The following is a 72,089-nucleotide window of genomic DNA, read 5'->3' on the forward strand; positions in this document are numbered from 1 at the left end:
AGGTAAAACTGATTTAAGTTTCCCTGCATTAAGTCCCCAGCCCCTGGATGAGCATTTTCCTGTTTGCTTATACAGCTCATTGAGTGCGGTTTTAGTGCCTGCATTGGTCTGTGGTGGTATGTAGACAGCTACAAAAAATACAGATGAAAACTCTCTAGGTAGATAGTGTGGTGTACAGCTTATTATGAGATACTCTACAACAGCTAATCAAAACCTCAAAACGTCCTTAGATACCATGCACCAGCTGTTGTTTACATATATGCATAGGCCCCGCCCAGTGTCTTACCAGAGGCTGCTGTTTTATCCTGCCGATAGAGTGTATTACCCGCCAGCTGTTTGTTCTTAATGTCGTCGTTCAGCCACGACTCGGTGAAACATAAGATATTAGTTTTTAATGTCCTGTTGTTAGGATATACGTGCTTTCAGTTCGTCCAATTTATTTTCCAGTGATTGAACATTAGCTAGCAGGACAGAAGGCAAAGGCAGATTAGCCACTCTTCGCCTGATCCTCACAAGGCACCCCAATCTTTTTCCGCAAAATCTCAGTTTCGTTCTCCAGCGAATGACGGGGATCTGGGCCTGGTCGGGTGTCTGTAGTATATCCTTCCATCCGACTCATATAAGAAAAACTATTCGTCCAATTTGAGGTGAGTAATTGCAGTTCTGATGCCCAGAAACTATTTTCGGTCATAAGAGACGGTAGCAGCAACATTATGTACAAACAACTCGAAAAAACAAACAAATAGCATGGCTGATTAAGAGCGGACTGGACGGCAGCCATCCCCTCCGGGGCCATCACACTCCTTGTCTCCTTTCCGTCCTTGAAATAGCTGGGGTCAGTTTCCCAAACACAAAAAGATAATCTTTAGCATTAAAATCATTATTCGTCCATTTCCTACTAAGATGTTGTTAGTGCTAAAAATTATGTTTGTGTTTTTCAGTTTCAATCAATCCCTAGAAACTAATGCCTTCCACATGCTTCGAAACGGCTAGCGCATTGCCAAATTCGGCTATCCAAACCGAACGATTGTGCTCGGATACTCCCTTAAAATAGCTTTGATTAAAAAACAAAAAGAAAGCGGCAATAGTACTGTCTGTCCATCTTGAGATGCCAAAGCCAGTATACACTTCCTCAAAATAGTCCAAAATAATCTAAGATAACTCAAGAAATCTGACATAAATATTCAAGTTTTTGCTGAGGAAATCATATTCGCGCAATTTTACATCTATCTAAGATGTTTGGTGCAGTATTTCTCAAATGTTTTTCTTGTTGAATGACAACAAACACTTAATTGAAGAGTACCTACTGTTGACAAATCACCGATGTAGGGGCCTAGACTTGTTTGTATGTGAACGAACAGCCGAGAAAATTACTTCTCGAAGATCAAAACGAGAAAAAAAACGTCACAAAATGTTATCATAATAAACAGTATGCACAAACTGTTCCGGATGGGAAGCCTTAAGGCCTCCACCATGTTCCTTTCACCTGTCATGTCTTTATGGATACGTGCAGAAGAGGGGAGTGAAGAAGAGGGAAGGAGAACACTGAGATACTTCCCAGAGACTAGGAGCTGACCTGTAATCCACCTCACAGGTGCTTGCCTGACTCAAGGTTAGTATTTTCTTTCATCCTGTGACTGTATACAACTCTGTATGCAGGATGATTGCTTTCCAAACAAACCCCATTGAAGAAATCCAAGATGCCTGCCTTCAAGGACTGAGAGGCCATTGTCAGACAGGATTGTTTTTAGAGCTCGACCCTCTCCCCTTCCCTGTGCCTCTGTGTTGGTACGGAGCAGAGGTCTCTGTGATGTGGTCATTAACTCCAGGGGTCAGGGGTCATAGAGAACATCAACATACAGTAGAGAGAGAGAGAGAGAGAGAAAAGAGAATAAGAGAGATGGACTGACAGAGAGAACTATCGAATGAGTGTGTAGAAGAGAAAGAACAACAGAAATACAGGGCTAGTTAGGACTAGCATGCACAGCTGCAAGCCCCACCAGCCCTGGTGCAAGTCCCACCAGGCCAGAGGCGCGTGTTGCCAGAGCTGGGATCACTCCCTCTAACTAATAAAGCACATCTAAAATGGCCAGGGATCCCTAGCAGGGGGACCAAAGGGCCGCTGGATCAGCAAACACCTGCTTCTTATGGTCCTTATGGTCCTCCGTTGGAGTGAGTAAGCAGAGCGGAGGACTTACACAACTTCACAGCATGCAGCTCAGGGACCAGGCAGGCCCCCTGTTAATGAGAAACACTCCCAGAACGCTGCTGCCCAGTTCTACTTTAGCTATGAATTAAGTCAGCAGAATGTTCCGGAGACAGGCTGGTTGGGTAGAAGGGGGAAGGACGTGCGTGTGTGTGTGTGTTAAGCCTGTCTGTTGTCTCCTCTATAACATGAGGTCATTGACATGTGAACGACACGGGGGAACAGCCCACACAGCCCCACAGTAACAAGGCCTTGTGTTTGCTTTGGTCACTCTCCCATGAATGGGGAATGGTTGTGTCATACATACAGTATGCTGCTTCATGCCTTAGACCTCAAGACAGTAGCCAAACCCTGTCCTGGTTGGGTTATGGTCAATGCACTGGGTGGACAACAGGACCATAAGGTCAGGGTTTGGTCGAGAACTGTGCATAACCTTTCACCTGTCATTTTCTTGCACAATGACCATAATCCGGCCAGCAACTGTTAGTATAGTTTAGAGTTTGGTGGTGAGATTTTGAGTTGAGAACATACTTGTGAAATGTTTGGCTCAATCATCTAGAGAAGTACAGTAAATACTAGTTCCACATTTACAGTGTATTCCCATGACTGAAATTATAACATAACATACAACGCACAAGATAAATCCTGAGGAACCCATAGTCCTCAGTGAAGTCCCACAACATGGACAAGCTGTCGAGCTGAAGGCTGATATGTTTGAGAATTGTTGTTTGCTCCTCTGGTCTTGTTTAGTCGGGGGGCGGTGTGTATGTGTTGTGTGTGTGTGTGCATGGGACTGCTCAGTGGAAAGGCTGAGGGGGGCTGTGAGTGTGTATCTACACTACATGACCAAAAGTATGTGGATACCTGCTCGTCAAACATCTCATTCCAAAATCACGAGCATTAATATGGAGTTGGTCCCTTTGCTGCTATAACAGCCTCCACTCTTTTGGGAAAGCTTTCCACTAGATGTTGGAACATTGCTGTGGGGACTTGCTTCCATTCAGCCACACAAGCATTAGTTAGGTCAGGCACTGATGCTGGGCGATAAGGCCTGGCTCGCAGTCGGTGTTCCGATTCATCCCAAAGGTGTTCAATGCAGTTGAGGTCAGGGCTCTGTGCATGCCAGTCAAGTTCTTCCACACCGATCTCAACAAACAATTTCTGTATGAACCTCACTTTGTGCACTGGGGCATTGTCATGCTGAAACAGGAAAGGGCATTCCCCAAACTGTTGCCACAAAGTTGGAAGCACAGTATCGTTTAGAATGTCATTGTATGCTGTTGCATTAAGATGTCCCTTCACTGGAACTAAGGGGCCTAGCCCGAAACATGAAAAATAGTCCCAAATCGTTAATCATCCTCCACCAAAGGTTACAGTTGACACTATGCATTGGGGCAGGTAGCGTTCTCCTGGCATCCGCCAAATGCATTCGTCTCCAGAGAATGCATTTCCACTGCTCCAGAGTCTAATGGCAGCGAGCTTTACACCACTCCAGCCGACACTTGGCATTGCACATGGTGATCTTAGACTTGTGTGCGGCAGCTTGTCCATGGAAACCTGTTTCAAGAAGCTTCAGACGAACAGTTCTTGTGCTAACGTTGCTTCCAGAGGCAGTTTGGAAGTCAGTAGTAAGTGTTGCAACCGAGAACAGACCATCTTTACGCGCTTCAGCACTCGGCAGTCCCGTTCTGTGAGCTTGTATGGCCTACCACTTTGCGGCTGAGCCTTTGTTGCTTCTAGACATTTCCACTTCACAATAACAGCACTCACTGTTGACCGGGGCAACTCAAACTGACTTATTGGAAAGGTGGCATCCTATGACAGTGCAACATTGAAAGTTACTAAGCTCTTCAGTAAGGCCATTGCACTGCCAATGTTTGTCTGTGGAGATTGCATGGCTGTGTGCTTGATTTTATACACCTGACAGCAACGGGTGTGACTGAAATAGCCGAATCCACAAATTTTAAGGGGTGTCCACATACTTTTGTACATATGTGTGTGTTTGAATATGTGTGTGTGTGTGTGTGTGTGTGTGTGGGGGGGGGGGGGGGGGGGGGGGGGGTTGTAGTAGTGGGGGTTGTAAAGGAGCTTGACTAAACCGTGTGTTTGTACATAAATTGACATGCAATTATGGAGATGCACACAGTCCCCTTGGTCTGTTTAAGAGATCTGGAATAGTTTCCTAACAGTTTCAAGATGCCCTACTCTGGCTTGGTTTCCAAATTTTTAATTGGGTTTGTTGTTTCAAGTTTTAGTGTCACGTGCACAAGTTCAGTTAAAATGGTTTTCTTGTTTGCTATACCCCAAAAATAGAGTTTCAATATCATTAGTACTATAAAACATTTATAAAAAAGTAAAGTAGGACAAAAACACAAGAGAAATAGAAATAAGAAGAACACGAGGATGTAAGTAAGCTACTGTGTGTGTGTGAAGAGTCAGTATGAATGTGTCAGTATGATTTTATGTATCTGTTATTTTACCAGGTAAGTTGACTGAGAACACATTCTCATTTGCAGCAACGACCTGGGGAATAGTTACAGGGGAGAGGGGGATGAATGAGCCAATTGTAAACTGGGGATTATTAGGTGACCGTGATGGTTTGAGGGCCAGATTGGGAATTTAGCCAGGACACCGGGGTTAACATCCCTACTCTTACGATAAGTGCCATGGGTTCTTTAATGACCTCAGAGAGTCAGGACACCCGTTTTAACGTCCCATCCGAAAGATGGCACCCTACACAGGGCATTGGGATATTATTTTAGACCAGAGGAAAAAGTGCCTCCTACTGGCCTTCCAACACCACCTGGTCTCCGAACCAGGGACTGACCAGGACCAACCCTACTTAGCTTCAGAAGCAAGCCAGCAGTGGTATGCAGGGTGGTATGCTGCTGGCAATCTGTAATGGACTGTAGCCCCTGCCACATGCGGCGGGTGTCGGAGGCTGTGTAATAGGATTCCACCTTGTTCCTATATTGTCATTTTGCTTGTTTAATGGCTCTGAGGGGGTCGTAAGCAGGACTTCTTGTACTTGCTCCTGTCCTCAGCCGTAGCCTCGGGGTTGGATGCGATAGCCCTGTGTGCGGTAGCCCTGACCTTTAGCTTGGCGCCAACCTCAGTGTTAATTCAGGACTTTTGTTTGAGGAAGCACTGAACCTTCACTGTGGGGACAACGTCAGTGATGCATTTCCTAATGAAGCGGGTGACAGAGGTGGTTAGCTAGTCGATACTATTGGCGGAGTCACAGAACATATTCCAGTCAGTGCTAACAAAGCAGTCCTGTAGCATAGCCTCCAATTCGGGGGACCATTTCTCAATGGAGCGCATCATGGGTACTTCCTGTTTAAACTTCTGCCTGTGGACAGGAAGCAGGTGATCTGATTTGCCAAAGGGAGAACAAGGGAAAGCCTTGTTTGACTGCTTGTGGGTAGAGCAACAGTGGTCTAGGACTTTATCGCCCCCAGTGGCGAAGGAGACGTGTTGATGGAAGTTGGGCATTTAGTTTCTTAGTGATGCAGAATTGAAATCACTGGCAACAAGGAAAGCAGCCTGCGGGTGCATGGTGTCCTGTTTGTTTATAGCCTCATACAGTGCATTATGTGCCAGCTTATTGTTTTTCATGTCCAATATATTGTTTTTCTTGTTCTGCGGTGGAATATATACAGCAGTCACGATAACAGCTGAAAACCTTCTCGGAAGGTGGAAAGGTTGGCATTTGACCATCAGGTATTCCAAGACGGGTGAACAATGGGTCGAGGCTTCCACTGCGCTAGAGTCAGCACACCATTTGCTGTTGATGAAAAGGCATAGCCCTCCCCCTCTCCAATTCCCTGAATCCAATGTCCTGTCTGCTCGGTGAATGGATAATCCATCGAGTTAGATAGCCATGGGGGGTATCTTGACCAAAAGCCATGTTTCAGAAAAGCAGAGAATATTGCAGTTACGAGAGTCCAGTTGATAGCAAATCCACGATCAGGGGTCCTCCATCTTATTATCAAGAGACTGTACATCGGTTTTCCCTTCACCTTAATCTCGCCAGGGCTCTCCTTCTCCTGCCTCTTTTTGGATGAAACGAAAATTGGGTCGGAATTACACAAAGAGCACAGGGTCGAATTTGAAGTCGGAATTGAGGTTAGTAACTGCCAATCTGATGTTCAAAAGTTATTGTCAATCTAAAGAAATGATACACACATTTAGTGCAAAAAAAGATACACGCAAAAATAATCACAAAATAGCAAAGTTGGGTCAGCGATCACAAGACGGCAGTCATACAGTACGGTGCCATCTTGTATTGCTCTCTTTGGTTGCGAGCCAACCTGGACTCACAGCGCAATTTGCAACTTTCTTAGTTAAAACAAACTCTGAAAAAAAGAGCTGACATCCTTTTACAAGGTAGATGTACTGAGCCCCTTGAACCAGTGGCCTGTCCAGGGGGTGGCCCGGCCCAGGGTGGCCACGCCCCACTCTGATATATGTTTGGCCACCCCAGTGCACACCCCAGAAATTCTGAGATCTGATAGGTCGTCTCTGAAAATATTGCTACATTTGACAAAGAAGCGAGAAAGCATCCTAACGAAAGCATCCGGAGAAAGCACTTTGTAGGCTGAATGTCATTACACTTACGGGGTTTGTAATATATGTCCCCTATCCATTCAAATGGCAGGTGACCAGCGCACTGCACTTATTTTGGAGTACAGTAGACGAACGTGTGCAGGTAACCTACTTAACCTACTTTTTGAAGTGATTTGTTTGACAATCAGATGAAAACATCATGGTTATGTTCATGAAACATCAAAAGGTAATACATTTTTATATTTATATAACATCTTTACTATAAAGCACATCAAATAATGTTAATAAATAATATAATGCACACATTGAAGGTCCCGTGACAAAAAATACCCCCCCCCCCCCCCCCACGAATGTCATGGGTATAAACCGCACTCTGGATGGCAGTTTCAAGTGAATTTACTGCTGTATGTTAAAACCCTTATATAAAATCCGGACCTTGAATGCAAATACTGTAACAATACTTTTTGGAATTTATTTATCAAATCAAATCAAATCAAGCTTTATTTATACAGTAAATTTCAAACATGGAATGCAACGCATTTTGCTTCACAAGAAACACAAATAAAAACAAGGAAAATAAAAACCTAAATATTTTCTACACAACATGAGGATAAAAAACTAAAGAATAAAACAAACAGAATGACTAAAAAGCCCCTAACGAAAAAGCTAAAAAATGTGTGTGTCACGCCCTGGTCTTAGTATTTTGTGTTTTCTTTATTATTTTGGTTAGGCCAGGGTGTGACATGGGTTTATTATGTGGTGTGTTTTGTTTTGGGGTTTTTGTAGGTATTAGGATTGTGGTATAGTGGGGTTGTCTAGAATAGTCTATGGCTGTCTGGAGTGGTTCTCAATCAGAAGCAGGTGTTTATCGTTGTCTCTGATTGGGAACCATATTTAGGCAGCCATATTCTTTGAGTGTTTCATGGGTGATTGTTCCTGTCTCTGTGTTTGTTTGCACCAGATAGGCTGTTTAGGTTTTCACGTTTATTGTTTTTGTATTGTTCGGTATTATCTTCATTAAAGATGTATCAAGATAACCACGCTGCATTTTGGTCCTCCTCTCCTTCGACGGAAGAAAATCTTAACAGTGTGTTTTAAATATTCATGATTTATTTGAACAGGGAAATGTACCAAACCTAAGCTGAAGCATTTAATGCATTAAACTATCATAATTATATTGAAAAAACCCACCCTGCATCTATTAAGGTTCAAAATGTTATGGCCCCCTAAACTGGGTCTGTGCCCCACCTCCACCTTGTCTCGGGGCATTTCGTATTATTCTATACGTAAATCGGAGACACTCCGTATTTTTTACTTTATTTTACCTTTATTTAACTAGGCAAGTCAGTTAAGAACAAATTCTTATTTTCAATGACAGCCTAGGAACAGTGGGTTAACTGCCTATATAAGGGAAGATACCTAGTCAGTTGTCCAATAATGTATTCAACTGAAATGTGTCTTCCACATTTAACCCAACCCCTCTGAATCAGAGAGGTGCATGAGGCTGCTTTAATTGACATCCACAGCGAACAGTGGGTTAACTGCCTTGTTCAGAACAACAGATTTTTACCTTGTCAACTCAGGGATTCAATCCAACAACCTTTCAGTTACTGACCCAATGCTCTAACCACTAGGCTACCATATAGTATGCTAAGTTTTGTATGGTATGTATTAATTTGTGGATGTACATCGGCAATTTCATATGTTATGTTGCAAATTACAATTTGGATATATTACGAATTTTTAAAAAGTGCAATATGTTACGAATTTGCTGAACATATGATATGTTACAAATTGTAGCTAGGTGGCTAACATTAATGAGGCTATGGGTTAGAAGTTAGGGTTAAGGTTAAGTTTAGGAGTTAGGTTAAAGGGTTAGCTTACATGCTAAGTAGTTGTAAAGTAACTAAAAAGTAGTAAGTAGTTGAAAAGTTGCTAATTAGCTAAAATGCTCAAGTTGTCCATGGTCAGATTCGAACTAACAACCTTTGGGTTGCTAGACATTCATGTTACTAACCACCCTACTTTCCTTTTTGCCTTATGTAACCATAGCAAACGTAACATATCACACTAATTTGAGTGTCCCGAATGTACTTTTACTATGTTACGTCTAGTCTATGAGACCAGGCTGCCCACATGGCCACCCTATTCAAAAATATTCTGGACACGCCACTGCCTTAAAGTTGTTGAATGGAATACTTAGCTGAACTTTAGCTCTGTACAACAGATTTCGCAATTGTTTCATAAACATGTTTGGTTTATGCTTTCTGTTTATATAGTCTGTGGAAGTGGAGATTACATTAAAATAGGATGGCTGGAGCTGAACCATCTCCGCCTGCTGGTGATCCTCAGTCTCAAGCGCTGTAGGCAATGGCATCTCTCCCAGCTCACTTTCTCTTTCCGTCTCGCTCTTTCTTCCCCTGTATCTCCCGCCACCACTCTCTAACAGACATACACAGGCTGTCATTGTAAATAAGAATTTGTTCTAAGCTGACTTGCCTAGTTAGATAAAGGTTAAATTAAAATAAAAAAGCAATACTTAGTAATCAAACTTAATGTACAAAGTTCTCCAGACCAAAGCCCCTCTATAGATAGATGTCCTTTCTCCTTCTGTGGGACTCCTTCATTCATATCCCCATAGCAATTTCAACTATTCACTAAAGAACCCACAGAGGTCATTAAAACAGAGCGCTCCAGTATGGCATCCAACGGGTTAAAGACAGCTACCAACATTTGTAGCTGGCTTGTAATTGTGAGGCCCAGCGAGCGAGCAGGCTGGAAAGTGGGGGGCTAAGCACATATTTCAGCCAAGTGTTCACAGAGTGCCTTTCCGGCTTGCCATGTGGACTCAATGATGGCGTCCAGGGGAGTGCTGCGTTCCTATGAAATCTGCTGCCAGCCCTGAGCAGGGACAGACCACCTGCAAGCAAGCGTGGCATGCGGAGAACGAGGGGATCGGATGTCCCCCAGCAGACACACGCACACAAACAGTTGCACACTCACAGAAATGATCTAAAAATGTCCCAAGCACAGATGCATGAACATAGACACACTAAACTTGAAAAGCATGTAGGGCGTAACAGTTATGCACATATTCACTGTTACTGCACGCATTCTAAATACCAACATGAAGTCACAAAGATACCTCCATTATCGTTTAATATACAGCTTTGTATTACCCTTCTCTAACTGCTGATAGTGTGACCAATCTCAGCGATACACAGCTGTGTCACAAGTGTCAGAGGTGACAGGACACACACAATCTGGATGAGCTGAACTGACCCTTCACACCTCTTACAGGGTTTCTGACCACTCTGGCTTTAGGAGTATAAGTACATTGTGGCATGCAATGTGCAAGGACCCTTCACCTCACAAACTCAAAGGTGGGTATGCACAAAATGACCAGCTGCTGAAAACAACGACCAAGAAGAAAAGATGAAGAAAAAGAACAGCACACGGAATGTCCAGAGCTCCGTGGAAGGAATTTAAGCCTTTTTGGAAAGGTTGCCAAGAAGATGACGGGTGCTTGGCGAAGGCCGTCCGTTTACACATTGTGCGGACGGCCTCCCGCCTCGCCCGCCCAGATGTGCCTTTGTTTATGTGGAGCAGCGATCCTGACAGCTGGCCTGAGAATGCTCCCAGCAAACAGTGGAGGGCGCCGCCGTGGCCACCACTCCGCTGGGAGAAACCAACCACTCTGGTTTTATCCTATTGTTTGCGGTTAACTACAGGTTCAAGCTCAGTTAGAAGTATTAGAATTTTAGAAGTAAAACAAAACAAACAAATTATCCCTTTGACGATTGTTTTGGGCGGTTGATAGGCCTAGTTCACGCCAAAACCAAGGTGTCTTACCAAGTTCTCCAACCTAAAATGTAAACCCTGACTGTCACAACCCTTTAGTAACCCCCTGTATCAAATAACTTATCTGTTAAACTCCATCACCCCACTGACTGACCATCCCTGCCCTCTGTGACTCAAGTTTGTTTTACTCACTGCTTTAGCACACTCTGCTAACCCTGATGTCCTTGCCGTGTCTGAATCCTGGCTCAGGAAGGCCACCAAAAATGCTGAGATTTCCATACCCAACTATAACATTTTCCGTCAAGATAGAACCGCCAAAGGGGGAGGAGTTGCAGTCTACTGCAGAGATAGCCTGCAAAGTAATGTCATACTTTCCAGGTCCATACCCAAACAGTTCGAACTACTAATTAAAAAAATTACTCTCTCCAGAAATAAGTCTATCACTGTTGCCGCCTGCTACCGACCCCCCTCAGCTCCCAGCTGTGCCCTGGACACCATTTGTGAATTGATCGCCCCCCATCTAGCTTCAGAGTTTGTTCTGTTAGGTGACCTAAACTGGGATATGCTTAACACCCCGGCAGTCCTACAATCTAAGCTAGATGCCCTCAATCTCACACAAATCATCAAGGAACCCACCAGGTACAACCCTAAATCTGTAAACAAGGGCACCCTCATAGATGTCATCCTGACCAACTGGCCCTCCAAATACAGCTCCAAATACACCTCCGCTGTCTTCAACCAGGATCTCAGCGATCACTGCCTCATTGCCTGTATCCGCTACGGAGCCGCAGTCAAACGACCACCCCTCATCACTGTCAAACGCTCCCTAAAACACTTCTGTGAGCAGGCCTTTCTAATCGACCTGGCCCGGGTATCCTGGAAGGACATTGACCTCATCCCGTCAGTTGAGGATGCCTGGTCATTCTTTAAAAGTAACTTCCTCACCATTTTAGATAAGCATGCTCCGTTCAAAAAATGCAGAACTAAGAACAGATATAGCCCTTGGTTCACTCCAGACCTGACTGCCCTCGACCAGCACAAAAACATCCTGTGGCGGACTGCAATAGCATCGAATAGTCCCCGCGATATGCAACTGTTCAGGGAAGTCAGGAACCAATACACGCAGTCAGTCAGGAAAGCTAAGGCCAGCTTCTTCAGGCAGAAATTTGCATCTTGTAGCTCCAACTCCAAAAAGTTCTGGGACACTGTGAAGTCCATGGAGAACAAGAGCACCTCCTCCCAGCTGCCCACTGCACTGAGGCTAGGTAACACGGTCACCACCGATAAATCCATGATTATCGAAAACTTCAACAAGCATTTCTCAACGGCTGGCCATGCCTTCCGCCTGGCTACTCCAACCTCGGCCAACAGCTCCGCCCCCCCCCCCCCCCCCCCCGCAGCTACTCGCCCAAGCCTCTCCAGGTTCTCCTTTACCCAAATCCAGATAGCAGATGTTCTGAAAGAGCTGCAAAACCTGGACCCGTACAAATCAGCTGGGCTTGACAATCTGGACCTTCTATTTCTGAAACTATCCGCCGCCATTGTCGCAACCCCTATTACCAGCCTGCTCAACCTCTCTTTCATATCGTCTGAGATCCTCAAGGATTGGAAAGCTGCCGCAGTCATCCCCCTCTTCAAAGGGGGAGACACCCTGGACCCAAACTGTTACAGACCTATATCCATCCTGCCCTGCCTATCTAAGGTCTTCGAAAGCCAAGTCAACAAACAGGTCACTGACCATCTCGAATCCCACCGTACCTTCTCCGCTGTGCAATCTGGTTTCCGAGCCGGTCACGGGTGCACCTCAGCCACGCTCAAGGTACTAAACGATATCATAACCGCCATCGATAAAAGACAGTACTGTGCAGCCGTCTTCATCGACCTTGCCAAGGCTTTCGACTCTGTCAATCACCATATATATTGGCAGACTCAGTAGCCTCGGTTTTTCTGATGACTGCCTTGCCTGGTTCACCAACTACTTTGCAGACAGAGTTCAGTGTGTCAAATCGGAGGGCATGCTGTCCGGTCCTCTGGCAGTCTCTATGGGGGTGCCACAGGGTTCAATTCTCGGGCCGACTCTTTTCTCTGTATATATCAATGATGTTGCTCTTGCTGCGGGCGATTCCCTGATCCACCTCTATGCAGACGACACCATTCTATATACTTCCGGCCCGTCTTTGGACACTGTGCTATCTAACCTCCAAACGAGCTTTAATGCCATACAACACTCCTTCCGTGGCCTCCAACTGCTCTTAAACGCTAGTAAAACCAAATGCATGCTTTTCAACCGTTCGCTGCCTGCACCCGCACGCCTGACTAGCATCACCACCCTGGATGGTTCCGACCTTGAATATGTGGACATCTATAAGTACCTAGGTGTCTGGCTAGACTGTAAACTCTCCTTCCAGACTCATATCAAACATCTCCAATCGAAAATCAAATCTAGAGTTGGCTTTCTATTCCGCAACAAAGCCTCCTTCACTCACGCTGCCAAACTTACCCTAGTAAAACTGACTATCCTACCGATCCTCGACTTCGGCGATGTCATCTACAAAATTGCTTCCAACACTCTACTCAGCAAACTGGATGCAGTTTATCACAGTGCCATCCGTTTTGTCACTAAAGCACCTTATACCACCCACCACTGCGATCTGTATGCTCTAGTCGGCTGGCCCTCGCTACATATTCGTCGCCTGACCCACTGGCTCCAGGTCATCTACAAGTCCATGCTAGGTAAAGCTCCGCCTTATCTCAGTTCACTGGTCACGATGGCAACACCCACCCGTAGCACGCGCTCCAGCAGGTGTATCTCACTGATCATCCCTAAAGCCAACACCTCATTTGGCCGCCTTTCGTTCCAGTTCTCTGCTGCCTGTGACTGGAACGAATTGCAAAAATCGCTGAAGTTGGAGACTTTTATCTCCCTCACCAACTTCAAACATATGCTATCTGAGCAGCTAACCGATCGCTGCAGCTGTACATAGTCTATCGGTAAATAGCCCACCCATTTTTACCTACCTCATCCCCATACTGTTTTTATTTTCTGCTCTTTTGCACACCAATATCTCTACCTGTACATGACCATCTGATCATTTATCACTCCAGTGTTAATCTGCAAAATTGTAATTATCCGCCTACCTCCTCATGCCTTTTGCACACAATGTATATAGACTCTCCTTTTTTTCTACTGTGTTATTGACTTGTTAATTGTTTACTCCATGTGTAACTCTGTGTTGTCTGTTCACACTGCTATGCTTTATCTTGGCCAGGTCGCAGTTGCAAATGAGAACTTGTTCTCAACTAGCCTACCTGGTTAAATAAAGGTGAAATATATTTATTTTTTTAAAAGCCCAGATTGATGTAGGACCGCTGAGACTGTGCCCATTGTGTTCAAATGAATCCTCTATGGCATGGTACATTGCTTTTGTAACTTTAAATACTAGGAAACTCGAAAACATCGGACAAACTAAACGGTTATAGTAGTTATACACGTTCCGCGTTCAACCAGTTAGCAAATCGGACATGACCGAGTTCCTGAGTTCCGACTAGCACTTGAACGCGAAATTAGTCATTGGGGTAAACGGTCAATTGAATGCATTTCTAAAAGCTCCACAAAGTACTACTAATATGTTGTTTTGAATTAATGTCGTCACAAAAATGTCACATGTTCTCAATGTAAAGTTAAATCAATGCACAATTAAATCCACTTAAAATGAATTACAACGTTCCTCTGACAACATAATGTAAACATGGCAAAACAGTTCCTCTGATGTCACAACTTTCAATCCCACAATTCCGCGTGGCAGAGCCGGTTTTTTCAAGGCATCATGGCGGATCCCAGAGACAGGGGACTTCAAGATTACAGAAAGAAATTGCTCGAGCACAAAGAAATTGATGGACGCTTGAAAGAATGTATGTATCGTTTCTGTCGATAGCCAGGCTTTAGCAGCCACAACAACTGTCCATGTAGCTTTGTCATGATAATGTAACCCTCTCCAGTTACCTAGCTAGCTAGACCAACATAGCTATTGTAGCCTTGAAAATGAGTTCAACACCAGGTTATTTATACTAAACTATCTAGTGTGTAACTGTTCATGTACCTTTTATTTATGCACAATGTTTAGGACGCACCCGAACGAGCAAGCTAGTTTTATAACATTAGTTAGCTAGCTAACTAGCTAGTGTTAGCTGACTTGTTCGACCAGATGATGACAGCCTATGTGATGGTACACACGTAGTCAGTGTCAATCATGGTTTTTGTTTGCCTTTACAGTGCGTGAACAACTGAGAGAACAGACAAAACAGTATGAAAAATCCGAAAATGATCTGAAAGCTCTACAAAGTGTTGGACAGGTGACTGCAAGTTTAATCCCAAGTCATCAGAAGCCTTGATATAGGTTTTTATTTGATTTACAACGGTCTCTCTTGACTCCTCTCTAGATTGTTGGTGAGGTCCTGAAGCAGCTTACAGAGGAAAAATGTAAGTCCTAAATTAGAATGAAAGTCCCTTTGCTGCATATGATGTTGTTTTGTTGAATCTACCGCTAGGCCTACATGGATGAAAAAGTTTAAATGTTCCTACTAGCTTGCATTGATTATATTGTGTGTAACGTGGGGTTTTCTTCTATCCTTTCGTGTTATTCAGTCATTGTCAAAGCAACCAATGGCCCACGATATGTGGTTGGATGCAGACGGCAAGTAGGTGAAAACCCATAGCCACAAAATACTTACAAATAACATTGCAACTTGTATTTCACTTCCCATTTCATATTGATTATGCTTATGCCAACCTTATATTTTGTCACCCAGCTGGACAAGGCTATGCTCAAACCTGGTACTAGAGTTGCATTGGATATGACCACACTGACTATCATGAGGTGAGTTGATATACTCTCCCAAGTCTATAATGCCTCTTATTTCATATGTTTACCAAGCAAAACACCATTGTATTGTGTTAGCCTGCATCTGACTTTCTGCAACAGTCTCCCTATTGAAAGCGTTTTAAGAAAAACAAATTATATATATTCTGCTTATAAGACCTATATAATCAGTAAGAACAAAGGCACACTGTGATGACATATCGGTGTGCTGTTCCCCCATGCAGGTACCTTCCCAGAGAGGTGGACCCCCTTGTGTACAATATGTCTCATGAAGACCCTGGCAGCGTCTCCTACTCTGAGATCGGAGGCTTGGCTGAGCAGATCAGAGAGCTCAGAGAGGTCAGTGAGGCACAGACACACACTTTATCTATACAGGACATAGTTCGCTTTTTCTGGGGGCTTTTTCTCATTTGGGAAAAGTCCGCCCTTTCTCCTCCGTGACCCGGAAACCGATAAGTGGTCGAGGAGAGTGTCAATTCGTTAGTAGGAAAATGGTCCTCACCTCCTTGATAGACTCCTTTTGGCGAGGAAGCACAAGTTTATCCTACCTGAGTCCTTCGCGGAAGAGTTTTGAAATCTGATACACTGCCTTTTTAATCAGCTATTGTTTTCTCGAAAGAGAAAAGCATGCAAACATTTTAAAATGATATGCTACTTATCCTTTTATCTATAAAATGTTTTGTACAACTAGCAAAATGTTTGTTTTTTTATCACTTTATACATTTTATTTTGGGATTCCAACCTGTAAACTTAATTTGCCTGATGACGTACAATTGGAGAAGGAGTCTCACTTTATACAAGTGTATTTTTGTCCACATTCCCTCTACTTGCCACCTCTCATTTTAAATGGAGGCCAGAGAGGAGGCAGGATATAGGAGTTGAGCAAATAAAATTGAGAGTGCGGAAGTTATTTATGGTCCAATTGTGAGAGGGATGGATGTTGATGCATTTCGCTACACCCACAATAACATGCTAAACATGTTTGTGACAAATAACATTTTATTTGAAAATGTTGTTTCAGGTGATTGAGCTGCCTCTGACCAACCCTGAGCTCTTCCTGAGGGTGGGCATCATCCCCCCTAAAGGCTGCCTGCTCTACGGACCCCCAGGTGAGGAGATCAACTGGCCTGGTTCTCTGATAGCACTACATGCTAGCCTGAGGGCTGCTTTCCAGAAGCCAGTATTATGTGCTTTATAATTTACTGTATTTTCTTTTCATGCTTTTCAGGAACTGGAAAAACACTTTTGGCCAGAGCAGTTGCTAGCCAGCTTGACTGCAATTTTCTAAAGGTGGTGTCCAGCTCCATAGTGGACAAGTACATTGGTGAGAGCGCTAGGCTGATCCGAGAGATGTTCAACTACGCCAGAGACCACCAGCCCTGCATCATCTTCATGGATGAGATCGATGCCATAGGTACATGAACTAGAGCTACAGACTATAGAAATCAACAAACTGACTGAACAATAGAGTTCCAGACACACGCACACAAGTCTTTGTCTGTTTAACAGGTGGTCGTCGTTTCTCTGAGGGGACGTCTGCAGACAGAGAAATCCAGAGGACACTGATGGAGGTGAGTCTCTCAACAGAGAACAACTATAAGCTTAACTGCACACAAAGTACTACCAAAGATGGTTTAGAATGAAGATACACTACCATTCAAAAGTTTGGCATCACTTAGAAATGTCCTTGTTTTTGAAAGAAAAGCAACAAAAAAATTGTCCATTAAAAGAACATCAAATTGATCAGAAATACAGTGTAGACATTGTTAATGTTGTTGTAAAAGACAATTGTAGCTGGAAATATGACTGATAAAAAAATAATAAATAAAAAAACATTTTATTTTTATGGAATATCTACATAGGCCCTAGAAGGCCAGTATGCAGGAGTCGCCTCTTCACTGTTGAGACTGGTGTTTTGCGGGTACTATTTAATGAAGCTGCCAGTTGAGGACTTGTGAGGTGTTTGGTTCTCAAACTAGACACTCTAATGTACTTGTCCTCTTGCTCAGTTGTGCACCGAGGCCTCCCACTCCTCTTTATATTCTGGTTAGAGCCAGTTTGCGCTGTACTGTGAAGTGAGTAGTACAGAGCGCTGTACGATATCTTCAGTTTCTTGGCAATTTCTCGCATGCAATAGCCTTATTTTCATTTCTCAGAACAAGAATAGACTGACGAGTTTCAGAAGAAAGTTATTTGTTTCTAGCCATTTGAGCCTGTAATCGAACCCACAAATGCTGATGCTCCAGATGCTCAATTAGTCTAAAGAAGGCCAGTTTTATTGCTTCTTTAATCAGACCAACAGTTTTCAGCTGTGCTAACTTAATTGCCAAAGGGTTTTCTAATGATCAATTAGCCTTTTAAAATGATGAACTTGAGTTAGCCAACACAACGTGCCATTGGAACACAGGAGTGATGGTTGCTGATAATGGGCCTCTGTACGCCTATGTAGATATTCCATTAAAAATCAGCCGTCTCTAGCTACAATGGTCATTTACAACATTAACATTGTCTACACTGTATTTCTGATCAATTTTATGTTATTTAATGGACAAAAAATGTGCTTTTCTTTCAGAAACGAGGACATTTCTAAGTGACCCCAACTTTTTGAACGGTAGTGTATGTAGAAACTGCTTCCCTGATAGAAATCCCAGATCACGCTTGTAGGCAATGTCATGGCAACGTTGGCTAGCTAAGCTCATGCGCAGAAATACATAATCGGATCTAACGGTCGCCTCTCGCCGAACTGCGCATGTGGAGGCCGTCAAATCAAAGGCACTCCTTCGATGTAAAGTTGTTTTTGACTAAAATGAAAACGTGTCAGTTTGTCACTTTCACAAGGTTGGAGTAAAAACATATTCAGCTACATAGAGTAACTTTCATGAAAAAAACATGTTTTTCATCAAAGACCAGATGTCTTAGTTATAGTGAAACTAGTGAATTCTAGTTTTCATTTTCACAGTTTGTTGCAAAGGTAATATTTTAGTAGTAGTAAATCTAGTCTTTTTGCTCCTAGCGGTTCAACTCTATCATTGAAATTGTGGTGTAGAGGCACCTTGAGAAGGTACTATAGGTTGTGCCTTTTTTAGATTGAGAATTTTTTTTAGAACTAAGGAAGACACTTTCTCTTCTCTCATTGACTTATGCTTTGCAATTGTTCCCGGAAGTGTTGGGCTTCTGGGTTAGAAACTCTGTGGTACTACTCATATTATTGAGCCTCAAAGTGTTAAAGGCCAAACCTGTAAACACTTGGTTTTATCAGCCAATTACGCCTGAAGATGCCAACTTTTTCGTCTGTCCTGTCTAGCTGCTGAACCAAATGGATGGCTTTGACACCCTGCACAGAGTGAAGATGATCATGGCCACCAACCGTCCGGACACGCTGGACCCTGCCCTTCTAAGGCCAGGGAGACTGGACCGCAAGATCCGTATGTTTCCTCTCGAGACTTTTAACTATCCTGGTTTGAGAAGCATAGATAATCATGTTGCAAAAATCTTTGGTCCTGGTTCCACTTCAGCACCTAGTCACTTCTCCAAAGGGCCAGGGAAAGTGGCTGAAAAATAACTAGGACTTGGTAAATGACAAGGAACTGCAGAAATCTTAACTTCTGGCTTTGTCTTTACAGACATCGAACTGCCCAATGAGCAGGCTCGGATGGACATTCTGAAGATACACTCTGGACCAATCACTAAGCATGGAGAGATGGGTGAATTTAGGGACTGGATAGTGTGCTGTGGATGTGACACATTTTTGTGATGAAATGAAGTTGCATGTTGTGAATTTCATGGTGGGCTGTAACTTGAATTTCTTCGCAGATTACGAGGCCATTGTGAAGTTGTCTGATGGATTTAATGGAGCTGATTTAAGGAACGTGTGCACTGAAGCAGGTTAGTAACCTATCCAATACACTCTATAACTGTATATTCTACATGTTAAAAACAAGCCACTCAGTCTGTTCCTATATTAGGGTTTGCACAAGGTGCTTAAAGTACTTGAATTTGGCACTCTGAAATTCAAGTACTAGAATACCTTGAAAATCTGTCATTTTCTCAAGTTGTTCCTTGAAGAGTACTTGAATTAAAATGAGGAGAACAGGGAACTATCAAATATGTTAATATGAAAAATATTAGAAAAATGTATGGGTCTTCCGAATTAATTTCCAGGCAGACTACCGAGTTTTATTTCCTCACGTGTTTCGCGCTCTGGATGCCAGGCAAGCTTGCTCATTCCACCTACACTGCCAATCAGCCAAGCAGGTACAGAACTGACTGATTCGGCGCTGCCAAATGTCACATCGATAGCCAGGCAAATGTAGATTCAAACTTGCCTGCAGGATATTGATGTTTCTGAATGGGTTTTGCCAGACCTAACCAGGGATGTAGTGGAGGGTGAACGCCGTTTATACCTTCTTTAATTGGGAAATAGCGTTTACTCACGTTTTTGTTAATTATCATTTGCACACTTATTGCGCGTTGATCACCGCTCTGAAGGCTTCTTGATCTGAGTTCTAATCGTGCCTACCTCTGCGAACGAGGGGAATCATAAATTATTCATGTATGCTTGTTATGTTCGTCTGCTCCCCCGGATTTTCCTTGTTAGCAGCGCATTCATTCACCACTCTGTCCAGCGGGAAACTCCGCCCACGACATAAGCCGAGAGGTGAAACAAACTACCTCAGCCCAGACCTACAGTGGCAAGTAGCAGAGAGATGTCACTGACAGTGAGACTTATTTTAACAACCCTTGACTTCAACAGACATCCCCCAAACAAACCAACCCCTGACTCTCAGCGAATGAGTGTACAACTGGTAAATTGTCACTGATATTTCAGTCCGATGTCTAGCTAGGTAGCTCAAGGGCTCCGGCTATTAGCCAGGCAGCTAACTATAACTACCTGGCTGGAAGGATGAAGTTAGAAGCTAACGTTGAACGGAGCCTGACCGCAGCATGAGCAGTTGACTGAAATTAAGGAAATTAGCTATAATCAAAAGATGGGCTACTATAAGTTATAACAAAATTCATTTTCTTTATTGAGAGTAGTGAGACAGACAGTGTGGTGTGTCAGGCTGTAATGAAGGAGGTAAAGGAGATGCACAGAGAGAGGAAGCATTGACACGAGCAGGGAGAGGTTACGCCTTGATCACACCGACAGCGTGAATGCATTTTGGTACACCAGAAGTACTGTACATTCATTTCCAATGGAACGCTGCGTTTGACTTGCAGCATTGCGTTGCAGAGGCAGTTGCAGTGCGTTCTGTGTGGTGCATACCTTGGATTTTTCGAAGGTATGCATAAACGGTTTGACAGAAATGGTAGCAGAAGGTGAATGTTGAACTTCTGTTACACACACATCCAGATGATGCTGCGTACCAATTGTGCAATTCGCGGTAGGTGTGATTGAGGTGTTAGTAGTACAGTGGTTCCCAAACTAGGGGGTCCGTGACCATGTGTGGTCCGGGCCCCCTAAAATGTAAATAGGGTCCTGAGAGTCTTTAATCTTAACAAACACATTCATAACTTCTTTCTTTTCAAATGCATATAGAATACAACATTTTAGAGTCAACTAAGGCTCTTTTACACTGTCAGAATTAATTTTCATGTCTGTGTTGGGACAGCCTATGGAACCTAACATTTTGTGAATTATAAAGACAATTTTAAATATTAAGACAATATATTATATACACTGAACAAAAATATAAATGCAACAATTTCAAAGATTTTACTGAGTTACAGTTCATATGAGGAAATCAGTCAACATCATCAGTCCTGACTTACCTCTTGTGTATGTAGTGAAACACATATTATTGAGTAGAACTTAAGGTAGTAATGAATAGTAAGTTAGATATATATATTTTTTTTCATGAGGTTCTGGCGATATACTGCCATCTGTTGGCGACTAGAAACAATTTCATAATATGACCTATTACAAACATATACAGTTGAAGTCGGACGTTCACATACACCTTAGCCAAATACATTTATACTCAGTTTTTCCACAATTCCTGACATTTAATCCATGTAAAAATGTCCTGTCTTAGGTCAGTTAGGATCACCACTTTATAATAAGAATGTGAAATGTCAGAATAATAGTAGAAAGAAGGATTTATTTCAGCTTTTTATTTCTTCCCACATTCCCAGTGGGTCAGAAGTTTACATACACTCAATTAGTATTTGGTAGCATTGCCTTTAAATTGTTTAACTTGAGTCAAATGTTTCAGGTAGCCTTCCACAAGCGTCTCACAATAAGTTGGGTGAATTTTGGCCCATTCCTTCTGACAGAGCTGGTGTAACTTGAGTCAGGTTTCTAGGCTTCCTTGCTCGCGCACGCTTTTTCAGTTCTGCCCACACATTTTCTATGGGTTTGAGGTCAGGGCTTTGTGATGGCCACTCTAATACCTTGACTTTGTTGTCCTTAAGCCATTTTGTCACAACTTTGGAAGTGTGCTTGGGGTGATTGTCCATTTGGAAGACCCATTTGCGACCAAGTTTTAACTTCCTGACTGATGTCTTGAGATGTTGCTTCAATATATCCACATCATTTTCCATCCTCATGACGCCATCTATTTTGTAAAGTGCACCAGTCCCTCCTGCAGCAAAGCACCCCCACAACATGATGCTGCCACCCCCGTCCTTCACGGTTGGGATGGTGTTCTTAGGCTTGCAAGCCTCCCCCTTTTTCCTCCAAACGTAACGATGGTCATTATGGCCAAACAGTTCTATTTTTGTTTCATTAGACCAGAGGACATTTCTCCAAAAGTACAATCTTTGTCCCCATGTGCAGTTGCAAACCGTAGTCTGGCTTTTTTATGGCGGGTTTGAAGCAGTGGCTTCTTCTTTGCTGAGCGGCCTTTCAGGTTATGTCGATATAGGACTCGTTTTACTGTGGATGTAGATACTTTTGTAACAGTTTCTTCCAGCATCTTCACAAGGTCCTCTGCTGTTGTTCTGGGATTGATTTGCACTTTTCGCACTAAAATACATTAATCTCTAGGAGACAGAAAGCGTCTCCTTCCTGAGTGGTATGACGGCTGCGTGGTCCCATGGTGTTTATACTTGCGTACTATTGTTTGTACAGATGAAGGTTGTACCTTCAGGCGTTTGGAATGAAGGATGAACCAGACTTGTGGAGGTCTACAATTTATTTTCTGAGGTCTTGGCTGATTTCTTTTGATTTTCCCATGATGTCAAGGAAAGAGGCAGCCAGTTTGATGGTAGGCCTTGAAATACAGGTACAGCTCCAATTGACTCAAATGATGTCAATTAGCCTATCAGAAGCTTCTAAAGCCATGACATCATTTTCTGGAATTTTTTCCAAGCTGTTTAAAGGCACAGTCAACTTAGTGTATGTAAACTTCTGACCCACTGTAATTGTGATACAGTGAAATAATCTTGTCTGTAAACAACTGTTGTAAAAATTACTTGTGTCATGCACAAAGTAGATGTCCTAACCGACTTGCCAAAACTAGTTTGTTAACAAGAAATTTGTGGAGTGGTTGAAATGCGAGTTTTTAATGACTCCAACCTAAGTGTTTGTAAACTTCCGACTTCAACTTTATTAGTGCTCCAAGAAGTACTTGAAAGTCCTTGAGTTTGACTTGCCACAGTCTGTATGAACCCTGCTATGTGTGTTTCCCAGGTATGTTTGCAATCCGTGCTGACCATGAGTATGTGACCCAGGAAGATTTCATGAAGGCCGTTCGCAAGGTTGCAGATTCTAAGAAACTGGAATCCAAGCTGGACTACAAGCCTTTATGATAGTACCACCAACCAACCTATCAGGAAATATATGGTAATTTGAGTCTGGAAAGAGTAAAGGAACAGACGACAAAAGCAAACATATTTGTGGTTTTACTGTATTCCAAATGTATATTTCAAAGACATCATTTTAAATGTTTAGCTAATACAGACTTGTGTGGTGAAAAATATGGTTTGGTTTTTATTTTCGTAGTTTGCATAAGAATACATATTTAAATAAGCTGTCAACCATCTTATATCCAATCATTTGATTATCTTAATACCCATTCAGAGGTTACTGAGCAATACACCAGTCAGTGTAAAATATCCTTATGGATTTTTGGAATTCAGAGTCAAAACCACATTTTTGCATTTGGCAGTTTCACTAGTCAGATTAAAGAAATGGTTGAGATTTATGGCTGACGTTGTGCCATATTAAAGTTATCGTCATAACTCCACCAAATGGTGGCGAAGCCAAAATGATAATTACTGACTTAAAGGGGCAAGTTGCAGTTGCCACAAACATTTTTAGACTTAGAAATTAATAATATGAACCCATTGATTCTTGAAGAATATAACTTATGAGCTTAGTTCAACTGTCGTACCCCATCAGAACCCAAAATATACGCTTGTTTTACTCATGTTTGTAAACAAAGTAAATGTAAACAAACATTATATAGCCTAATTTTGATATCATGTAAGGTCAGTCCTTGCATCCATAGCTTTGGCTTTGAATTTGAGCAGTTACATTTCTGCAGCCCCATTCCTCAGCTTTTTTACAGAAATAGCTACGAGACACGCTTTGTTATTGTTTCAATTGCTGATTGCTGCTTTAAAATGAATCGTATGACTACAGGTTAGCGTGCCTTGTCGTTGACTGTAAATGTCTTCACTGGCAAGCACAAAAATGTTCCTTCTGTCTTTGATCTTGAATTTCAGAAAAGATTCCCCTTTAAAACTACTGCTGCAATAAAAATGTCACCCAATCAATATATGCTGTCCTATTTCTTGATCCCAAGAATGCTTTCAATCAACTTCTTTTAGGTTATGAAAAACATAATTGAATGTGGGAACGCCATAAAGAGCTGTTTTGCACCCGGTGAGGCAGCCACAGTGTTTGGTCGCCGCTTGTGTGTTTACTGTTCAAATTACTTTTGGATGTATGTAAATTGTCTTCTGTCTCTAAATGTTGTTTATCACTAGCTGCACCATATCACCAAGTAACATTCTGAGTATGAGTAAAAGTATGGTGCCTTCAGATAGTATTTATACCCCTTCACTTATTCCACATTTTGTGTTACAGCCTGAATTCAAAATTTATTAAATGTTTTTTTTTCCACCAATCTACCCCATAATGACAAAGTGAAAACATGTTTTTGGAAATGTTTGGTAATTTATTGAAAATGAAATGCACAAGTATCTCATTTTAAATAACTATCCACACCCCTGAGTAAATACTTTGTAGAAGCACCTTTTGCATTGATTAAAGCTGTGAGTCTCTAAGAGCTTTGCACACCTGGGTTGTGCAACATTTGCCCTTTTTATTATTTTCAAAATTCTTCAAGCTCTGTCAAATTGGTTGTTGATCGTTGCTAGACAACCATTTTCAGGTCTTGCCATAGAGTTTCATGTAGATTTAAGTCAAAACTGTAACTCGGCCACTCAGGAACCTTCACTGTCTTGGGAAGCAACTCCAGTGTAGATTTGGCCTTGTGTTTTAGGTTATTGTCCTGCTGAAAGGTGAATTAATCTCCAAGTGTCCATTGGAAAGCGCTGAAACAGGTTTCCCTCTACGATTTTCCTTGTGCTTGGCTCCGTTACGTTTCTTTTTTTATCCTGAAAAACTTACCAGTCCTTAACGATTACAAGCATACCCATAACATGATGCAGCCACCACTATGCTTGAAAATATGGAGAATGGTATTCAGTAATGTGTTCCTTTAGTGCCCCCTTGTTGCAAACAGGACACATGTTTTGGAATATAAAAATAAAAAAATCCTGTACAGGCTTCTTTTTTTCTCACTCTGTCAGTTAGATTAGTATTGTGGAGTAACTACAATTTGCTGATCCATCTGCCATTTTCTATCACAGCCGTTAAACTTTGTAACTGTTTTAAAGCCACCATTGGCCTCATGGTTAAATCCTTTCCTTCCTCTCCAACGACTGAGTTAGGAAGGACGCCTGCATCTTTGTAGTGACTGGGTGCATTTATACACCATCCAGTGTAATTAATTACTTAACCATACTCAAAGAGATATTCAATATCTGCTTTTTTAAAATGTATTTTTTACACACCTACCAATAGGTGCCCTTTGCGAGGCATTGGAAAACCTCCCTGGTCTTTGTGGTTGAATCGGTGTTTGAAATTCAGTGCTCGACTTAGGGACCTTACAGATAATTGTATGTGTGGGATACAGAGATGGGGTAGTCATTTAAAAATCATGTTAAACCCTATTGCACACAGAGTGAGTACATGCAACTTATTATGTGACCTGTTTTAAGCACATTTTTATTCCTGAATGTATTTAGGCTTGCCATAAGAAAGGTGTTGTACACTTGACTCAAGACATTTCAGCCTTTCATTCGGAATGAATTTGTTAACATTTAGAAAAATATAATTCCACTTTGACATTATGGGTTATTGTGTGTAGGCCAGTGAGTTACATTCAGGCTGTAACACAACAAAATGTGGAAAAGGCATTACGTGGTGTATAAAGGTCTAAATCTAGTAGAAGTATTGCCACAAGGTGATGCTAGAATACTAGTTTGAAGCCAGGTCATGTGTATTCTGTTCAGCAGAGGACAGTGAAGTTGTAATAAAATGCGTTATAGACCTCGTCTGCCAAATGGTTGCTGTGTCCCAGAGCTTGAGACAGCATCCTGTATATGACACTAGGAAGCTCCAGCTTTAACCTTTTATATAGCCTTGTAAATATTGTATAGGGCTACTTTAGATGTGACCTTTACATTTTCAGTATTGTTGTGGATTCTTGATCTTAACCAGTCACATTTGTATCTCAATGTATTCAGAAAAATAACCTTATAGCTTATAGCTTACTCTGGAATCATCATCCCCTCCTATTATGCAAATATAATTGCAATATTTGAAAATCAAATGTACTGTATATTTCTTTGGACATGTTAGTGAATTGACACTGGATATTCTGACCTGAGTTTCATCATATAAATCATTACGTAAAGGATAAATAAGCAGAGATTGCCCGCTCCCAAATTTTCTGAGCAAAAAATAAGAAAAAAACTAGCAAATCAGCTCCAAGTGATTTTAATTTTGGAAATCTTTTGCAAAGTATTCCCATGCATAATAGAGCGATCGATATATGTGACCGTATACAAATGTAAGCAAGGTTTGAAATGATGTTTTAGTCAAATATATCTGAGCTTCTTGCGGTCAATTTGCAGTCTACAAATGATTTGTAATTAAGTTCCGACCCCCTGACCATCCGCTCAATAAAAAATATTAGATTCAAGTCATATCAACATAGCGACTAGCAATAGCCATGTTTCCATTAACTTGTCCAGTGATTTTATTGCTGTTAACATTTTGAAAGTTTGCATAGAAAATAGATGTGACAATTGCCTGCTATGGTGTCTTTCCATTTAACTCTCGTGTCGATAAAAACAAATGGAAGTAATGACTTCACACCTGCAAAACCCAGCATGGATGGAATGCAATCGTGGATTGGCCATCTGCCAATTCTGGCAAATGCCAGATGGGCTGGACAAATATTATTATTATTTTTTGTGATGAGCGAGCCACCCTCCTCTCCCCCGTGTGTTTGAGAGAAAGAATTGTTCTGATAGTAAAACGTTTCAAAATGCAATTGTGGGAAAACACTGCTTTGGAAGCTTCGTCCCCTTGTCCTTGTCAAAGAGAGGAGAGTCTCAGCCTTCTGTAGGTATAATATGTATTTCGCAACTCTCAATATTCGGCTGAATAGCAACTATTTTACAGCCAAGATATTTGATATGGCTATGAGATATGGAGTGGTGTGTGTGAAATGTGTACCGGCCATTGCGAGAGCATATGCCTTTTGGTCTCATGTAGTAGGCTGTTATTTTAGGACATTACATTTACTGTTGTATGAATGCATGACTACTAGCAGTGGGTATTATATTTAGAGTTAGCAATCTAGTTAATGTGTTTTGAGTTTCCATTTTCCCCAAATCAATTAGTTTGTTATTAGTTGGTGCACATAAAGATGTATGTAATTCCTCTCTATTGAACAAAAAAAATCTGGAGTCCTATTTGGACAATAGAATATAACAACTATAGTCTAATTGTCAACCCAAAATTCACAACAATCACTGGATTAGGTTGCACATCAAAATACTATCTTCAATCAGGCATTCCTGCTTGGACGTGTTAGATAACTTAATTATTTAATACCTCAGTAGTCTTTATTATACTTCTTAATAAATAATGAATGACTTTATAAGATGAAGACTTATGATTTGGGTCTGACTAAATCACGGGCTGTTGCCACCAACTGAACAAAGTAGTGGCACCCTGTAATACACTCTTTAGGGAAATAAAGGGTTCTTCAGGTGTCCCCATATGAGATCCCTTTTTGGTTCCAGGTAAAACCATTTTTAGTTTCAGGTAGAACCCGTTTGTCTGTGGAAAGGGTTCTACCTGGAACCAAAAAGGGTTCTCTTATGGGGACACCTGAAGAACAATTTTAGGTTCTAGATAGCACCTCTTTTTTTCTAAGAGTGTAGTAATTAACACTTAGGGTAGGTGTTGATTCAGGGGGAACACATATGACAGGGACTAATTTGCAATATAGCCAAGGTCGTTATCTTGGCTTTTATTAGGTATTAGGCTTAAAGCTTTTTGGGCGACCCAACCAAATAAAGATAGCAATGTGAGTTATTGATCTGTCTTTCTCATTGAAAGCAAGTCTAAGAAGTGGTAGATTTGTTCTATGTGCACTCTTTCTATGCTTCTTGTTCTTATGTTTAGTTTTTGAGTCTTTTACTTTATTTTGTACACCAGCTTCAAACAGCTGAAAATACAATAATTTGGTTTTTGGAAAATATATTTCAAGGCAGTTTAAATGGTAGAATGATTCCCTACACTGTACTTGCTTGTTTTGTCACATAAACTGAAATTAGGTGAACTATTATCTATTTTAGCAACCAGGAAATGACAGAGTGATTTTTGAAGTGCAGTTTTAAGCAGACAGACAGAGAACAAGAAGCATGGAGTGACAGCAACAAAAAAATATGCTGAAACAGACAGCACAACAGGGAGGAAAACAAAATGGCTAGAGCAGAGGGCACAGTGATGTGGGCTGGTGTGGATAAAATGCCAGGGCAAAATGTGTGTCCCAGTCTGCCCCTGTATGCATTAATTGACTAATATTTGCCCCATATCCTAATAATTCTCATGTGCCAACATATCACCACATGGTGAAACTTGCACTCATGTAGATCTGAAATAATTGGATGGTGAAATTTGCCAGCCAACCATAAATGCAAGGCGAAGCAATTCAGGCGTTCTTAAAAGTCATGACAAGCCTTGTCCTGCAAAGAAACGTGTTTATAGTTGAAACATGGATTTGGCAAGCAGTGTAGAGTGGAGCTTTATAGTTACGTGCTTTATTCAATTTGTCTCAATAAGGAAAGTTCGACAAAATAATCTACCCTTGTCGAACGATAAAAATGTTGTCGATCTTTAGAAAATGTATCCTATATCCGACGTTTCCATTACACATGTCGCAATGATTTAGTTTTTTTGCGACATTGCTTTCGTTGAATTAACCTGGGTCAATGGAAACCTGCGTGATGCAGTATCTTTTCTATTTCCAATCAAATTGTTCATCCCTTGCTATCGTCAGCGCGGGTACGAGGCACCTGTCATTTGATTGGTCCGTAGTGATGCTGCTTCCATTTAATAATTTGGACCCCATGTGAAAGAGGTGTGTCTTCAGGACAGTACACGCCTCTTACATAAAAGTAATTTCAACTAGTCAGGATATCAGATGGGCAAAATACTTGAGGGTTGTTTGTTTCACTAAGGTCACGGCTCCGCTTCGATTTCTACTTTTCTCAACAAAAAAAAAAACGCTTGCGTTTAATCTTCTTGTGACAGACGTTCCGTTGTGGGGGAAATACACCATCAATATCAGATTAATTCCTTGATCATCAGAATCAACTGCAGGTGTGAATTCATGTCTGTATTTTCTCCCCAAATATACTGGTAAGTATTTTTGTAATGAATTTTTTTTTTTTTTTTTTTTTTTACACCTGCGATGTAATGACTTCTATGTTGTTGAAATACTTTTTTAATTATTGTTTTTTTAAACAGAATTTCATTTTTGTATGTGATTTTTTTTTTAGCATTGTTTTTGTATTTGCTAATGGGTATAATCAAGAGAACTACGATTTTCCTTTTTTTAATGTAAATCGTCAAAATAAGCTAGGCTATTTACTCCTTCAAACAATCACACATGCACTCTTGAATGTGTCAAAGTGCAGTTAGTGGATTTTTTTTTTTTTCACAACGTGTAAATCCACTTGAAAGAGAGCAGATCGCAAACAAAGCACTGCTCTGTTTTTCACATGGTGTCAGGTGGCCCACCAAGACTGTCTTTCCAGGTGTGTCTGAGGATCACCTTTTTTTCCTTTCACAAGGGGACATAGATGGGCAACCCAATGTTTTCACGTTGCTATGGGAGCACTGAGATACAATAGCTTTTAGTCAGACTACATACAATTGCAGTAGTAAGAACAACATGAGTTTACCTTGGTTTCTCGGCAAGCAAAGATACAACAATATGAGTGTTAACCCATATGTAAGACTGTTTCACATCATTTGACCTTTAGTGGTTGGGACTACTGACCTTTATTGGCAGGCAATTGTGGTAGGGTGTAATAGAGGGAGATGGAATGACCCTCTTACCCATTCATGGTCGGTCCATCACCTAGAGGAGGCTTGTGACTCAATCTCTCCATTTTACTGTGTACTCCTACCTCTATATAGGCTAGTAACATTGCATCTAGGTTAAGAAGACTTTGTCCAAAAACTTCAAGCAAGACTTTGTTTTGCTTCTGTTTTTACCTCTGCAAGTCTCAGTTTGCCTGCACCAGGAAGTGAAGACCCGACCCTGTTACTTACTGTAACCACAAAGCTTCTCGTCTGCGCTTTCAGTGTGCTTCTCTGTTCTTCAGAGAATCTGCTACATGGGGGATCCTTTTGCTTAGATCTCTTGATTATTGTTTCCTCATGCATTGCTACCTAATATAGCACTTCTCTGTTCCTTTTTCAAAATGTTTAGTTATTGAATTTCAGGTTGAAAAAATCATTAATTATATAACTGCAGTCCAATTTGATAGCTTTCCATGTTTTGCCATGGGCAGTTGTTGTGTTACTATTTTTTTATTTTTAAAACAAGAACATGTCATTCTCCTATAAATTGATCAGGTCATCATGGACTAAATGCCTCTATTGTGGCATCTTTTAAGAAAAACATGTGGCATGGCAATATGTCATCAAGTTGAGTTGAAATAAACATGAGCTTCTTCTGCCCAGCCAGTAACACAGAAAGTGTTTCCTGTATTCTGAGAAGGCTGAGCCACTCCATAAAGCAGCCCATGGACTAAAGCGGTGATCAGGACATGGCCCATTCATTCCAACATGTTTCAGAGAGAGTGACGCGGGCCCCCTCCCACCCCCTACACACCTACAGGTTGTGACTTGGCCACCAGGCAGTCCAGCGATGGCATGGAATGTCAGCAGCCGCTTCGTGTTGTCGCCCCTGCACCTCAGATTTATGATGCGCGTAGCATTGGGAGGAGTAGAGGGGAAACCATGTCAATTATGCAACATGTAATATCCCATCCTGTGCACTGAGTCGCATTGCTATGGGGATATATGTTTGGTCTCCATCAGCACCTTGGGCGAGCATGGGCCTCTGGTAGAGAGACTGGTAGATGACTTGGTAGACAACTTGGCAGGAACTATGTACCCACAGACAGACCTTCACAAATGTGCCATAATGATTCCCAAAAGCCCATCTAGATTGAAATAACCCCCTCACTTGGCCTATAGCTTTTAAATGCAGCAGGTGACCTCTGATCCTTCGTTTTTTATTTGTTTAGCCTGGACACGTGTCAGTCTGAGATGCGTCTCATGCCCATGCCAGACCTCTGACTGGAATGTGTCTAAGGCTGGCATTAGCCCATATAGGACTGGCATTAGCCCATATGAGCATGTGACTATGTACAGTATGTAGGCCTAGATGTTCCTGTGGACAGTGCTAAAGAGGGTCACTGAAGTGCCAAGCACTGAAGTGCCTGATCATGTCACATGCCCATTGAAGATGGGATGACAGGTCTAGCCAAAAGTTCTACTTGGCAATACTACTACAGACTTAAACCTTGTGAAATTACCTGAATGGGCCTGGTCATTCAGAAAGGAGCCATTCCAGGTCAATCCTGGTGAATGATTTAAGATCCTAGGTCAAATCTGGACTGCATGTTTTGAGTACATTTGGAGTGCCGTGACTGATCTTTGGCAGTGGGCGTTTTAGACAGAGGGTTTGAGGTGCCCTTATAGAATAAATGTGTACTTGTATGGGTCCTGCTAGGGTAGAAGTAGGAACGCAAGACATTTGATCTCTTGGCCTCTGAATTAGTTGACACAATGGCTGCCAACTTTGAACTGGAAGTGTTTCCTATCTGCATCCCTGACGTGAGCCTGTGGTAATCCATTATCCTCATCAATTTGGAGCCTCTTGATTATACGTAGTATGGCTGCTTGAGGCAGACATTTCCACAAAAAAGGACACATTGCGTAATCTCGAGCAGACACATTTAGATATAATGTATTTGAGTGGTATGTTCTCTCCCGGAGTCGAATTGTTACGTGTGCTCCTCCACTTCCTTGTCATTGTGCCCCTTTATGTTTTAGTAGGCTGACGTTCTGTTATTCTTAGCTGAGCAGGATGTTTGTACGATCCCAGAGCAGAAATATGACTGGCACAAGCAGTGTTTATCTTTCTCCCCTCTCTTCTGCACAGGTCTGTACTGTCACCGCTCTGTGTCTATGCGTTTCTGGCTTACCCTATGTCACTCTCTCTCCCCTCTCAAGAATGAAATGGGTTCAAGAGCATGTCTTTGCTGACAATTTTTTTTTGACACTCAACCTTGCATAACCTTTGGACTAGTTTTTATTTGTAGATTTCCGGCTATTGTTGTCACTGGCTTGATTGACTTGTAAAAGTACAAGATTCCAGAAACCTATTCTGCCCTTTGGTCTTGGCTTGTGCGTTTCCCCTGTGGCTCCCACCTGCACGAAATAATTTTTGCTTCTCCCAATTTGTATGTGACACATGGTATGCAAACTTGGGAATGGAAATATTGAAAGATTAACAGCAGTAGCCATTGCTTCGGGGTGTGGCAATGCACATGTTGCCCTGTAAATTGATTTTTCGCGCGCATTTCTCCTTTTCAGTTTGAAGCCATTGAGACTCTTTCTGACAGATTCAGAATAGATGCACACTTTATGGTATATGGGATTTGTTCCTTATCCTAAAGAATGTGTACATCTGCCTCGGTCCTATATTATGGGACCAAAAAGCTGACTTTCTACATGAAAGTGATGTTGGAAAATGTGGATGGCCTAGGGCCTTTATTTGCAATTATTGGATTGACAGAAGTTTAAAGATTTTTATCTGGAACTTAATCCCTGTACAATTAAATACTGGTGGTTGAGCTCCACTTGTTTTTTGCCAGTCAGAGTATGAGAGAAGTTTTTATTTTGGTGCTTTCTAAACTGCTGTCACTGATGTGTTCTTTTAATGGAAAGTCTTGATTCCCATTGGAGACTGTCTTAACATTACTGTGCAGGGATTAATAGGTTCTTGAATGATTTTTAACATGGACGTCTTGGAAAGAAGAACTCAACAAAGCAGTGAAGTAACATGAGAGATTGGCAAACTGAGTCATAAGAAACATCTCTATTTTTGCCCACAACCTCTTATGGTGAAAATGTTTCATGCTCCGATGACAGAATGTTAACAAATCGAAAGGTGCCACTCTTAATTTCTCCATAAAGGGAGTCGAAGTCCAGGGCTCACAGCTCAGGGTCTTATCTGACATTGTACACATGATTACTGTCAAAATACCTCTGGGGAAACTTGACAAGTATCGGGAAAATATATATTTTAATTTGAGATGATAAAGAATTTAGGCTCCTTTTTTTAAAGTGCACTTCATAGGTTTACCTAAAATGTTTTACTGGTCATGTCTAGAATATGTCGAAATGGCTAACCACTTAACTTTCCATCGTCTCTAAAATAAACATGTTTTTTATATATTCAGGGTTAAAAGTAGGTTAATGGCACCCAATGTTCTACTTTTTTGTGGAAACAAATGACTGACTTGTTATATTTGGACCAAGTATGTGCTTGAGCTACTCATCTGATGCAGGTGGTCATCTACAGTATGTTCTGTTTCCTGTCCCAGTTGTAGTTGTCCTATAGTGGGTTGACCACCCTGACCATAGTCCTGTGGACGCTGACCACTGTGCCACCGGGCTTTAAATAGAAAGCGTGAGAACGCTCTGCTCGGTTGATATCTTGGTTCTCAAACATCCCAAGAATAACTTTTTTCCTCCCACAAAGTGCCTCAGTTCAGTCATTTCTTACAGTGCTTCAGCATGTACAGTGCACTGAAGTGGATAAACAACATCTTGTTGCTTCAACTAAAATGGAAAGTTCTGTGAACCTTTTGATGTAACCGAGGGTATTGGGTCCGTCCCGTGTTAGGGGTTCCAGTCAAATTGCACTGCACGCCCACAATGCATTCTTGCTATGACTGTCGCCTCACTGCTAGTTAAATCATACCTCATTGTGTATGAAGACATGGCTACTCAATGCAAACCACATCTTGGTGGTGGTGTAGCTTTGTTGTGCACTACATTTATGCTGCATAGTCTGTCAGTGGTCAGACTAAATATAAACCACTGCATGCATGCATACAGACCAAACGAAAGACTGAACAAGGCTTATGCGTAGATTTTTCATTGCAAACACAATACCAAAGGGCCATATCTCATGCACATCAACTACATGAAAGTCATACTCGGTCATCTCACTAAATGGACTGGATGAATTTGCATATTACTTCCCAAAGTAATAGCTACACGTAAATTATATTACACCAACCTATCAGTTCTTCATTGTGCAGCCTCTTGTACAGCACCATTATTGGGACACATGTACCTGTTCTGTGTAATGCTCCTCAGTGTGAAAGTTTGGGACTAACAGTAGATCCTGAATGGTGGAATAACCCAGTCCTTTCCCCTATGTCTCTCTCCAGCCCAGTGTTTGTGCCAAGTGGAGACGACATGACTGAGGTGATGATCAGTAGCACCCCCATGGAGGACATAAGGCTCAGCCCCAGCAAGGACCGGCTCTCCTTCCAGGTAACACGCACGCACACACAAGTTCAAGTTTCTACTTTGTTGCCCCAGAGGGAAATTGGTTTGCTGCTAGATCATGGTACAAAAGGGGGGGGGGGCAGGGCAGCAGCAGCAGCAGAGGGTGTAGTAGTTTTTTAATTGGTTTATGTCACTGCACTATTAGTAACCCTCTGAACAAAAGGATGGATTAGGGACAGCCAAGGCTGTATGTTCCATTATAGCTCTTACTGTAAGCAGCTCACCCAGGGGACTATGGGTAAGGAGTGGTTTGTTTTCCCAATCAGGAGGTCTAATCATCAGCGTTATTGTTGCAAGTTATGCAAACAAAACCTTTTTTAGGAATTTAGGGGGGCTGTTTAAGGAAAGGGTCTTTGTGTGGTGGAAAAATGTGTATTTGCCTCGTGGTGGGGAGGAGTGCAGCTTTGCACGGAGTTAGAGATGATGGCAAAGACTTTAAAAACATGCAAAGGAAATGAATAGGAGTTTGTAGAATCGCAATGTCACAGCCCACAGAGAGGCAACTTTCGGAATAGCAAGCCATCTGGTGGCCTTGACAAGTTTGATTTGTTTCTGCTACTTCTGTTTATTACTGCTGGGTCAATGGTTCATCTCTGGAAACAAACAATCAGGGCCATATTAAGGCCAGCCCACTCCTTTATGATCGTCTGTGACCTGTATGTGTCAGAGTTGACTTAGAGGATGCAGACTGATTCTATAGGAAGGTGGGCTGCCTGCCCCTCACCATTTACACACCAGCTGTGTGTCTGTCCTGTGAGGATAAGGAAGGAGGTGGTGAAGATCTCTTCTCTGCCCATGAGGATGGACAGACAGCTGGGTGATTAACTGCTTCCTCATCCAAATTCATTGGCTTTGGTCCAATTTGTGAGTCCATCACCTGAATGCCAGCTGTGTTTCTGCAAGGCAACATGGTATTCATCGCTGAAAGAGTGATGTAAGGAATGCAGTTTTCCAGAGCAGAGGAACTGGAGGTTGATTATGTTACGGAGGTGAGAGCTTCTCTGTGGCAGCTTCAATTCTTGTTTGAGTCAGCGCTGGAGTGATTCCTGATCTACAGCTACAACCCAAAATAGCTACAACCCAAAATAGCTGTCATTGTGCCTCGCTGGCGACGCATTGCCGTTTCCTGTCGCTGGAAGTAAAACAAGCTGTGACGTGTTTGCCGGTGGTCTTATAGCAAGGTTAATCTCTGCCCAATTCCCCTCGGTGATGACGCATAGACATTAGCAACGCAGGCAAGGAGATACTAAACCTCCCTGCGCACACATGCACTAACACACACATATACTCACCATCTCTCAGACCTGCACTAACATACACGTACTCACTCAAACACACATGCACTGACTAACACACATGCTCACACTCACATACCCACACACCATAGGAGGCTGAGGGGAGGACGGCTTATGATAAAGGCTAGAATGGAGTGAATGTGACAGTATCAACCACATTGAAACCACGTGTTTGATGCCGTTCCATGTATTCCGTTCCAGCCATTACTATGAGCTCGTCTAAACATACTGAAACACAGCCGTTTTCAGAACATTTTGTTCCTCCCTTTCTCTCATCATCCCCCTCTCATTGTATTCAGGGAGACTTGGACACAGCTGGACGCTCTCTCTCCCAGCCACTCTCTCCCCCTACCTCTCTTCCTCCCCCTCACACTCTCTCCCTCTATCCTTCTCAGCCTCATCTAATGCTTTCTTTCCACTGTGTTTTTGCCCAGACAGCGACATCGCTTTCCTCTTCCAATGTCTCCCACTGAAATATGCAGATCTAAAAATATTCTTCCACTTTATCCAAACATAAAAAATGCTGTTCTTGGACCAGGAAAGCTTTTTTACATTTTTTTTATTTGTTGTTGCCATTTCTCTTGTCTTGACAGCAAAAGGAAGGCAGGGAATGCATGTAATCTCTCATGCCCTTCATTTTAGATCCAAAAAAATCATCAAGTCTGGCATTGCACACCAACAACGCATTTGGGTCTAGGTTTCACTGCTTTTTCTTTATGATTTTGTCAACCCATTGCTTAGCTTTCAGTATCATCAGGGTATTGGTTGTTATTTAGTCATCCTGTCACAGAGTAAGTAAGCATTTAATTATACTGTGTATCCTGTGCATATATGACAAATTAACTTGACAATATCTATCACCTTGTTTTCATTTGGTTAAGTTATTAGTACGGTCTACTTCCTTAGTGTGCTTGTTTTTTTTTGTTTCTTGACGATAACAGACTTGCTGTAGGTTTTCAATGCTATGACTTGCTCTTGTAAAATCTCCCCATTTGTCAGTCACACGGTGTTGGATAACAAGTTGTAAGCACTTAAAAGCAGCTTTGGCACCATGCTTTCTAAAGCTGTAAAATGTAGCATGATGCCACATGAAAAACTGACCAGACCCAAGGACACCCAGGACTTTAAGTGTGTTTTTGTGCTTTCCTCAGATCTTTCCAGACCCCTCAGACTTTGAGCGCTGCTGTAAGCTGAAAGACCGCCTACCCTCCATCGTAGTGGAGCCCACGGAGGGGGAAGTGGAGAGCGGCGAGCTGCGTTGGCCACCTGAGGAATTCATTGTCAGTGAAGAAGAGGAGAAGGAGAACCATGGCAAAAGCCAAACTGGACAGCCAACGCAGAACAACCAGGACTAGAGGCCAAACGACAAACCCTACTCCCACCTACATCCCACTCGCACTTAACCACTCACTGAGTGACTAGGGGAACACATGTCAGTGATGCTCACTTTCCTTCCCTTGACACCAAAGCATCACTCTAAAGAGAAGCAATATGCATGCTTTACTTAATCTACTTTTTGGATTTCACCTCTGTTGCTTAACCACACACACACACACACACACACACACCATATGTATGAAAATACACAGACACCAAGCACCCCTGTGTCTCACCCTAAAATGCAGGTCCAGTAAAACGGTGGCAGCTCAGTGCTCCATGGACAGATCTCGTACTGAAGGAGACTACAATGCCCACGCCAAATCTGCTGGCCACATGACTCCAGAGACTCTTATACCCAGAGACTACTGCTTTGGTACGCAAGCGGATTTCTGTTTTTCATACCTTCGATATATGGATTTAAATGTACATGACTACGATTGCCATTGCCGTCTGTGGATCTCATAGTTTGTCTTAAAGTATTGTGTGTATGTTGGTGGGGTTTGTTTTGTTCGTTTCGGTGGATTGTGATGACTGACAGGAAGTAGGGGTTACTGTGAACAACACAAAGAGACCGTTAGTCTCTGTTGGGCAAAGGAGTAACTTTTACACTGAGAAGGAACTCTTCCCTACTTCTATAAAAGTTCATAATATGTACAGTATAATATGAACGCTGGTTGTGCACTGAAACACTCATCTGCTTTGTTTTTTTCCCTTGTCTTGTCCCCCCGATGACATTTGATAGGTATTGGAAGGGGGGGGGGGGGGCAATTAGTCAATATGAATCAATATATTTTTTTAGATGTAGTGATTAAAACTAACAATGTCACTAAAATAGACACTCAGTGAAGGACATTTTTGCCCTCGGAGCCAATACCTGAGATTATTGTTGATTGGTTTATTTTGTTATTGTCACGAAACATTCATGAGACTGAAATTAGTTCTAAGTGATTCTCACCAGAGCGCTGAGTTCACTGATCTCATCTTCACTGAGCAGCCATTATGTCACCCTCAACCAGTAAGGTATATCATGATACAGGGACTTGACCAGCTAGCTACCTCTTGTACATTTCTGAACAACTCCCAATTTTCCAGTTCATAAACTCTGGACTCTGTTCTCTTACTAACAAGTCCTCCACAGTAGCTTCCTTTTTTATAATCTTAAAAACAGTTACTGGTACCTGTCCTTGTTTTGTTAAAGCCAGTTAGTTGACCCCGACTCATAAATTGCCACCTGGTTTGTATGCAATTTGTTAAACTAATGATGTTTTGCAATCTATTTCTCTATTCTACATCACCAGCTGTTCAGCCTTCTTGGAAAGATGTTAAAGGCATGATGTTTGCTGAAAAAAAGAAGATACCTTAATGTATTGTTCTGATAGTGTATATGAAGTTTTGTGTATGTCTCTCCCTCTGTAAATGGCATTAGGGCTCTGTACAGAACATCTCCTTTTCTCTCTGCTGTCACCCACAGGTACTGTGCTTTGTTTTTGTAAAGCTCAGGGAGGATAGCTGCCATTTTGCTCATTTTTTGTTGTTGTATTTAGATCACTTTACTCTGATGAACAGAGGTTGTAAATAAACATTTGAATTTGCTTCCAACTGTCTGACTGATTCCTTGTGCTATGTCAGAGGTTGCAGAAGCAGATCCAGTGTTATGGAGCAAAATACACTTTCTGGGGAAACCCTATAGTTCCTTTTTTTCAACAAATGCACATTTTTCTTTTGTTGAAGTATTTTTATTTCCCTCACCTGCATTGTTTACAGAATCTGGTGCCTTTGTTTTGCTTCCTGCACATCATTGCGTCTCTAGCTTTTTGACGCATGTATACAGAATATATGCAGTTGAAGTCAGACGTTTACATACACTTTAGCCAAATACATTTAAACTCAGTTTTTCACAATTCCTGACATTTAATCCTAGTGAAAATTCCCTGTTTTAGGTCAGGATCACCACTTTTTATTTTCAGAATGTGAAATGTCAGTGATTTATTTCAGCTTTCATTTCTTTCATCACATTCCCAGTGGGTCAGAAGTTTACATACACTCAATTAGTATTTGGTAGCATTGCCTTTAAATTGTTTAACTTGGGTCAAATGTTTCGGGTAGCCTTCCACAATAAGTTGGGTTAATTTTGGCCCATTCCTCCTGACAGAGCTGGTGTAACAGTCAGGTTTGTAGGCCTCCTTGCTCGCACACGCTTTTTCAGTTCTGCCCACAAATTGTCTATGGGATGAAGTCAGGGCTTTGTGGCCACTCCAATATCTTCACTTTGTTGTGCGTAAGCCATTTTGCATTAACTTCAGAAGTATGCTTGGGGTAATTATCCATTTGGAAGACCCATTTGAAACCAAGTTTTAATTTCCTGACTGACGTCTTGAGATGTTGCTTCAATATATCTACATAACTTTCCTCCCTCATGATGCCATCTATTCTGTGAAGTGCACAGTCCCTACTGCAGCAAAGCACCCCCACAACATGATGCTGCCACCCCCGTGCTTCACGGTTGGGATGATGTTCTTCGGCTTGCAAGCCTCCCCCTTTTTCCTCCAAACATAACGATGGTCATTAGGCCAAACAGTTCTATTTTTGTTTCATTAGACCAGAGGACATTTCTCCAAAAGTATAATCTTTGTCCCCATGTGCAGTTGCAAACCGTAGTCTGGCTTTTATGGTGGGATTGAAGCAGTGGCTTCTTCCTTGCTGAGCGGCCTTTCAGGTTATGTCGACATAGGACTTGTTTTACTGTGGATAAAGATACTTTTGTACCTGTTTCCTCCAGCATCTTCACAAGGTCCTTTGTTGTTCTGTTCCAAAGTATGTTCACCTCTAAGATACAGAACGTGTCTCCTTCCTGAGTGGTATGACGGCTGCGTGGTCCCATGGTGTTTATACTTGGGTACTATTGTTTGTACAGAAGAACTTGGTACCTTCAGGCATTTGGAAATTGCTCCCAAGGATGAACAAGACTAGTGGTCTACAATTTTTTTTTTCTGAGGTCTTGGCTGATTTCTTTTGATTTTCCCATGATGTCAAGCAAAGAGGCACTGAGTTTGAAGGTAGGCCTTGAAATACATTCGCAGGTACACCTCCAATTGACTCAAATGATGTCAATTAGCCTATCAGAAGCTTCTAAAGCCATTACATGAGTTTCTGGAATTTTCCAAGCTGTCCAAAGGCACAGTCAACTTAGTGTATGTAAACTTCTGACATACTGGAATTGTGATACAGTGAATTATAAGCAAAATAATCTGTAAACAATTATTGGAAAAATTACTTGTGTCATGCACAAAGTAGATGTCCTAACCGACTTGCCAAAACTATAGTTTGTTAACAAGAAATTTGTGGAGTGGTTGAAAAAACAAGTTTTAATGACTCCAACCTAAGTGTATGTAAACTTCCGACTTCAACTGAATATAACAGCATAGACCACACTTCCTGTTTTCTAACCTCTTCTCAGACACTGAAATTATTTTTGCAACCTACTGAAATGCATTGCTGATTCTGAAGTCAAGATTTGTGAAGAGTGCTATGAACAGTGACATTATAGTACAATGAGGGAAAACACACATGCCGATACTCTACAGCAGGGGTACTCAACTCTTACCCTACGAGGTCCGAAGCCTGCTGGTTTTCTGTTCTACCTGACAATTAATTGCTCACACCTGGTGTCACAGACAAGCCTTAATCAGCCCCTGACTAGAGGGGAACAATGAAAAAAGTGCAGTGAAACTGGCTTTGAGGTCCAGAGTTGAGTTTGAGTGCTTTACAGGAACAAGTCAAGTCCGTGAAAACACACTTCACAGATGACTCACTGCTTTGTACTGATAAACATGATCTGGTCAAGTTTGTTTGACTTGTACCTGGAAATGTCCATCAAAGGTGAAGAGGGCGTTACCTGAGGGGGACAAGGGCCTCTTAGATTGGCCAGGGGGCACTCTCAATGTCCTCATACCACCTTCTGGAATGTGAACAATGAGCTGACATAGAGAAGGATAGTGGCCTCTAGTGGCCAAGGCTGTATTAGCATGGGCAGCGCCATTGATGGCTTCCACCATTTTAATGTAGTCAACTGGGTGGGACTTCGAACTTCATTTGCTGATGACCCTGTTAGAGGTCATGTCCAACAAGGTCATCAGGAGGGATTAGCCAATTGCGAATATGAACATTTATTACTTCAAATTGGAGATTGCCTCAATGGTGCTGCCCATGCTGTCACAGGCACCATAATGGCACAAATACAAAGATGAGTCCTCTATGTATCTCTATGGCTGACATTCTCCCTTGCTTCCTTCTTCCTGGAAAAAGTGGTGCTTAAAAAGTTATTAATACATGGTCAGCTCAGAACAGCAAGGGACGTGGGACCACAGGGAGAAGGTCGGGCCCAGCCAATCAGTAATTATGACTTGCTTTGTCCCGCCACCACTGCTATATTGGGGGAATTTGTTTTGCATTTGGCACAGTGCGCCGGGGGAGGGCGGGGTTTGAACATTTTAGATCATTCCATTGGTGAACTCTCCACCCACCTGGGGCACCGGGCCATGCAATACAAACTGGCCCATTGTCAGGACCACTTTGTTGATAAGAATGCTCAAAATATATAGGATATCGTACACTATACATACAAAGAAGTGTAGCAGGATTTGACTGTTTATACAGTTGAAGTCGGACGTTCACATACACCTTAGCCAAATACATTTAAACTCTGTTTTTCACAATTCCTGACATTTAATCCTAGTAAAAATTCCCTGTCTTAGGTCAGTTAGGATCACCACTTTATTCTAAGAATGTGAAATGTCAGAATAATAGTAGAGCGAATGATTTATTCAGCTTTTATTTCTTTCATCACATTCCCAGTTGGTCAGAAGTTTACATACACTCAATTAGTATTTGGTAGCATTGCCTTTCAATTGTTTAACTTGGGTCAAATGTTTCAGGTAGCCTTCCACAAGCATCCCACAATACGTTGGGTGAATTTTGGCCCATTCCTCCTGACAGAGCTGGTGTAACTGAGTCAGGTTTGTAGGCCTCCTTGCTCGCACACGCTTTTTCAGTTCTGCCCACATACTTCCTATGGGATTGAGGTCAGGGTTTTGTGATGGCCACTCCAATACCTTGACTTTGTTGTGCTTAAACCATTTTGCCACAACTTTAGAAGGTTGGGATGATGTTCTTCGGCTTGCAAGCCTCCCCCTTTTTCCTCCTTAACATAACGATGGTCATAATGGCCAAACATTTCTATTTTTGTTTCATCAGCCCAGAGGACATTTCTTCAAAAAATACAATATTTGTCCCCATGTGCAGGTGCAAACCGTAGTCTGGCTTTTTTATGCTGGTTTTGGAGCAGTGGCTTCTTCCTTGCTGAGCGGCCTTTCAGGTTATGTAGATATAGGACTCGTTTTTACTGTTGATATAGATACTTTTGTACCTGTTTCCTCCAGCATCTTCACAAGGTCCTTTGCTGTTGTTCTGGGATTAGTACATTCATCTCTAGGAGACAGAACGTGTCTCCTTTCTGAGCGGTGTGACGGCTGCGTGGTCCCATGGTGTTTATACTTGGGTTCTATTGTTTGTACAGATGAACGTGGTACCTTCAGGCGTTTGGAAATTTCTCTCAAGGATGAACCAGACTTGTGGAGGTCTACAATTTTTTTCCTGAGGTCTTGGCTGATTTCTTTTGATTTTCCCATGATGTCAAGCAAAGAGGCACTGAGTTTGAAGGTAGGCCTTGAAATACATCCACAGGTACACCTTCAATTGACTCAAGTGATATCAATTAGCCTATCAGAAGCTTCTAAAGCCAAGACATCATTTTCTGGAATTGTCCAAACAGTTTAAAGACACAGTTAACTTAGTGTATGTAAACTTCTGATCAACTGGAATTGTGATACAGTGAATTATAAGTGAAATAATCTGTCTGTAAACAATTGTTGGAAAAATTACTTGTGTCATGCACAAAGTAGATGTCCTAACTGACTTGCCAAAACTATGGTTTGTTAACAAGAAATTTGAGGAATGGTTGAAAGACAAGTTTTAATGGCTCCAATTTAAGTGTATGTAAACTTCTGACTTTAACTGTAACTGGGTTAGTGAGGTTTTTCTTCTGATCAGTTATCTTGCATCAGTATCGTAACAGTAACATTCAATCCACTCAGCTCAAGTTCCAACACTTCATCTCTCAATAAAGTTGGAGCAAATCTAAAGCTAATCATGTAATAGTTATATAACTCAACCCCTTAGTGAATTGACATCTGATTTTAATCCATTTGTTTTTCTTTCCCTCCTGCTGGTCTATAAATGTCATTGCTTTCCCAATTTCCTTGTGCGAACAACCATGTAAGTGCATTGGGGTTGCAACGGCAACAGCCTTCATTTGGCCAGCGATAACATAAGAGCACCAAATTGACACTGGGGACAGATTGCGTATCCTATACTGTTGTTGGCTTGTAGCACTGGGTGTGTGAGAATGTGTATTAGTGAGAGTGTGAGTGGGGGCTTGGCTGTGTAATAAACTTTGGTCAGAAGGCTTGAAGCACAGTCACTGATAGCTCTTCTAGCCCATTCTTGGAATTCTTTCCGATGGAAACAATCCGCCACTGATTCTAGTGTGTCAGCACAGTCTGTCCCTCCACCCCCTAACTTCTCAATGACTCTTGAAGTCAACCACATCAACACACACACTCTCTCCCTTCGCTGTCTCATTCTCTCGCTCTCCTTTCTACTCCCAGCACCATTCCCCACATTCACATATTCACATCCGGACCCGACTACTCACACACACACCACACACCCTCTCTATCTCGCTCAAGCATGGTACTGTATCTTGGTTGACCCAGTGGCTTATGCGACAGTATGAGCTCATGCTGGCTCTCTCTCTCTTTCTCTCTCGTCCTTTCTCTTTCTGACATCTTTAACACCCTTCACCATACTACTCTGTTGTTCTAGTAAGTTTCCCATAATTGACTGCAGTTACATTCACTGCCTCACGTTACATGTTATGTAATGTTACATGACATTACAACAATACTTATAACCTTGTTATCTGTTTTGTGCCCAATCATGGTGTGTGTGTGTGTGTGTGTGTGTGTGTGTGTGTGTGTGTGTGTGTGTGTGTGTGTGTGCAAGTGCAAATTTGCAAGTACGTTTGTGTGAGAGTTTGTGCGTTTAAGACTGCTTTTATGTGTGTGCCATGTGCGTAAGGGAAATATTTTTTTCCCATGGTTCCTCAAGTGTGAGAAGCAAGTAGAGCTCTCAGGGCATGAAGCAAAACATCTGCTAGTTATTTATACCCTGTCTGGAGACTGGACACCAAGAGTACACATAGCTGGCACAACCAACCAGGGGAGAGATACGCACATAGGGGCATAACGAGAGAAGAGACAGAAGAGATGAAGGGACAAATGGGAAAACATAAAGGAGGGGTGGGGGAGATCAGAGCAGGGCTGGGCCAAGAGAGAGCATAGCAAGGAATTACATTGGGTTCATCAACAATCAATTATTTGGTGATTTACAAAGTAGGCCAACAAAGGTAAGATAAAGATAGGATAAGGATAGGGAAAGTGAAGATTTGAAAGCAGAAATTAGTTAAGGGCATAACAAAGGAGCTTTGTCTCTGATCGTATTATATCAATTTAATCAGTCTATGCTTGCACATTGTTACACATGATGGTATGATTTGTTTCAGGAAACCATTCCAGAGATATGATGTATAGTCAGGCAGTAAAGGGTATGTATCTTTGAGGTCAGGGAGGTTCTTGGGTTGTGTGGTCATGTGTCTTTACCCCACAGAAGTGAAAGTACCAAATTCATTATCAATACACCCAGTGTGGCAAAGAGACTGACTCATTGACTGGTGTTCAAAACAAAGCCTCAATGATTTGTAAATGAATTAAAGTCAAACACAGTCAATACTTGGAAACGGTACATTCAACTGAAGCAGTCCCAGCAGACAGTAATACATAGCCTATATAGCCTACACAAATGTGCAATACTGCATGCATAATAGGACAGATGATTCAAAGCATTCCATATCAGAGGGATTCATCTGCTATTTAATATGGTGATGTTAGGGTACACTGCCATCTTGTCCCAGAGCTTTATGAGCTTTGATCAATTACGGATGTACTTTTGTGTGTTAATGTGCTAATCTGCAGCTAATCTGTCTATTCATATCAATGACAGATTATGCTCTTCCATAACCTGTCATTGATATAAATAGACAGCTACCCCCCCCCCCCCTGATCTGTAATGCCTGATGACCAGAGTGGAAAAAACTGGCTCAAATCATAATTCTAAAAAAGAGAGAGGGAGAAGAGGTAGAGGACGAGAGAGAGAGCTAAAGAGAGGGAGGGCGAGAGAGAGAGAGAGATAGAGGCAGGTGAGGTATCAGTTCAGAACAGAACAATGGTGACTGATTTCACCATGGACATTTAGATGTGTCAAATCAATGTTATCATCAGTGTTTTAAAGCAGATGTATCTGGATAGAAAGAAGGCAATAGTTCTGAATAATGAGAACGAGTGACATGTAGAGAGTAACAACAGAAAGACAGGGGAAATTGAAATGAGACAATTATGCAAGACCCAATAAGAGAGAAGAAAGGATGATGGTACAGCGGAAGTGTCAAATCAAATCAAACTGTATTGGTCACATACACGTGATTTGCAGATGTTATTGCGGGTGTAGCGAAATGCTTGTGCTTCTAGCTCCGACAGTGCAGTAATATCTAACAAGCAATATCTAACAAATTACACAACATATACCCAATACACAAATCTAAGTAGGATTGAATTAAGACTATATACAGTGGGGAGAACAAGTATTTGATACACTGATGATTTTGCAGGTTTTCCAACTTACAAATCATGTAGAGGTCTGTCATTTTTATCATAGGTACACTTCAACTGTGAGAGGCGGAATCTAAAACAAAAATCCAGAAAATCACATTGTATGATTTTTAAGTAATTCATTTGCATTTTATTGCATGACATAAGTATTTGATACATCAGAAAAGCAGAACTTAATATTTGGTACAGAAACCTTTGTTTGCAATTACAGAGATCATACTTTTCCTGTAGTTCTTGACCAGGTTTGCACACACTGCAGCAGTGCCCACTCCTCCATACAGACCTTCTCCAGATCCTTCAGGTTTCGGGGCTGTCGCTGGGCAATACGGACTTTCAGCTCCCTCCAAAGATTTTCTATTGGGTTCAGGTCTGGAGACTGGCTAGGCCACTCCAGGACCTTGAGATGCTTCTTAAGGTGCCACTCCTTAGTTGCCCTGGCTGTGTGTTTCGGGTCGTTGTCATGCTGGAAGACCCAGCCACGACCCATCTTGTCACGTTCTGACCTTAGTTCCTTTGTTATGTCTTTGTTTTAGTATGGTCAGGGCGTGAGTTGGGTGAGTTGTCTATGTACCGTTTTCTATGTTGTGTTTTTACATTTGGCCTGGTATGGTTGTCAATCAGAGGCAGGTGTCGTTAGTTGTCTCTGATTGAGAATCATACTTAGGTAGCCTTTTCCCACTTGTGTTTCGTGGGTGTTTATTTTCCGTGTCAGTGTTTGTTTCCACACGGAACTGTTTCGGTTTTGTTTTGTCACGTTGTCGTTTATTGTTTTGCTCAGTGTTCTTATTAAAAACCAAGATGAACACTTACCACGCTGCGTATTGGTCCGATCTTTGCTACTCCTCCTCAGAAGAGGAAGAGGAAAGCCGTTACACATCTTCAATGCTCTTACTGAGGGAAGGAAGTTGTTGGCCAAGATCTCGCGATACATGGTCCCATCCATCCTCCCCTCAATACGGTGCAGTCGTCCTGTCCCCTTTGCAAGAAAAGCATCCCCAAAGAATGATGTTTCCACCTCCGTGCTTCACGGTTGGGATGGTATTCTTGGGGTTGTACTCATCCTTCTTCTTCCTCCAAACACTGCGAGTGGAGTTTAGACCAAAAAGGTCTATTTTTGTCTCATCAGACTGGATTATCCAGATGGTCATTGGCAAACTTCAGACGGGCCTGGACATGCGCTGGCTTGAGCAGGGGGACCTTGCGTGCGCTGCAGGATTTGAATCCATGAAGGCGTAATGTGTTACTAATGGTTTTCTTTGAGATTGTGGTCCCAGCTCTCTTCAGTTCATTGATCAGGTCCTGCCGTCTAGTTCTGGGCTGATCTCTCACCTTCCTCATGATCATTGATGCCTCACGAGGTGAGATCTTGCATGGAGCCCCAGACCTAGGGTGATTGACCGTCATCTTGAACTTCTTCCATTTTCTAATAATTGCACCAACAGTTGTTGCCTTCTCACTAAGCTGCTTGCCTATTGTCCTGTAGCCCATCCCAGCCTTGTGCAGGTCTACAATGTTATCCCTGATGTCCTTACACAGTTCTCTGGTCTTGGCCATTGTGGAGAGGTTGGAGTCTGTTTGATTGAGTGTGTGGACAGGTGTCTTTTATACAGGTAACGAGTTCAAACAGGTGCAGTTAATACAGGTAATGAGTGGAGAACAGGAGGGCTTCTTAAAGAAAAACTAACAGGTCTGTGAGAGCCGGAATTCTTACTGGTTGGTAGGTGATCAAATACTTATGTCATGCAATAAAAGGCTAATGAATTACTTAACGGACTAAGATACAGTAGAATAGTACAGAATACAGTATATACATATGAGGTGAGTAATGCAAGATATGTAAACATTATTAAGTGAATGAGATACTGTAGAATAGTATAGAAAACAGTATATAAATATGAGATGAGTAATGCAAGATACAGTGCCTTGCGAAAGTATTCGGCCCCCTTGAACTTTGCGACCTTTTGCCACATTTCAGGCTTCAAACATAAAGATATAAAACTGTATTTTTTTGTGAAGAATCAACAACAAGTGGGACACAATCATGAAGTGGAACGACATTTATTGGATATTTCAAACTTTTTTAACAAATCAAAAACTGAAAGATTGGGCATGCAAAATTATTCAGCCCCTTTACTTTCAGTGCAGCAAACTCTCTCCAGAAGTTCAGTGAGGATCTCTGAATGATCCAATGTTGACCTACATGACTAATGATGATAAATACAATCCACCTGTGTGTAATCAAGTCTCCGTATAAATGCACCTGCACTGTGATAGTCTCAGAGGTCCGTTAAAAGCGCAGAGAGCATCATGAAGAACAAGGAACACACCAGGCAGGTCCGAGATACTGTTGTGAAGAAGTTTAAAGCCGGATTTGGATACAAAAATATTTCCCAAGCTTTAAACATCCCAAGGAGCACTGTGCAAGCGATAATATTGAAATGGAAGGAGTATCCGACCACTGCAAATCTACCAAGACCTGGCCGTCCCTCTAAACTTTCAGCTCATACAAGGAGAAGACTGATCAGAGATGCAGCCAAGAGGCCCATGATCACTCTGGATGAACTGCAGAGATCTACAGCTGAGGTGGGAGACTCTGTCCATAGGACAACAATCAGTCGTATATTGCACAAATCTGGCCTTTATGGAAGAGTGGCAAGAAGAAAGCCATTTCTTAAAGATATCCATAAAAAGTGTCATTTAAAGTTTGCCACAAGCCACCTGGGAGACACACCAAACATGTGGAAGAAGGTGCTCTGGTCAGATGAAACCAAAATTGAACTTTTGGCAACAATGCAAAACGTTATGTTTGGCGTAAAAGCAACACAGCTGAACACACCATCCCCACTGTCAAACATGGTGGTGGCAGCATCATGGTTTGGGCCTGCTTTTCTTCAGCAGGGACAGGGAAGATGGCTAAAATTGATGGGAAGATGGATGGAGCCAAATACAAGACCATTCTGGAAGAAAACCTGATGGAGTCTGCAAAAGACCTGAGACTGGGACGGAGATTTGTCTTCCAACAAGACAATGATCCAAAACATAAAGCAAAATCTACAATGGAATGGTTCAAAAATAAGCATATCCAGGTGTTAGAATGGCCAAGTCAAAGTCCAGACCTGAATCCAATCGAGAATCTGTGGAAAGAACTGAAAACTGCTGTTCACAAATGCTCTCCATCCAACCTCACTGAGCTTGAGCTGTTTTGCAAGGAGGAATGGAAAAAAATTTCAGTCTCTCGATGTGCAAAACTGATAGAGACATACCCCAAGCGACTTACAGCTGTAATCGCAGCAAAAGGTGGCGCTACAAAGTATTAACTTAAGGGGGCTGAATAATTTTGCACGCCCAATTTTTCAGTTTTTGATTTGTTAAAAAAGTTTGAAATATCCAATAAATGTCGTTCCACTTCATGATTGTGTCCCACTTGTTGTTGATTCTTCACAAAAAAATACAGTTTTATATATTTATGTTTGAAGCCTGAAATGTGGCAAAAGGTCGCAAAGTTCAAGGGGGCCGAATACTTTCGCAAGGCACTGTATGTAAACATTAAGTGACTAAGATACCATAGAATAGTATAGAATACAGTATATACAGTGTGGGGTGAAAGAGAATAAGACTTAAATCATCCCTATTCCTTTTCTGAACCCCATGCTCCCCTTTCTCCTCTCCTCTCTCTTATCCCAAAAAGCACAAGGGGTCAGAAGGGACAAGAATGTACTTTTTTTTTAAACATAGGATATTTTTTTCCTCTCCAATAAAGTATCACTAAAGCGCTATCTATAGCTAGACTCATTTGAAAATAAACCCAAAACACTGTCCAATGCCTGAAAAAATACATGATCTGTTTCTCTCACAGCTGGGGTCCATCACAGACAAAGTGAAATTATTATGTTCTTGCACTGTTATGAATATATGAAATGTTATTACAGATATTTTCAACCTATTAAACATCCAGGTTTTGAATTAAGAATCTATTTCTTCTGAGACATGGTAGCCTACCGCGGAGTGTCAACATTGACATGTTTAATTAAAAGCCACATAGGCTATTTCGCTACTTCTGATGTCACCTCTTAAAATGGTGCATTAGGGGCTCCTGGGTGGTGCAGCAGTCTAAGGCACTTCATCTCAGTCCTAGAGGTATCACAACAGACCCTGGTTCGATTCCAGGCTGTATCACAACCGGCCGTGATTGGGAGTCCCGTAGAGCTGGCATTGAAACAGAATGCAGTGAGGTTGTTTCACAGCACATATTTCATGCTCCCTCTGAAGTCATGCGCTGACCCTTGAGAAGTTTACTGGTCAACCCCTACTCAGACACTCAGATAAAGTGCATGCCACAGGGAGCAGGTCATGGAAAGTCTTGAGTTTGACTAAGTGCTACTCATGACACATGCTTGCTTAAACATTTGCAATGCTCTAAAAGGCTTGCTGTTTGATTAGGGGAGGAAGTTTAAGAAAGCTGTTTGAGTCCCCTTCGACACAGACATACAGTCCACTTTTCCTCACCCAACCCACATAAACAGCGTCCCCTGTTGACGCGTGCGTGCAGTGACGGGTGAGAGTTGGAAGTTGAGAGGTCGTAGTATGAGGTGAAAAGGTAGCTAGCTGGTGCTGCGACAGCTGCAAAGCTTGCATCCATCTCGCGCTTTTAACTTTCATATATGCAAGTTTTATAACCAATAATAATAGTTTTGCTTATACTTAGCATGCGTTTACTACAACCAGGTGTCAGAAAAATAGTTTTCGCTTCAGCAACTGGTTGTATGCTTGCTAACGCTAGCTATCTAGCTGGCTAGTATGTCGCAACCAAGTTGTTGACATTTCTTCTGGCCGCACCCGACTGGTGCTCATTTGTAGCGAATTTGGTGTGAAGAACATTGAGGTGGGTGGCAATTTTTTGTGTTTTATGTTTACATTTCTCACAATACTCTGATATTGAGTGAAACTTTGTTGTACGAAACAGTTTGCAAATCACTTGCCAGCGTCTGTTAGTTAGGCTAGCTAGCTAACAGGCTAGCTGTAATGGACTGGCTGAGCTAGCTAGCTAATTTAACGTGTTTAGCTAAGCAGCTAAAAGAAAAGCAGACCCATATACGTTACTTAGATTACATTTCAGGTAAATTATTACTTTGTTTTGTTTTTTGGACAAACCAACTAGCTAACAATTGGCTATGTTTACAGCTGATACTATTTCAAGGGACACATTGTAATTTGTGCAGGGATGCATAACTACCTAACAATTGGCTGTTTACAGCTGACACTAATTCACAGGAACACACATTGTAATTTGTGCAGGGGTGCAGAACTAAGTATTCCATGTGAAGGTGGAGAAATAGGCTTCATTGCAACCAGTAACGTTAGCTAGAAAGGATTTATCTAGTATTGTATCCAATAATCCCTGTCTGAGTTTAAATAAAGGTGTGCTGTTAGATTGCGAAAATGGCTCATGATCAAATTAAGTCTACTAACTATCCTTTTTTTGTTTAGACTAAATCATCAACCTAATTAAACTGGTTTCTCTTTGTCAGTATGAGTTTTTCACAGGGATTAAGCCGACCCCATTGATAAACTCACATGCCCTCTGTCACCAACGCAAATCCTCAGTGGTGATGTCCATTAGCGAAATGAGCAGGCAATCTTATGATCTTATTTCAAGCATTTCTAGGCCTATTCACTCTTGATGGTACTTTTGAAGAGCTTTCAGGTTTTTGTTATCCACGCACATTCACAGTACACACACACGTTCTTCACAAGGTGTTTCTTTCAGGAGGAGGGAAGGCAGTGTTTTATGTGGGCCTCTGGGCACGGTATCCTGGCAAACTTCCCTGACCCTGATAAGAGCCCTAGCTGAATGGTGCTATTCAAGTCCAATCAGTGTGTCCTGTCTATTGCCCTGACTTTGATGACCTACTGAGGTGGAATAGCCCATGTGATGCAATTCAAGTGCAATGGACATTGTACTGTGATACATAGATAATGCCACACTTGTAACTACTGGTTAATAATTTCTCAGTGGCAAAACGGGCCAGTGCCAACTGAAAGCTACTGCCTGGAATAAAAAAATAAATATATACACACGCACACACATAGTGGGGTGAACAAGTATTTGATACATTGCCGATTTTGCAGGTTTTCCTACTTACAAAGCATGTAGAGGTCTGTAATTTTTATCAACTGAGAGACGGAATCTAAAACAAAAATCCAGAAAATCACATTGTATGATTTTTAAGTAATTCATTTGCCTTTTATTGCATGACATAAGTATTTGATCACCTACCAACCAGTAAGAATTCCGGCTCTCACAGACCTGTTAGTTTTTATTTAAGAAGCCCTCCTGTTCTCCACTCATTACCTGTATTAACTGCACCTGTTTGAACTCGTTACCTGTATAAAAGACACCTGTCCACACACTTAATCAAACAGACTCCAACCTCTCCACAATGGCCAAGACCAGAGAGCTGTGTAAGGACATCAGGGATAAAATTGTAGACCTGCACAAGGCTGGGATGGTGTACAGGACAATAGGCAAGCAGCTTGGTGAGAAGGCAACAACTGTTGGCGCAATTATTAGAAAATGGAAGAAGTTCAAGATGACGGTCAATCACCCTCGGTCTGGGGCTCCATGCAAGATCTCACCTCGTGGGGCATCAATGATCATGAGGAAGGTGAGGGATCAGCCCAGAACTACACGACAGGACCTGGTCAATAACCTGAAGAGAGCTAGGACCACAGTCTCAAAGAAAACCATTAGTAACACACTATGCCGTCATGGATTCAAATCCTGCAGCGCACGCAAGGTCCCCCTGCTCAAGCCAGCGCATGTCCAGGCCCGTCTGAAGTTTGCCAATGACCATCTGGATGATCCAGAGGAGGAATGGGAGAAGGTAATGTGGTCTGATGAGACAAAAATAGAGCTTTTTGGTCTAAACTCCACTTGCCGTGTTTGGAGGAAGAAGAAGTATGAGTACAACCCCAAGAACACAATCCCAACCGTGAAGCATGGAGGTGGAAACATCATTCTTTGGGGATGCTTTTCTTGCAAAGGGGACAGGACGACTGCACCGTATTGAGAGGAGGATGGATGGGGCCATGTATCGTGATATCTTGGCCAACAACCACCCCCCCCCCCCCCCCATTGAAGATGGGTCGTGGCTGGGTCTTCCAGCATGACAACAACCTGAAACACACAGCCAGGGCAACTAAGGAGTGGCTCCGTAAGAAGCATCTCCAGGTCCTGGAGTGGCCTAGCCAGTCTCCAGACCTGAACCCAGTAGAACATCTTTGGAGGGAGCTGAAAGTCCGTATTGCCCAGCGACAGCCCCGAAACCTGAAGGATCTGAAGAAGGTCTGTATGGAGGAGCGGGCCAAAATCCTTGCTGCAGTGTGTGCAAACCTGGTTTGATCTCTGTAATTGCAAACAAAAGTTTGATTTTCGGGATTTTTGATTCCGTCTCTCACAGTTGAAGTGTACCTATGATAAAAATGTACAGACCTCTACATGCTTTGTAAGTAGGAAACACTGTCGATTTTGCAGGTTATCAAATACTTGTTCTCCCCACTGTATAGATAAAATACAGGCCTTGGCCAAGATCTCACAAAGCGGATAATAATTGAATTACAATGTGTGATATTTACATTGATTGTTTGGAGGGGAAAAATAAATAAAACCTGTGCAATCTAAAAAGGGTGTTCATTTTAGTCATTAAGCTAGAGACCATTGTATTTGGCTAATCTAAATCTAAATCTAATGCCTTCCCCAGACTCGTAGAGCAGCTGTTTGTCGGTAATGCTTTTTTTGCCCTCCCACACCACTTTATACACAAGATCTCCGCTAGACATAGAATCACCGTGTTTATCCATCTCTCTGTGACCGCCAATAACTTCACAAAGTTAACGACAAATGCAAAGTTCCCAATGTCTTTGCAATTGTTACAAACAATGGAAGGATAAAAATACGCTTCAAATGAAAACTGGGATGACTACCTATAGTATAGGCCTATATACAGTGCATTTGGAAAGTATTACACAACCTTAGTCTACTGTATGGTCTGACTAGATCTACAGGCTGTGCAGGGGTTGGAATTTCCACATTTTGTTACGTTACCGCCTTATTTTAAAATGTCTTAAATTATTTATTTTTTCTCAATCTACACACACTACCCAATAATGACAAAGCGAAATACATTTCCTAAACTTTCTAAAAAAAAATGTTAAAAAACAGAAGTATTCAGACCCTTTTGCTATGAGACTCGAAATTGAGCTCAGGTGCATCCGGTTTCCATTGATCATCCTTGAGATGGTTCTAGAATTTGATTGGAGTCCACCTGTGGTAAATTCAATTATTTGGAAAGCACACACCTGTCTATATAAGGTCCCACAGTTGACAGTGCATGTCAGAGCAAAAACCAAGCCATGAGGTCAAATGAATTATCCATAGGGAAGACAGGATTGTGTCGGCACAGAACTAGGGAAGGGTACAAAATAAATTCTGCAGCATTGAAGGTCCCCAAGAACACAGTGGCCTCCATCATTCTTAAATGGAAGAAGTTTGGAACCACCAAGACTCTTCCTAGAGCTGGCTGCCCGGCCAAACTGAGCAATCGTTGAAGGGCCTTGGTCAGGGAGGTGACCAAGAACCCAATGGTCCCTCTGACAGAGCTCCAGAGTTACTCTGTGGAAATGGGAGAACCTTCCAGAAGGACAACCATCTCTGCAGCACTCCACCTATTAGGCCTTTATGGTAGAGTGGCCAGACGGAAGCCATGTTAGGCCGCTTGGAGTTTGCCAAAAGGCACCTAAAGGACTTTCAGACCATGAGAAACCAGTTTTTCTGGTCTGAAGATTGTCTTCACTGACATTTTCAACCTGTTTCTGACTGAGTCTGTAATACCAACATCTTTCAAGCAGACCACCATGGTCCATGTGCCCAAGAAAACTTAAGGTAACCTGCCTAAATGATTACCAAACTGTACCACTCACGTCTGTAGCCATGAAGTGCTTTGAAAGGCTGGTCATGGCTCCATTATCTCAGAAAACCCTAGACCCACTCCAATTTGCATACCACTCCAACAGATCCAACTCAACACAGACCTTTCCCACCTGGACAAAAGGGACACGTGAGAATGCTTTTCGTTGACTACAACTCAGCGTTCAACACCCTAGTGCCCTCAAAGCTCATCACTAAGCTGAGGACCCTTGGACTAAACACCTCCCTCTGCAACTGGATCCTGGACTTCCTGAAGGGCCTCCCCCAGGTAGTAAGGGTAGGCAAAAAAACATCTGCCACTCTGATCCTCAACACGGGGGCCCCTCAGGGGTGTGTGCTCAGTCCCCTCCTATGCTCCCTGTTCACTCATGACTGCATGGCCAGGCAGAGACCTGGCAGTGTGGTGCAAGCATAACAACCTCTCCCTCAACGTGATCAAGACAAAGGAGATGGTTGTGGACTACAGGAAAAGGAGGCCCGAGCACGCCCCCATTCTCATCGACGGGGTTATAGTGGAGCAAGTTGAGAGCTTAAAGTTCCTTGGTGTCCACATCACCATCAAACTAACATGGTCCAAGCACACCAAGACTGTCGGGAAGAGGGCACAACAAAGCATATTCCCCCTCAGGAGACTGAAAAGATTTGCACGGGACCTCATATCTTCAAAAGGTTCTACAGCTGCACCATTGAGAGCTGGTTGCATCACTGCCTGGTATGGCAACTGCTTGGCCTCTGACCACAAGGCACTAGAGGGTAGTGCTTCCGGCCAGTACATCAATGGGGCCAAGCTTCCTGCCATCCAGGACCTCAATACCAGGCTAGGTCAGAGAAAGACCCAGAAATTGTCAAAGACTCCAGCCACCGTAGTCATAGACTGTTTTCTCTGCTACCACATGGCAAGCGGCACCGGAGCACCACGTCTAGGTCCAAAAGGCTTCTTAACTTCTAATGGCTACAGGGGCAGTATTGAGTAGCTTGGATGAAAGGTGCCCAGAGTAAATGGCCTGCTCCTCAGTCCCAGTTGCTAATATATGCATATTATTATAAGTATTGGATAGAAAAAAACACTAACGTTTCTAAAACTGTTTGAATTATGTCTGTGAGTATAACAGAACTCATATAGCAGGCAAAAGCCTGAGAAGAAATCCAAACAGGAAGTGGGAAATCTGAGGTTGGTCGATTTTCAACCCAGCCCCTATTGAATACACAGTGGGATATTGGTTATGTTGCACTTCCTAAGCCTTCCACTAGATGTCAACTGTCTTTAGAAACTTGAATGAGGCTTCTACTGTGATGTGGGGCCGGATGAGAGCTCTTTGAGTCAGTGGTCTGGCAGAGAGCCAGGTCCTGGTCATGTGCATAAACATCACAAATGGTCCTTTTGTTCAATTAATTCCCTCTATATATATATATATATATATATATATATATATATATATATATATCCAAAATGTCCATTTTATTTGGCGCATTTGATCCAGAAAAACACTGGTTCCAACTTGCGCAACGTGACTACAAAGTATCTCAAAAGTTATCTGTAAACCTTGCCAAAACATTTCAAACTACTTTTGTAGTAAAAATACTTTAATGTTTTTTTTACATAAATAATCAAAAAATTGAAGACGGGATGATCTGTGTTCAATACAGGAAGAAAACAAACTCAAGCATGCTTTCTGGTCTTGCGCCTCTATCAAACAGTACACATGAAGTGACACTCGTTCAAGGTGACCATACTTCATTAAACAAAGGAATAACCTCAACCAATTTCTAAAGACTGGTGACATCCAGTGGAAGCGGTAGGAACTGCAAGCAAGTCCCTTAGAAATCTGGATTCCCAATGAAAAGCATTGAAAACAGGGTGACCTCAAAAAACAAACAAAAAATAAACAATTCTGAATGGTTTGTCCTCGGGGTTTCGCCTGCTACATAAGTTCTGTTATACTCAGACATGATTCAAACAGTTTTAGGAACTTCAGAGTGTTTTCTATCCAAATCTACTAATACTATGCATATCTTCTGGGGATGAGTAGCAGGCAGTTGAAATTGGGTATGCTTTTCATCCGAAATTCCAAAAGCTTCCCCCAATCCTAAAGAAGTTTTAACTTGTGAAAATGTGTCACTTCTCTTGCGTTAAATGCAATCAGAGTCAGGGTATATACAGCAGTATGGACCACCTGGCTCGTTGAACTGTTGAAAGACCATTTATTCCTAACAAAGACTAATTAATTTGCCAGAATTTTACAAAATTATGACATTGAAGGTTGTGCAATGTAACAGTAATATTAAGACTTGGTGTTGCCACCTGTTCGATTAAAATACATAACGGTATTTCACTGAAAGAATAAATGTTTTGTTTTCGAAATGATAGTTTCCGGATTTGGCCACATTAATGACCAAAGGCTTGTATTTCGGTGTGTTTATTATATTATAATTAAGTATATGATTTGATAGAGCAGCCTACATGAGCGGTGGTAAGCAGCCACAGGCTCGTAAGCATTCATTCAAAAAGCAGCTCTTAGCAATGCTGGGATGCACAGCGCTGTTTGACTTCAAGCCTGAGATTAGGCTGACAATACTGAAGTGCCTATAAGAACATTCAATAGTCAAAGGTATATGAAATACTAATGGTATAGAGAGAAAGTCCTATAATTCCTATAACTACAACCTAAAACTTTTTAACTTGGAATATTGAAGACTCGTGTTAAAAGGAACCACCAGCTTTCATATGTTCTGTGCAAGGAACTTAAACGTTAGCTTTTTTACATGGCACATATTGCACTTTTACACTGTTTTTGCGTTTTTTAAACCAAATTGTACGTTTCATTATTTATTTGAGACTAAATTGATTTTATGTATTATATTAAGTTAAAATGTGTTCAATCCATATTTGTTGTAATTATTACATACACATATATGTGTATGTATATATATGTGTATGTATATATATATGTGTATGTATATATATGTGTATGTATATGTATGTGTATATATGTATGTGTATATATGTATGTGTATGTATGTGTATATATGTATGTATATGTATGTGTATATATATGTATATGTATGTATATGTATGTGTATATGTATGTGTATATATACATACATATACATGTATGTATGTATGTATGTATGTATGTATGTATGTATGTATGTATGTATGTATGTATGTATGTATGTATGTATGTATGTATGTATGTATGTATGTATGTATGTATGTATGTATGTATGTATGTATGTATGTATGTATGTATGTATGTATGTATGTATGTATGTATGTATGTATGTATGTGTGTGTGTATATAAAAATCAATATCGTTTTAGTTTTTTTGGTCCTCCAATAATCGGTATCGGCATTGAAAAATCATGATCGGTCGACCTCTAGCCTGAATGCCAAGCGTCACGTCTGGAGGAAACCTGCCACCATCCCTACGGTGAAGCATGGTTCTGGCAGCATCATCCTGTGGGGATGTATTTCAGCAGCAGGGACGGGGAGACAAGTCAGGATCGAGGGAAAGATGAACGGAGCAAAGTACAGAAAGATTCTTGACGATAACCTGCTCAGGACCTCAGACTGGGATGAACCCTAAGCACACAGCCAAGACAACGCAGGAGTGGCTTCGGGACAAGTCTCTGATTGTCCTTGAGTGGCCCATCTCATATACAGAGCCCGGACTTGAACCCGATCGAACATCCTCTGGAGAGACCTGAAAATAGCTGTACAGCAACTCTCCCCATCCAACCTGTCAGAGCTTGAGAGGATCTGCAGAGAAGAATGGCAGAAACTCCCCAAATACAGGTGTGTCAAGCTTGTAGCGTCATATTTCAAGAAGACTCGAGGCTGTAATCACTGCCAAAAGTGCTTCAACAGAGTAATGAGGCAAGGGTCTGAATTCTTATTTTGTTTTTATTGGTTGTAAATTTAAACAAATTTATAATAAGGCTGTAATGTAACAAAGTGAGAAGTCCAAGGGTCTGAATAGTTAACGAATGCACTGTATTTCAATGATATAGAAATTAATCGTCGTTGTTGATAATCAAGCCCACTACTGTTGTGTCGTCTTCAAACTTGATTGAATTGGAGGCGTGCATGGCCACGCAGTCATGGGTGAACAGGGAATACTGGAGGGGGTGGCTGAGAACGCACCCTTGTGGGGCCCCAGTGTTGAGGATCAGCGACGTGGTGATGTTGTTTCCTACTTTCACCACTTGGGGGCGGTCTGTCAAAATCAAGGACCCAATTGCATACCCAGGGTCTCAAGCTTAATGATGAGCTTTGAGGGAACTATGGTGTTGAATGCAGAGCTGTAGTCAATGAGCCGCATTCTTGCATACAGTGGGGCAAAAAAGTATTTAGTCAGCCACCAATTGTGCAAGTTTTCCCACTTAAAAAGATGAGAGGCCTGTAATTTTCATCATAGGTACACTTCAACTATGACAGACAAAATGAGAAAAGAACATCCAGAAAATCACATTGTAGGATTTTTAATGAATTTATTTGCAAATTATGGTGGAAAATAAGTATTTGGTCACCTACAAACAAGCAAGATTTCTGGCTCTCACAGACCTGTAACTTCTTCTTTAAGAGGCTCCTCTGTCCTCCACTTGTTACCTGTATTAATGGCACCTGTTTGAACTTGTTATCAGTATAAAAGACACCTGTCCACAACCTCAAACAGTCACACTCCAAACTCCACTATGGCCAAGACCAAAGAGCTGTCAAAGGACACCAGAAACAAAATTGTAGACCTGCACCAGGCTGGGAAGACTGAATCTGCAATAGGTAAGCAGCTTGGTTTGAAGAAATCAACTGTGGGAGCAATTATTAGGAAATGGAAGACATACAAGACCACTGATAATCTCCCTCGATCTGGGGCTCCACACAAGATCTCACCCTGTGGGGTCAAAATGATCACAAGAACGGTGAGCAAAAATCCCAGAACCACACGGGGGGACCTAGTGAATGACCTGCAGAGAGCTGGGACCAAAGTAACAAAGCCTACCATCAGTAACACACTACGCTGCCAGGGACTCCTGCAGTGCCAGTCGTGTCCCCCTGCTTAAGCCAGTACATGTCCAGGCCCGTCTGAAGTTTGCTAGAGAGCATTTGGATGATCCAGAAGAAGATTGGGAGAATGTCATATGGTCAGATGAAACCAAAATATAACTTTTTGGTAAAAACTCAACTCATCGTGTTTGGAGGACAAAGAATGCTGAGTTGCATCCAAAGAACACCATACCTACTGTGAAGCATGGGGGTGGAAGCATCATGCTTTGGGGCTGTTTTTCTGCAAAGCGACCAGGACGACTGATCCGTGTAAAGGAAAGAATGAATGGGGCCATGTATCGTGAGATTTTGAGTGAAATCCTCCTTCCATCAGCAAGGGCATTGAAGATGAAACGTGGCTGGGTCTTTCAGCATGACAATGATCCCAAACACACCGCCCGGGCAACGAAGGAGTGGCTTTGTAAGAAGCATTTCAAGGTCCTGGAGGGGCCTAGCCAGTCTCCAGATTTCCACCCCATAGAAAATCTTTGGAGGGAGTTGAAAGTCTGTGTTGCCCAGCAACAGCCCCAAAACTTCACTGCTCTAGAGGAGATCTGCATGGAGGAATGGGCCAAAATACCAGCAACAGTGTGTGAAATCCTTGTGAAGACTTACAGAAAACGTTTGACCTCTGTCATTGCCAACAAAGGGTATATAACAAAGTATTGAGAAACATTTGTTATTGACCAAATACTTATTTTCCACCATAATTTGCAAATAAATTCATTAAAAATCCTACAATGTGATTTTTCTGGATTTTTTTTTTCATTTTGTCTGTCATAGTTTAAGTGTACCTATGATAAATTACAGGCCTCTCATCTTTTTAAGATGGAGAATTTGCACAATTGGTGGCTGACTAAATACTTTTTTGCCCCTCTGTAGGTATTCCTTTTGTCCAGATGGGATAGGGCAGTGTGATGGTGATTGCATCGTCTGTCGACCTGTTGGGGAGGTATGCAAATTGGAGTGGGTCTAGGTGGAGGTGATATGATCCTTGACTAGTCTCAAAGCACTTCATGATGAGATGTGAGTGCTACAGGGGCGATAGTCATTTAGTTCAGTTTTCTTTGCAGTCTTTGGTACAGGAACAATGTTGAATAGTTCTAGTCATGGGTACATCCTGTTTGAGTTTCTGCCTATAGGACAGTAGGAGCATTTAACGAAGGCAGGGCGGGGGAGGGCCGTTTTTGCATTGCGGAAGTTAGAGTAGCAGTGATCCAGTGTATTACCGTGCAAGTGCTGCAATCAATATGGTGATAGAATTTAAGTAGCCTTGTTCTCAAATTTGCTCATGTTCATTATGAACTATCATGTGCATAGTGATGCACCAAAACTTTAGCCCATTTTTATAGGATAAGCATTAGGGTTGCACAATTTGGGCAATATTAAGAGGTGGAAATTTCTGTGGGAATTAACGGGAGTATATGGGAATTAACGGAATACATGCAAATTAGTATTAATACCATTTAAATGTAGATGTTTTTTGCATAGGATATATTTACCATATGGCGACAAATTATAAACCTTTTACCTTATCAAGTAGACATAATTAAATCCTTCCAATATAAATAAAACTATTTAGTTATGAATTGAACATTAATAGCAGGAGTTGACTCTTCACGTGATGATTTCACTGAATAACCTCTTGGAACTACCCAAGAATTGTCATCAACTACACTAATTAGCATAGTGCAACGGTCAGAAAATATTCATGAAATCACAAGTGAAATATAGTGAAACACAGCTTAGCCTTTTGTTAATCACCCTGTCATCTCAGATTTTGAAATTATGCTTTACAGCCAAAGCAAGACGAGCGTTTGTGTAAGTTTATCGATAGCCTAGCATAGCGTTATGCCCAGCTAGCAGCAGGAAGCTTGGTCACAAATCAGAAAAGCAATCAAATTAACTGTTTACCTTTGATGAGCTTTGGATGTTTTCACTCACGAGACTCCCAGTTAGACAGCAAATGTTCCTTTTGTTCCATAAAGATTATTTTTATACCCAAAATACCTCCGTTTGTTGGTCACGTTATGTTGAGAAATCCACCGAAATAGCGGTCACGACAACGCCGAACAAAATTCCAAATTAGATCCATAATATCGACAGAAACATGGCAAATGCTTTTTATAATCAATCCTCAAGGTGTTTTTCAAATATCTATTCGATAATACACTGTTCAAAAAAATAAAGGGAACACTTAAACAACACAATGTAACTCCAAGTCAATCACACTTCTGTGAATTCAAACTGTCCACTTAGCAAGCAACACTGATTGACAATAAATTCCACATGCTGTTGTGCTAATGGAATAGACAACAGGTGGAAATTATAGGCAATTAGCAAGACACCCCCAATAAAGGAGTGGTTCTGCAGTTGGTGACCACAGACCACTTCTCAGTTCCTATGCTTCCTGGCTGATGTTTTGGTCACTTTTGAATGCTGGCGGTGCTTTCACTCTAGTGGTAGCATGAGACGAAGTCTACAACCTACACAAGTGGCTCAGGTAGTCCAGCTCATCCAGGAAGGCACATCAATGCGAGCTGTGGCAAGAAGGTTTGCTGTGTCTGTCAGCGTAGTGTCCAGAGCATGGAGGCGCTACCAGGAGACAGGCCAGTACATCAGGAGACATGGAGGAGGCCGTAGGAGGTCAACAACCCAGCAGCAGGACCGCTACCTCCGCCTTTGTGCAAGGAGGAGCGGAAGGAGCACTGCCAGAGCCCTGCAAAATTACCTCCAGCAGGCCACAAATGTGTATGTGTCTGCTCAAATGGTCAGAAACAGACTCCATGAGGCTGGTATGAGGGCCCGACGTCCATAGGTGGGGGTTGTGCTTACAGCCCAACACCGTGCAGGACGTTTGGCATTTGCCAGAGAACACCAAGATTGGAAAATTCGCCACTGGCGCCATGTGCTCTTCACAGATGAAAGCAGGTTCACACTGAGCACGTGTGACAGTCTGGAGACGCCGTGGAGAACGTTCTTCTGCCTGCAACATCCTCCAGCATGACCGGTTTGGCGGTAGGTAAGTCATGGTGTGGGGTGGCATTTCTTTGGGGGGCCGCACAGCCCTCCATGTGCTCGCCAGAAGTAGCCTGACTGCCATTAGGTACCGAGATGAGATCCTCAGACCCCTTGTGAGACCATATGCTGGTGCGGTTGGCCCTTGGTTCCTCCTAATGCAAGACAATGCTAGACCTCATGTGGCTGGAGTGTGTCAGCAGTTCCTGCAATAGGAAGGCATTGATGCTATGGACTGGCCTGCCCGTTCCCCAGACAGGAATCAAATTGAGCACATCTGGGACATCATGTCTCGCTCCATCCACCAACGCCATGTTGCACCACAGACTGTCCAGGAGTTGGCGGATGCTTTAGTCCAGGTCTGGGAGGAGATCCCACAGGAGACCATCCGCCAGCTCATCAGGAGCATGCACAGGCGTTGTAGGGAGGTCATACAGGCACGTGGAGGCCACACACACTACTGAGCCTCATTTTGACTTGTTTTAAGGACATTACATCAAAGTTGGATCAGCCTGTATTGTGGTTTTCCACTTTAATTTTGAGTGTGACTCCAAATCCAGACCTCCATGGGTTGATAAATTTGATTTCCATTGATAATTGTTGTGTGATTTTGTTGTCAGCACATTCAACTATGTAATGAAAAAAGTATTTAATAAGAATATTTCATTCATTCAGATCTAGGATGTTATTTTAGTGTTCCCTTTATTTTTTTGAGCAGTGTATATCAACTGGGACAATTGGCTTTTCAGTAGGAGCGAGAGGAAAAATGACTACCTCTGTCTTTTACGCAAGAATCACTGAGAGCCCTCAGCTGGCCACTTACGCAATGTAGTCGTTTACGCTCATTCTTCAACATAAAGGCGTGAAACTACGTCACAATGCTGTAGACACCTTAGGGAATACGTAGAAAAAGGAATCTGGTTGATATCCCTTTCAATGGCTAGTAGGGGTGCAAAGGAATACAACTGACAAAACATGAGTCACTTCCTGATTGGATTTTTCTTAGGCTTTCGCCTGCAATATCAGTTCTGTTATACTCACAGACAATATTTTTACAGTTTTGGAAACTTTAGAGTGTTTTCTATCCTAGGCTGTCAATTATATGCATATTCTAGCATCTGGTCCTGAGAAATAGGCAGTTTACTTTGGGAATGTTATTTTTCCAAAAATAAAAATAGTGCCCCCTAGTTTCAAGAGGATAAAAGAAAGGGAATATTGAATGATCCCCAATGAGCCATCGCTTCTCAAACATTTTCAAAATACGTCTGTAAAATGATAGTCTAGAAACTAAAGCTTTGGTTGTCTTCCTCTCAGGCTTCCATGTCTTCTCCCTGGACCTCAATGTTCACCTCCTTGAACATCAGACTCTGAGGCCTCATCTTCACTGTCACTTTCCAACCTTGTTGAGGATGGCTCGTTGTCAGGTTCAGAAAGCCTCACATTTGCCCAATGGCCACCAATTTTTCAACCCGTGAATTGGTCAGCCTGTTGTGTTCTCAAACAAGGGCCAGTTGTGCTCTGAGGTGGCTGATGTTGGTGGGATTTGGAGAATGATGGAGGCAAACGGGGAAAGAGCCTCAGATCCACAAAGTCCCTTCAGTCATGCTAACATCTCTCATCTCCATCCCAAAGCCCTTGCTTGGAAGTGTACTTTGCCAGAATGCCAAGAACCTTGCCCTCATCCAGGCCAAGGTGGCGAGACATGGTAGTGATGACACCGTAGGCCTTGTTGAGTTCTGCACCAGACCGATGCTCTTGCCAGCATACTTGGGGTCAGACATGTACGCTGCAGCATGTATGGGCTTCAGGCAGAAGTCTTCATGCTTTTTGATGTATTTCAGAACTACGGGTTCCTTTGCTTGGAGCAACAGTGAAGTGGGCAGGGCAGTATGGATTTCTTCTCTTACATCTGTAAGCAGTCTGAACATCAGACAGGATGGCATTGTCTCCCTCAATCTGTGCAATGGCTACTGCTATAGGTTTCAGGCTGCTTACCACTCTCTCCCAAAATACACCATCCATGCAATGTACAGACCGGTGTGTCTGTTGTCCCTTGTCTGTGCTCTTGTAGAATAGTGGTTGAGGGTGGAGATGATGTAGTTAATTATTCCTTGCCCACAAACATTCGACCACCCATCAGAGATGACTGCAATACCGTCTGCTTTCTCTATGATTTGCTTTGCCTTCACTTGAATTCTGTTGAACTCTGCATCCAGCAAATTAGTAGATAAAGCGTGTCTGTTTTGAGGGATGTATGCGGGGCGAAGAACATTCAGAATTCTCTTCCAATACACATTGCCTGTGGGCATCAGAGGTGAACCAGTTGCGTACACAGCTCAAGCAAGACATTACTCAGTATTTCTCTGACTACGTTCCTCCATTGAGTCAAAAAAACTTCTAATTCCAGGAGGACCATGAGCTATTGCTATCGATAAGGTGTCTGATTCATCATTTTCACCTCGAATAGAAGAAGAGGGACTTTTGTCAAAGGTTGTGAGCGCACTCAGTTAGCAGGCTCAAGCAAGCTAAAAACCCACATGGTAGCAAAAACTAACTAGCAGTAATTGTTAACAAGTTAGAAATGATTTAACACACTTTGCTGTAGGCTACGATTTACTAGTTATCAAAAAATCATGTATGTCATAAAATATATTCACCCCACCCAGTATTGTAATCAAAACTTGCAGAAATAATGTAGTCCTTTGGCTCAGACAGTATAGTAGTGTGGGCTCAATAGCATCTCGCAGAACGACACAATTTTCACCTTGTCAGCTCGGGGGATCCAATCTTGCAACCTTACAGTTAACTAGTCCAACACTATAACGACCTGCCTCTCTCTCGTTGCACTCCACAAGCCTGTTACGCGTATGCAGTAAGCCAAAGTAAGTTGCTATCTAGCATTAAACTTATCTTATAAAAACAATCAATAAATCATTATCACTAGTTAACTACACATGGTTGACGATATTACTAGATATTATCTAGCGTGTCCTGCGTTGCATATAATCTGGCTGAGCATACAAGTATCTAACTGAGCGGTGGTAGGCAGAGGCAGGCACGTAAACATTCATTCAAACAGCACTTTCTTTGCGTTTTGCCAGCATCTCTTCGTTGTGCGTCAAGCATTGCGCTGTTTATGACTTCAAGCCTATCAACTCCCGAGATGAGGCTGGTGTAACCGAAGTGAAATGGCTAGCTAGTTAGCGCGCGCTAATAGCGTTTCAAACGTCACTCGCTCTGAGCCTTGGAGTGGTTGTTTCCCCTGCTCTGCAGGGGCCGTGGCTTTTGTGGAGCGATGGGTAACGCTGCTTCGAGGGTGGCTGTGTTCCTGGTTCGAGCCCAGGGAGGAGTGAGGAGAGGGACTGAAGCTATCCTGTTACACTGGCAATATTAAAGTGCCTATAAGAACATCCAATAGTCAAAGGTATATGAAATACAAATGGTATAGAGGGAAATAGTCCTATAATAACTACAACCTAAAACTTCTTACCTGGTAATATTGAAGACTCATATTAAAAGGAACCACCAGCTTTCATATGTTCTCATGTTCTGAGCAAGGAACTTAAACGTTAGCTTTCTTAAGTGACACATATTGCACTTTTGCTTTCTTCTCCAACACTTTGTTTTTGCATTATTTAAACCAAATTGAACATGTTTCATTATTTATTTGAGGCTAAATTGATTTTATTGATGTATTATATTAAGTGTTCATTCAGTATTGTTGTAATTGTCATTATTATAAATACATTTAAAATTAAATCGGCAGATTAATCGGTATCGGATTTTTTTGGTCCTCCAATAATCGTTATCGGTAACGGCGTTGAAAAAATAATAATCGGTCGACTTCTAATCTTATTAGTCTGCAAGATCTTGAGAATCAGCTGTACATGTGATGGAAGAATGCACTGTGCATGCAGAGGGTTGCAAGTCCATTGACTTGGGGATAGTTTAACCAAAATATGCCTCAAGACCTAGAATTGCCCTATGCTTATCCCACAAAAAAGGTTCAATGTTATAAGCTTTTTTTTAATGAATTTAGCAAATTTCCCAAAATTCCAGGGCTTAACTTCCCATTGGAAGTTTTCGGAAAATTTCCGACCCTTTGCAACCTTAGTAAGCATTAGAATAAGCCACCTCTGTATTTGCAACCATTGTTGCTCATATATCTCTAGGAGCTAATTCGTTGTCAGTATCGTGGAATAATTCTGTTAAGGTAAGATTTTGAATGGAGAAAGCTGACCCAAGAGCAGTGCTGCCTTTTTGATTCAATCAGTATCGACACATGCCTCAACGACGCAATGAGAGAATGTTCTCTGTAGGTTGTGTTCTGGGAAACATGTTACATATTTGACGGTTGTAGGAAAGATGCATCGTTAAAACACTTGTAAGCCTAAATTCCATTGCTATCGGGAAACCGGGCCCTGGAGGGTTTCCAAAACCTCCCGGGCCAGCGGGCAGTATGTCGATTCCTGCTGTGTGTATTGATCATTAGCACAACTAAGCCTTTCTCTCTCCCTGAACTTTATCGGAGATCCAATGGAAACAAGTCATTAAAGTGTTGTTGTTTTTTTCTCCCCCCCCCCCCCCCCACTGACTAACACTTCACTCCCTGCAAACTGCACAGCTCATCAGACTGCAGCAATTAGCTGTGAGCAAAGTGGTGATGGAACCCAGGGGTAGAAGTCCTCTGTTTTTCCACTGCAATTGTTCAGCTAGACTAACTCACTAGTTCAGTTAGTGGCTCAGTTGGTAGAGCATGGCACTTGCAATGCCACAGTTTGATTCCCACGGGACCAGTACGAAAAATGTATGCACTCACTACTATAAGTCGCTCTGAATAGAAGTATGTCAAATTACTAAAATGGAAGAAATTAAATGTAATTACTTAGGCAAATGGTTTAGAGAGCAGAGAACCAAGAATGGGCAAGACTCGGCTTGCTGTTTAGACATGGTTGAGCTCTCATTTCCATTTGCTCTATGGTGATATCTGGTCTAGACTCAGACTGGAATGCAATACCATTGCCAGAGTATGCAGGGTCAGACTAACAGCAAATATCTGCATTGCAGTTAAGCAAGATCCTATTTTAGGCAATGCTCTGTGGACATTGCTATGGTGATTTGAATAAACATTTAGTCAACCCTCATCTTATGATTTTATTACATTTGTCTGCAGGTCCTTAAATTAATTTAAGACTGACCTTTTTATTAGATTTTAAAATGCCTTAACAGCAGGGTAGGTAGCCTTTACAATTTGATAGTATTGTCGAACTAGTGTTTCCCCTAATGTATGTATTTTTTTTGTTTATGATTAAAATCAGAAATAAAGTATGTATAACATTTTATGGAGCAATATATTTTTAAATAACAGTCTTTGAACTAACAATCACCAAAATAAAATGTAGACAGTCTGGTAGAATCTAAAATTCCAAAAATGGAATTTCATGGCAAAATTTTTAATTTTGTGAAAATGTTTGTGTCACTCTGACAATGTGTAGAATTACAGGAAACTAGCATTAAAGAGCTGAACACTCCAATAGGCATGTGTGTTATTTTGTTGCTCATTAGAAAAAACAAATTTCAGTCTTGGTGTGTTTCCTGACCGATTCCGCTTTTGGTTTATTATATTAATTATATTTGTCCCCCATGAGACACTGAAGCCTATTTCACTTCCTCAAAATCCCCAGAATGAAACCAAGATGACTCAAGACATCTGTAATGTTTGTTTTTGCCGAGGATGTTTTAGTTATGCAATTTTACAATGTAACTAAGGTGTTTGGCACTGTATTTCCCAAGTTAATAAAAAAAAGTGTGGTCTTACATAAACAAAGTCTGAGCTGCTGGGCAGGTCTGTCTCATTGTCTAATGCTATTGGATAGAGTGCAATCACTGCAGCTGTTCACCCAATGTTAGTGGGCAAATGGACATTGTCAAATCAAAACCCAACCTTCATTTACCTGTTGTGACGCACGGATGTTCCAAACTCCGTTTTAGACCAAATTAACCTATTTACACTTTGTAGTCGATGTCGACACTAGAATAACTGTTTTCTGACTCATATCAATGCCAAATAGGCCATTTTCAAAGGGATTCATTGCTTTTTAAAGGCACTTTTTAAAACTGTAAAATGTTTTCCCCACCCAATGGCAAAATGTGTAGTATTGTAGGAAATTTGATTTAACTCACATTTTATTGTTTGCATACACACATTTAGATGTTATTAAGGGTGTAGCCAAATGCTTCTGTGTTCTAGCAGTGCAGTAATAGTGTAGTAATATCTAACAATAGACACATGTTAAAAGCAAACGAATGGAATTAATTAATATTAGGTTGAGCAATGTTAGAGTCCAGAGTATAAATATACAGTGCATTTGGAAAGTATTCAGACTCCTTAACTTTTCCACATTTTGTTACTTTTTCTAAAATTGATACAAAAACACAATACCCCATAATGACAAAGCACATTTATTAAAAATGTAACCGATATCAAATTCACATAAGTATTCAAGCCCTTTACTCAGTACTTTGTTAAAGCTACTTTGGCAGCGATTCTTCTCTGCAGGTTAGAGGTCGAACGATTATGATTTTTTCAACACCGATACCGATTATTGGAGGACCAAAAAAGCCGCTACCAATTAATCGGCCTATTTAATAAAAAAAAAAATTATGTATATATATATATTAAAAAGTATTTGTAATAATGACAATTACAACAATACTGAATGAACACTTATTTTAACTTAATATAATATATCAATAAAATCAATTTAGCCTCAAATAATGAAACATGTTCAATTTGGTTTAAATAATGCAAAAGCAAAGTGTTGGAGAAGAAAGTAAAAGTGCAATATGTATCATGTAAGAAAGCTAACGTTAAAGTTCCTTGCTCAGAACATGAGAACATATGAAAGCTGGTGGTTCCTTTTAACATGAGTCTTCAATATTCCCCAGGTAAGAAGTTCTAGGTTGTAGTTGTTATAGGAATTATAGGACTATTTCTCTCTCTACGATTTGTATTTCATACACCTTTGACTATTGGATGTTCTTATAGGCACTCTAGTATTGCCAGTGTAACAGTATAGCTTCCGCCCCTCTCCTCGCCCTACCTGGGCTCGAACCAGGAACACATCGACAACACTCGACGCAGCGTTACCCATGCAGAGTAAGGGGAACAACTACTCCAAGTCTCAGAGCGAGTGACGTTTGAAACGCTATTAGCGCGCACCCCGCTAAGTAGCTAGCCATTTCACATCGGTTACACCAGACTAATCTCGGGAGTTGATAGGCTTGAAGTCAAACAGCTCAATGCTTGAAGCACAGCGAAGAGCTGCTGGCAAAACGCACTAAAGTGCTGTTTGAATGAATGCTTACGAGCCTGCTGGTGCCTACCACCGCTCAGTCAGACTGCTGTATCAAATCATAGACTTAATTATAACATAACACACAGAAATACAATATTAGGTCATTTAATATGGTCGAACCCGGAAACTATCATCTCGAAAACAAGATGTTTATTCTTTCAGTGAAATACGGAACCGTTCTAACGGGTGGCATCCATAAGTCTAAATATTCCTGTTACATTGCACAACCTTCAATGTTATGTCATAATTACGTAAAATTCTGGCAAATTAGGAGGCCCAAACTGTTGCATATACACTGACTCTGCGTGAAGTGAACGCAAGAGAAGTGACACAATTTCACCTGGTTAATATTGCCTGCTAACCTGGATTTCTTTTAGCTAAATATGCAGGTTTAAAAATATACTTCTGTGTATTGATTTTAAGAAATGCATTGATGTTCATGGTTAGGGACAGTCGTGCAACGATTGTGCTTTTTTCGCACATGCGCTTTTGCTAAATCATTCCCCGTTTGGTGAAGTTGGCTGTCTTTTGTTAGGAAGAAATAGTCTTCACAGTTCGCAATGAGTCATGTTAGCAGGCAATATTAACTAAATATGCAGGTTTAAAAATATATACTTGTGTATTGATTTTAAGAAAGGCATTGATGTTTACGGTTAGGTACACATTGGAGCAACGACAGTCCTTTTTCGCGAATACGCACCGAATCGATTATATGCAACGTAGGACACGCTAGATAAACTAGTAATATCATCAACCATGTGTAGTTAATGATTGATTGTTTTTTATAAGATAAGTTTAATGCTAGCTAACAACTTACCTTGGCTTCTTACTGCATTCGCGTAACAGGCAGTCTCCTCGTGGAGTGCAATGTAATCAGGTGGTTAGAGCGTTGGACTAGTTAAATGTAAGGTTGCAAGATTGAATCCCCGAGCTGACAAGGTGTAAATCTGTCATTCTGCCCCTGAACAAGGCAGTTAACCCACTGTTCCTAGGCCATCAATGAAAATATGAATGTGTTCTTAACTGACTTGCTTAGTTAAATAAAGGATAAATAAAGGTGTAAAAAAAAATAAAAAAAAATGGGCCAAATCGGTGTCCAAATATACAGATTTCCGATTGTTATGAACTTGAAATCGGCCCTAGTTAATCGGCCATTCCGATTTAATCGGTCAAGCTCTACTGCAGATCCTTTCAAACTCTGTCAGGTTGGATGGGCAGTGTAGCTGCACAGCTATTTTCAGGTATCTCCAGAGATGTTCGATCGTGTTCAAGTCGGCTCTGGCTAGGCCACTCGGACTTTCAGAGCCTTGTCCCAAAGCCACTCCTGCTTTGTCTTGGCTGTGTGCTTAGTTGTTGTCAAGTTGGAAGGTGAACTGTCGCCCCAGTCTGTGGTCCTAAGCAGGTTTCCATCAAGGATCTTTCTGTATTTTGCTCCGTTCATCATTCCCTCGATCCTGACTAGTCTCCTAGTCCCTGCCGCTGAAAAACAAACCCACAGCATGATGTCAATG

At 41.8% G+C, this 72,089-nt stretch overlaps 3 protein-coding genes across 6 annotated transcripts in view; all 3 read left to right on the plus strand.

Annotated features, from left to right (window-relative positions):
• Window positions 1-14,365: 14,365 nt before the first annotated feature.
• On the plus strand, window positions 14,366-24,177 carry LOC139375110 (26S proteasome regulatory subunit 10B). The gene is made up of 13 exons (XM_071116583.1): window positions 14,366-14,488; window positions 14,850-14,929; window positions 15,017-15,056; window positions 15,222-15,274; window positions 15,386-15,453; window positions 15,681-15,795; window positions 16,478-16,565; window positions 16,685-16,870; window positions 16,966-17,027; window positions 18,761-18,881; window positions 19,080-19,160; window positions 19,270-19,341; window positions 23,090-24,177. The coding sequence occupies exons 1-13, from the start codon at window positions 14,404-14,406 to the stop codon at window positions 23,206-23,208; spliced, it is 1,170 nt and encodes a 389-aa protein (XP_070972684.1). The 5' UTR covers window positions 14,366-14,403; the 3' UTR covers window positions 23,209-24,177.
• A 4,994-nt stretch (window positions 24,178-29,171) lies between these two features.
• On the plus strand, window positions 29,172-38,922 carry LOC139375111 (protein LBH-like). 4 transcript variants are annotated; one of them, XR_011627752.1, is made up of 4 exons: window positions 29,172-29,410; window positions 34,534-34,639; window positions 37,101-37,702; window positions 38,628-38,922. XR_011627752.1 is itself a non-coding variant. In XM_071116585.1 (3 exons), exons 1-3 carry the CDS (start codon window positions 29,382-29,384, stop codon window positions 37,302-37,304), a joined length of 339 nt encoding a protein of 112 aa, XP_070972686.1. In that variant the 5' UTR covers window positions 29,172-29,381; the 3' UTR covers window positions 37,305-38,922. The 4 variants fall into 4 exon arrangements, 2 of the variants coding, with proteins under 2 accessions (XP_070972686.1, XP_070972687.1); XR_011627751.1 differs by having other exon boundaries at window positions 37,101-37,381; window positions 37,575-38,922; XM_071116585.1 differs by having other exon boundaries at window positions 37,101-38,922.
• Window positions 38,923-50,715: 11,793 nt separating this feature from the next.
• Window positions 50,716-72,089, plus strand: part of LOC139375112 (lysocardiolipin acyltransferase 1) — a 35,062-nt gene continuing 13,688 nt past the window's right edge. Inside the window, exon 1 of the mRNA XM_071116587.1 lies at window positions 50,716-51,054. The gene's annotated coding sequence lies outside the window, so the exon portion shown is untranslated. The remainder of the gene's footprint in view (window positions 51,055-72,089) is intronic.

Source organism: Oncorhynchus clarkii, chromosome 19 (assembly GCF_045791955.1).
Source record: "Oncorhynchus clarkii lewisi isolate Uvic-CL-2024 chromosome 19, UVic_Ocla_1.0, whole genome shotgun sequence".
NCBI classification, from domain to species: Eukaryota; Metazoa; Chordata; class Actinopteri; order Salmoniformes; family Salmonidae; genus Oncorhynchus; species Oncorhynchus clarkii.

Excerpts from the sequence above, each read along its gene's own strand:
- LOC139375110 (XM_071116583.1), top strand. The coding sequence starts at position 14,404 with ATGGCGGATCCCAGAGACAGGGGACTTCAAGATTACAGAAAGAAATTG. Across the intron at positions 15,454-15,680 it reads ACCACACTGACTATCATGAG|GTACCTTCCCAGAGAGGTGG; the intron begins GTGAGTTGATAT and ends TCCCCCATGCAG. Across the intron at positions 16,871-16,965 it reads GGATGAGATCGATGCCATAG|GTGGTCGTCGTTTCTCTGAG; the intron begins GTACATGAACTA and ends TCTGTTTAACAG.
- LOC139375111 (XM_071116585.1), top strand. The coding sequence starts at position 29,382 with ATGTCTGTATTTTCTCCCCAAATATACTG. Across the intron at positions 29,411-34,533 it reads TTTTCTCCCCAAATATACTG|CCCAGTGTTTGTGCCAAGTG; the intron begins GTAAGTATTTTT and ends GTCTCTCTCCAG. Across the intron at positions 34,640-37,100 it reads AGGACCGGCTCTCCTTCCAG|ATCTTTCCAGACCCCTCAGA; the intron begins GTAACACGCACG and ends TGCTTTCCTCAG.